Source organism: Furipterus horrens, unplaced genomic scaffold (assembly GCF_987537825.1).
Source record: "Furipterus horrens unplaced genomic scaffold, mFurHor1.1.pri manual_scaffold_6, whole genome shotgun sequence".
NCBI lineage: Eukaryota > Metazoa > Chordata > Mammalia > Chiroptera > Furipteridae > Furipterus > Furipterus horrens.
This window is the reverse complement of record NW_028327176.1, coordinates 54,571,548-54,643,636: the sequence shown is the minus strand read 5'-3', so window position 1 is coordinate 54,643,636 and position 72,089 is coordinate 54,571,548. Positions and strand designations below refer to the sequence as shown.

General features: G+C 40.0%; 2 protein-coding genes and 1 pseudogene across 3 annotated transcripts in view; 1 reads left to right on the top strand and 2 right to left on the bottom strand.

Annotated features, from left to right (window-relative positions):
* The window catches only part of LOC150006225 (uncharacterized protein C2orf78-like), a 6,805-nt gene extending 4,512 nt beyond the window's left edge, over positions 1 to 2,293 (bottom strand). The window contains exon 1 of the mRNA XM_090280746.1: positions 2,140 to 2,293. Coding sequence (XP_090136872.1) covers positions 2,140 to 2,293 — 154 coding nt within the window. The remainder of the gene's footprint in view (positions 1 to 2,139) is intronic.
* Positions 2,294 to 19,163: 16,870 nt separating this feature from the next.
* On the top strand, positions 19,164 to 39,745 carry LOC150006224 (RNA/RNP complex-1-interacting phosphatase-like; annotated as a pseudogene). Its single transcript, XR_016511880.1, has 8 exons — positions 19,164 to 19,399; positions 20,853 to 20,928; positions 25,039 to 25,169; positions 33,813 to 33,937; positions 37,241 to 37,301; positions 38,964 to 39,010; positions 39,268 to 39,343; positions 39,575 to 39,745. The product of XR_016511880.1 is annotated as an RNA/RNP complex-1-interacting phosphatase-like (transcript).
* Positions 39,746 to 48,610: 8,865 nt separating this feature from the next.
* Positions 48,611 to 55,396, bottom strand: LOC150006223 (uncharacterized protein C2orf78-like). The gene is made up of 4 exons (XM_090280744.1): positions 55,243 to 55,396; positions 51,701 to 52,465; positions 50,336 to 50,850; positions 48,611 to 50,020 (listed from the first exon to the last, which is right to left on the bottom strand). The coding sequence occupies exons 1-4, from the start codon at positions 55,394 to 55,396 to the stop codon at positions 48,611 to 48,613; spliced, it is 2,844 nt and encodes a 947-aa protein (XP_090136870.1).
* Between the last annotated feature and the right edge of the window lie 16,693 nt (positions 55,397 to 72,089).

Genomic DNA, 72,089 nt, shown 5'->3' with positions numbered 1-72,089 from the left:
ACATATAACTCAGTCTGGCTGGTAAAAATGAAGGGTCATTCTTACATTCTTGAAGCCTGACTTCTGATCCTTTCTCAAAATGAGTATTTGAGAGTGTGTTTCTCAAGAAGTATTTTTTGAAAGAAAAACATTATTTAAACTCTCTGAGCTTTAGGCTACTCATCCATAAAGTGCTTATAACAACAACAGCAGTAATTCATATATGACAAGTGATACATTACAAATGAAATGAAAATCATATTTCAGAACTAAATATATATATATATATATATACATATATATGTATATATATATATATATAATTTAGGGCATGCAGCAAGGATCAAAGCATAATAAATTTGGTAGTAAGTGAAGTTCTGTTTTATACATGCTATAGTATAAAACTGAATGTTGCCTATTTTATTTCAGTGAGTACTATAAGCAAAGTGTAGCCCAGAATGAAAGGCGATTTTGAAGGAATTCCCAGCTAGTACACACAGACAGAGAATACATATCAGTAAAAATTGCCTAACAAGTAGCAAGATGCAATAAATGTGTATGTACAGGTAGCCCCAATATAGACAAATATTTTAGTAAAGCCAGCTATAACGCAGAGAGTAAAGTAAGTGTAAAGGAACTCCATTATTGTGCTCATTCACATTCATGTGAATATTACCCAGCAAGTACAGATATATAACAGCTATATAACAGTGAGTCCAGTAGAAATATATATTCCAATTAATAAAACACAAAAGGACACTTAAAAGTATCATGTAGTTTTTATATTTATCTTAAAACCTGGATTATAATGGCCTTCAACATCCAGGAATGTGTTATACCCAAAGCCTTAAAAACCTTCATCATAGATTTAATTTTCAAAAATTTGAAGTAAGAATACCCAAGAAACTCCACAAAATTGTTTCTTGATAAATGTGAAATTAGAGTATGGGGTGTGGCTTTTCTCTTTTTCTTAGGTAGCTAAGATCTAAAAAGAGATGATGGCTGTTTATCAGTGTGCTGTCTGTGTTAGGGAGAAACTAACTGTAAAGATGAAAACCCACTTTGTCTCAGAACATAGTCATCACACAAAAGAATTAGTCTTTCTGGTTCAAATAAGGATATAGCATTTAAAAATATTTATTTTTGATAGACTAAACATCTACAAAGTTTAAAAATCAGAATGAAGTGAAACACTGAAAGTGCTGTTTCCTCCAGCCCCCCAGATAACCAGTTTTATAGTTTCACATTTATAGAAAACCTCTGCTCTAAAATATAGCTTTTAAATATTTATATTCAGTTGTCAATTGCCATCCGTGTTCAGAGAGGTGGTTTTAAACACAAACACATGACTTCTGGACAACTTTCTTTGCCTAGTGATACTCTATTCTGGTCTTACTTTTCTTTCTACTTTACTAATGGAAGCATTTGCTAAAAGTCACCTTTATTTTGCCCTACTCTGAGCAGATTTTACCCTGTGCTATTGCTGCTTTAATTTAAAATATTTGGATTCCTTCAACATTCCATTCCTAACTACCACTTTTGCTCTTGAGGGTTCCTCCATGCTGTCTTCTTTCATTCCTATGGTTTTCCCTCCTTCGTTCTTATAATTTTGCCTCCCTCTTGGTTCCTCCCGTTGGCCTATGCTGATAAAAATAATACCTACATTTCAATATTTTTTCACTTAGTTTGGATAGAAAACTCGAAAAACTGGTATAAATTACTTTTTAAACAGCACTAAATTTAAAACTCTGAGGTAGAAATATCAGTGGTGGGAGACCATTACACATGGTTTTATACATATATATAGTTTTCTCTGTCACCTAGGTTTTCTATCTGTTTCTGTTGTAATGGTCTCGGCAAGTCTTGATTTCACTTTTATATGGGTGTCCTTTAAGGCTCATTATGAGAAAAGAAAGGGATTAGAAATAACAACCAAACTAATGTTTTAATGTAATAGATGAGGAAAAAGCAGATTATGTGAGAGATTGAATTACATGTCCAAAGTGACATAGCTAGGGAATGTCAAAATCAAAACTAAAATTAAGTCTCCAGATTTTCAGATTACGCTTTCTCCCCTTATAATATAGTATTTTGGCTCTAGTGCTAAATGTAGGGCCCAAAATATCTAAGGAATAACTTTAGAAAAGATTCTCTCATTACCTGACATGGTCAGAGGAGAAGAGGAAATATCAACTGTAGATGCAAAGGACGAGGAGACAATATGAGAAGGCTGAGTGGCTGGAGCCCAAGAGCACATGTGCCCAGTGCGAAAGTCACTGGTCGCACTGGTCACTGGCCACTGGTTACTGGTCATTGGTCAGTTGTGATGATACAAATTTATTTACAGGCAGCTCCATGGAAACCCCAAGATTCTACCAGGTTGTGGTAGGTTTGGTGGGAGAACGATGTCACAAAACAGGCAGTTTAAAGTCACCAGGGAGCCAATAGGGAGCTCAAATTCCCAACAAGATGACAGGATTGGATGGAGGGAGCTAAGTCAACAACTAAATGGCTGAGTTTGGGGGACCGTTGTCATAGTTTACAAGGCAGATGTGATAATCTCACTTTCCTCAGGCTCTTATGTTAAAAAAAGAATCATCTCAATGTTTCTATAGATGCTCATTAATATAATTAAATATTAGTTAATCCTCTATATTATGTTGTATAATAGGATATTGTTAATATCCTTAGGTAGAAGGGAAAGGGACATCCAGGTTGTATAATTACAATGTTCCCAATGAAATTATATCAGGCCATCTCATTAGGGAATATACTGCAGCTTTGGAGGAGCAGAGAAAGGGATTAAGGAGCTCTTTGTGTGACTAGGTTAAAGAATAAAATGGAGTTTGTTGAGTGCATGTTGCGGTGAATGATGTGGTCTAAGGCTCCCCACTTATAGTTCCTTCTCCTTGAATCCTACCTTCCTTGGGCTGGGCTGGGCTGGGCTGCACTAAGGTGGGCCTGTTTGTACTTGCATCTCTCTTCTGCTCTCCTTTTCTTTTTCTTCTTCATTGTCCGTGTTGTTTCTGAGAATAGATTTGATGTTGAATTCTTACTCTCATGGATGTTACTTCCTGTCAACTTTGAGCAGCCGGGACTTCTCTTCAGTGTCTTTGGCTTCCCCAAATGGACTCTGCCCATTAGAAGCAAATACCAAAGAGCGAGAGGGGTCAGCTCATTGCAAACCTTTCCGCTCCCAGCCTTTGGTTGCGGTTCTCTTGACCAGAATTTGCCTCCTCTGCTTCTTTGGCCCATGAAGGAATGCTGCCATCCTGTTCTTTTACATGGAAGAGGCATTCACAATATTCTCCATTTCCTTCTTACATAAAGTGTATCCGGTGTGGCAGTTACTGTAGTCTCCTCCCCCTTGCAAACAGCCGCTGTAGAATTTTGGGCCTCTAGGATTCTCTGTCTGCCATGTTTGGGTGCAAGGCCAGGCAGAAATGAAGAGGATAATAGTTAGAGAAAGTCAAGGACATTGATGGAGAAGAGGGAAGAGGGAAGGTGAAAGTGTACAGGAAGAAGGAGTCTGATGTGGACTTTTCAGTTTCTGTGAGAAATAGGTTGGCACATTTTGACCTCATTTTTTATTAACAGAATATATGTGCTAAGTAATGCAGAAACCCCCAGGAATTCTGTTCAGAAGAGAGAATAATCTTCCATGTATTTCCTACTTTGTTATATGTATTATTACCTCACTTATATCATTCACTGGTATGTTTGAAGATCATGCTGTGTATCAGTGCTCTGCCTTTGTCCAGATGTTCTCTTCCTTGTCAAAATTTTAAAGATTCTATCATTGTAAGACATATCACATGTTTTTGACCTGATGACTTTTTTTAGAAGCATCATGAACCACCTTGACCTGATGGATTTTGTGGAGAAACTTAAAAAGAGGTCTGTGAGCAAGGCACTGTGGTGAGTTACATTGTGCACCAAGCAAAGGGAGAGATGTGTGCAGTCAGCCCAACTTGGGCCTGGGTTGCCTCTTCTTTTCTTCCCCTGCTTAGTGCTGCTCACATTCACCACTCTTGTGACTGTGAGTGAGGGCTGAGTTGCTAATGACCTAACAGGGTGGGGCCAAAGTAGGTATACAGTTTTTCATATGGAAAGTAATACAAAAATTAATAAATAATGCTATTAGAATAAACTGTTTTACCTACTCACACCATAGATCCTCTTTGTCCCCACCTGTATATGGAGTAAGCTGCTACAGTTGAGAGTTGAGTAGTTGACACAGAGACAACCCCGCAAACAAAGACTAATATATGTACTGTCTGGCTTTTTATAGAAAATGACTTCTGGCCCTTGATGTTGGTAGGGTCTTACAGGCTACTGTTGGAATGTTGGCTTTGATTCTGAGAAAAATGAGGATCTCTGGGAGGGTTTGAGCAGGAGGAGGACAGGATCTGACTGAAGTTTTGGTGGCTGTGTTGACAAGTTTTAGAGGCAAAGGTTGGAGCAGGTAAGCCGATTAGGACTGCGGTTCCCAGTACACTGGGGTGCCCCCGGAACACCACAGCAAACTCATCAGGGTGTAGCAGTGTATTTTAAATTTCTGAAGCATTTACAGTGATACTTGACAGCTGTTAGATACCGTGTGTGCTTCTACCCAGTGATTAGTTGACAGTTTCAGCATTAGGTCACGCTATATTCTTTTCAATGTTATCTTGTCTTTGTGAAGTTGAGTTTTTGGCAGTAGCTGAAACAAGAAGCAAGCACTATTAGAAAACTGATATGGAATAGGAAATGAGGCTGGCAGGATCCAATTTGATTTTAAGGTATGACATGTTGTACAGTGCCTAATAATCACATGAGTAATTGTGGTTCGAGACGGACGGCTGCCGATGATGATGACGATGAATTGTGGTTAAGGGTAAAATAAAAATATTTTTAAAATTCGCATGTATTATTTTTCAAATATCTACTTAGTCGTTGAACGATCGTATCAGTACAATGTGTAGTTTTATTGTAGCATTTTCCCTGAAGCTGATGTAACAAATGACCACACCTGGGTGACTTTGAAAAAAGCACAAATGTATTGTGCACAGCTCTGAAAGTCAGAAGTCTGAAATCAGTATCACTGGGCCCAATGAAGGTGTCAGCAGGACTACACCCTCTGGAGGCTGTTGGGGGAGATCTTGTTCCTTGCCTCTCAAGGCTTCTGCTGGCTGCAGGCTTGATCTGCTGGTGGCGGCAGCACTCAGTCTTTGCCCCATCGTCACATCACCTATTTCTCTTCTATCTGCACCAAATCTCCTTCTGCCTCCACTTTATAAGGAAGCAGGATTGCATTTGTGGCTCAGCTCACCCTGTTAATTTAGGACAACCTCCACTTCTAATGAGCCTTAATTTAATCACTCATGCAAAGACCCTTTTCCTGAATAAAATAGTAATATTTACAAGTTTCAGGGACTAGTACCCGATCCCTTTGGGTGTCCATTATCCAGCTACTACAGGCACTAACACTTTTTAAAATTTTTGGCATTTACCTACTAGTTTGGCCAAAAAGTCTGCTTAGATTTTTCCATAAAATAAAAGACACATTTTTCTTCTTCACCGTTAACTTTATTGATTTGAATATCTGAGGATGTGGGCTATCTTCTCTGTGTTATAACATTGGCTATTTTCAATTAATATCTTGATTTGATTGCTATCAGCTTCAATGTGTCTCCTGACCTTGGAGTATTCTTTAGCAAGAAATCTCCAGCATGAAACTCTGCAACCACCCTTGAACACATTAGATCAGTCATAGCACCTTCTCCATACTCTGCACAAATCTTTTATTGGTGTTGCATTTGCATTTTTACCTTTCTTGACATAATAAAGCATAATATGCTGGAAATGTTGCTGATTTTCTTCCATCTTCAATATTAAAAAGGCTACACAAAATCTACCAATTTTCATAAGTCTTTTTTACATGCATGCTGATAGGACAGCTGTGACAATACAATCTAACAAAATTATTTTGAATGAAATTAAAGACAACTAAGCACTACTAGAGCCATCTTACAGAAAAAAACAAACATACACATTTTGGCCAACACAATACTTAATAAATGGGATGGTTAAGTCTTTTCTTTTTTATTTAAGCCTAGAAGTAAGACTCAAGGACTCTGTGAATCTAGACATTTGGAAACCTCTGAGTTTGGACACTCTCCCAGTAATCCAGACAGAAAATGATAGATACTTCAAAGTAGAGTGGACAAGTCTTGGATACAATTTGAGAGCAAGGCAGATGGAATTTGCTGTTCTGTTTGTGCAGTAGATAGGAAAAGAAAGGAGCCTAATGATTTCAAAGATTTTTAGACTGAGCAACTTGAAAAGTGGATTTACAATGCACTCTAATGAAGAAAACTGTGCATGGACCAGGTCCTTTTTTAAAATTATCTTTGGGGTTGGGATTTGGTCATGGTGGAAAGGGAATATGGGGGATTCTGTTTTGTACTTATTTAGAAAAGAAGATAAAAAGAGAAGGCAAGAGGGATGAAGAAGATACCCATTCCTGTCCGGAGCCTTCCCACAAACTCTCCAACTGCCCTAAGACCTATTCCACAACCCCTGGTGGTCAAACATCTCCCTACCCATGAGTCCTTCAGGTGGTTGTGTTTTGCCTTCTTATTCAAAACAGGGTGTGAACAAATACAGACATGAGGTGCTGTGCGAGACAGTGGAGACCAAGAAAGCCTTGTAGAACCCAAAGTCCTATGAGGGTAGGGAAAATGGTGTTCTACTTTGGGGAACTGAAAATGACAGGGCTCTCAAATTTAAAATAATTATGTCAAAGGGTAGAGCAGAATTTAAGAAAAATAGAGGCTGTGACAGAGTGTTTGAATTTCAACAAACCCTGTCCTGGAAACAGATCAAGCCCAGCCAAACATCCACGGGTAGCTTTCACCACAAACCTAGAAACCCCAAAGAAAGAGCAGAGAGAAGACAACTACCACCAGGCACACCCTGCCTGGTCTCAGCATCTGCACCAGAAGAAGAGACAGGGGGAAGCATCTGATGGAAATGAAGGCAAGAGGCCTTCAAAATGCCAGCAGTAGTCACAGGAAAGCACTGAGGGGCTAATTGAGAAGAGCAGCTGAGACTGGAGGGGTCTTGCCATACCATTGTACTTAAGTAAAGGGGCTGGAGATGGTGTGTGAAGGACTGCAGAAATGTAGACCCGCTATACCTTGACACTGAGCACCAGAACGCCTTTCCAGGATGTGGACCACACAGATAGTGCAGGAAGGAACTGCAGACACGGAGGAAAAATGTCTATATAGTTGGGTGGGAAACTGAGCCAGGAATCCTCAGACAGTAAACCCCATGTTTCTGAAGACTACATTAAAATAACTACACAAAAGCTGTGCAAAGTTAGAGCTTTCTTTTTTAAGTGTATTAAAACTAATTTCATCTAAAAATGAGTAACAGAAAGGATTGAGATCAAATCCCATATAAACGTAGTATAAGAAAGAGGAATCCACTGCCCTGACTGATGTGGCTCAGTTGGTTGGACTTTGTCCAGCAAAGCAAAAGGTCCCAGGTTCGATTTCTGGATGGGGCACATGGCTGGGTTGTGGACTCAGTTGCTGGTTGCGGTGTGTACCAGACACAACTTATTAATGTTTCTCTCTCGCATCAACGTTTCTGTCTTCTCTTTCTACTTTTCTTTCTCTCTCTCTAAAAAGAAGTAAAATATTTTTAAGAAGTAGAAGGAGAATGAAGAGTGGAATAGCATCACTTCTGCCAGTGAAACAAGTCAGAAAGACAGGTCCATGAAACAGATCAAAGTGTCACCTGCTATTTCAAAATGAGCCAGAAGTCACTTGATAAAACAATGCAGAAGATGAAAGAACATGGGGGTGGTGGGAATGAGAAAAATATGTGTTTGGAATGGTGAAAATGTTCTGGAAATAGTAAATGCTGGTCAAAGCTACCCACTCATGGGTGATCAGTTTGCATTGACCTATTTTCAGACAGGTTTCAGAATCTGTTCTGTTCCCTCCATCTCTCTGAAGTGGTGCTCAATCTTTTGACATAATTATTTTAAGTTTGGATGGTAGAGATGGCTGCATAATGGCATGAATGTACTTAATGCAACTACATTGTATAATTTAAAAGGGTTACAAAGGTGAACTGTGTGTTATTTATATTTTATTGTAATAAGAAAAAGGAAAGAACAAGATAAATGAGAATTAGGTAAGATGATAGAACTCTGGACAGAATTAACAATGAAAGAAAAACTTCAGAAATGAAGAATAAATTAAATATAATGGAAGAGTGAATAAACAAAAAGGATAATGCCTGATTGGAAATAAATGAGAAAAGAATAAATATTTTAGAAATCAAAAAGAAGATAAAAGAAACTAGCAAAACATCAAATATGAAATAGGCAAAAAAAAATCAGGAAAATTCTGAAAAGAGTAATACAAATGCATATAAAGGTGTGATACATCATAAAAGTGACATTTCAAGTTAGTGGGGAAGATTCACCCATAAATTGTGATACATATATGTTGGAGTGTAAGTCATTTCTCTGGAAGCATCCACAGCCTGGCAAAAGTGTCCCTAATGGAGGAAGTAAGTGAGTGTCTGGGGACCTTCAGGAAAAAGGTGAATTTTCATAAATAACATTTTGTACCTTTCTAAATTTCTGTCATGTGAATCTACTAGCTCTGAAGTCTGACTGCTTGAGTTCAAACCCAGCTCACGCCATTGCTAGCTCTTAATATTCGACACTCTCCTAGACTATCCCCATATTTGTTAAATGGGGTGAGTGATGTATCCTGGTGCTGGCTGGAACAGAATGAACTCTCAATAACTTCAAATTGCTGCTGGAAACAACTGAGATGCCCATCGATTGATGAAAGGATGAACAAAGTGGTAGATCCATTCAATACATTCAACAGTCATAAAAAGAAGTGAAGGACTGACACATGCTACAACATGGATGAACTTTGACAACATGCTTAGACACCTTGGCAGGGGAGAAGCCAGACACAAAGGTCACATATTGTCCTACTCCACATATGAAATCTCTGGAAAAGTGACTTTCGACCAGAGAGAAAGCATAATAGTGGATTCCAGGGGCTGGAGGGATGAGGGAACAAAGAATAACCAACTGCTAATGGTGAAGGGGGTTTCTTTTTGGGCTGGTGAAAATGTTTTGGGATAGATGATGATGATGGTTGCATGAATTGTGACTGCACTAAACGTTCTGAATTTGCAGGTTAAAACAATGAACTTGATAGTATGCAAATTATATCTCAATAAAAATAATTGTTAAAATGCACATTACCAATTTTCAAATGATGATGATTCCCATCTCTGCTCTACCCTATTCCACTCTCTTTCCTGTCCTCCACACTCCCCCACCGTCACTTCCCCCAGCGTCCCCAGGAGGCCTCCCAAGGAGCCCCTGGAACTGACACCTGCATAGTAGGGCTGTTCAAGTGGCAATGCAGTGTCCATGTGCACCTGTTGCTCTGGTCCCCATGGCAATGGACGCTGATTTTTTCTGATGCCCTTCAGCTGATGGAGGTGATTAGATGAGGTGGCATGTGCAGTCTGAGTCATGGAGGAGGCCCTTGATGGCTTCTTTACTTAATGCTTAGGTTTTGCCTGAAGTTTATCGTCACCCACCAGTAATGTCTTGATGCTGTGCTGAAAGCTAGGTTTCCACCCACGGGCCTTTGCAAACACTGAGGCCTTGGGAGATAAGCCTCAAATGGAGGCTTTGCTCCACCGCATGCAATGTGACCTTAACCCATTGCTGAACCTCACGAGTAAAGTGGCACGGTGATGCTGGCCTCGAGTGTTGTTGGGAAGGTTGATGGTATTAGTAGTGCATTAGTGTGCCTGATGCACAGGTGCTGTGTAAATGGTTATTTGTGTCCCACATGCTGTTCTGGGTGCACCTCCTACTGCAACAGTTCCCTTGGCCAGGCCCCAGTGACCAGCTGCCCTCAGGATAACACTAAGCCCTTGCCACTCATCTGGTAGATTCCCCTGTTTTTGTACTCACCTCCCCAAACTACAGCCATACACAGGTAAGACAACCCAAACCATCTGGAGAAGTGTCCAGAATCTGTTTTCTAATACATATACTTATCTGGTGCTCATGGGACATAAGGCCAACCTCCACAGGAGACATTTTACATTTCTCCTGGCCAACCCAGTCACCTTCTGCCATCTGCACCTGTATTCAATTACATATTATTTTAACCCTAACCCCAGCCTCTGCTTCTTACTTCTGCCCTTTTCCCTCCTCCTGCTTCTTTTGATAAACCCATAATATCTCCTCCATTTTGGCCCTGTGGCCATGAAACAATTTCCTTCCTTTTTTTTCAGTTCTTACCTTTTGTTCTTCATTTACCCATTAAGCTACCATTATTTCATTCTCACAGAGCTGTTGATCTCCTCGCCCACCAGGGAATAATCACAATGAGCAGCATTTCAAAACTCAAAAGGATTTTTTTATTACTCATATGCCAAGTCTATCACATTTATTTATTCAACTTCATTGTTTTAAAATATAACAATATTTTTCTTGTGGACTTCAGTTGACGGTGGTTTTTGGACGAGGGGGCACATCTGGCCTGGGTCATGGAGGAGGCCCTTGATGGCCCCTCTACTTGATGGCTCCTCTATTTAATGCTATCACTTCGCCTGAAGTTTGGTGTCATCCACTGGTAACATCTGGATGCTGTGCTCTGAAAGCCAGATTTTCACCCAGCGGCCCTGGGAAACACTGGGGCCTTGGGAGACCACACATTGTTAGTGACACGGGCATGCAATGCGGAGGATTATTTGGTGATTCTCAAAAATCCTCACCCAGGGATATACTTTTAGTGATTTTAGAGAGAGACGAAGTGAGAAAGAGAGAGAGAAAGAGAGAGAGAGAGAGAGACATTTATATGATAGAGAAACATCATCAACAGGTTGCATCCCATATGCACTCTGGCTGAGGGTCAAACCCACTACCTTTTGGTGTATGGGATGATGCTCCAACCAACTGAGCCAACACCATTCTTGGCATCTAGGCCTGCAGAGTAAGCAGTAGTCAAACAGACTTGCAGCTGATTGGCTAAGCAATGTTTCAGAGGGCTCTTAGAACCACTCACAGTCTAATAGACCCCAAGACCCTGGTCCCTAGAAGCAGCCAGGGAGCACGGAGTGTTCAAGGCCAAGTTCAAATGGGTTTCCAGCCCCATCTGACAATTCTTCAGTCATCCCTGGAGGGCTTGTTCTTCTGTTCTCAACAGCATCTTCCCTATATTTTACCTATTTCTTCCAGTCCCAAATTGCTTCTTTCAATAACTCTCAGTCTTAGCTCGAATCCAGTCTTAGATTTTAACACCAGTATTTCTAATGGCAGCTAACATGTATTGAAGGTTTACTATGGCTAGGCTTCAATTTTAATTCATTTATATCTATTAATTTACTTAACACTCCTAATAACCCCAGAAGGTTGAAACTGTTAGCATCTCTCTTTTAAAGATGAAGAAAATGGGGCACCTAGAGGTTAAGCTACCTATTCAAAATCATACAGCCACTGTGTGGAGAACAGAGATATAAATCAGAAAGTGCGACTCCAAAGGCAGCAGTTTTGACAATGACATTAAAATAAGTGCTCTTGATCAAAAGATTTCTCATTTTTTCCTCTCTTTACATCTATATATATCTAAACTGTACCAGTGATTACAACCCATCTATACCTGGCTGAGATCACCCTTCAACTTCTGTTCTAAAAGTGGCCCCCACTTACAGCCTCTTGTTCCTTGTTTCTAATCCTTTCCAACTCTTTCTTACTGGCCCTTCATTGTAAAAGGCCTGGCTATCATTTTGTTATTGTGGAATATCACATTGACTGTTTGTGTATATTGAAATATTCTTGCATCCCAGGATAAATCCCACCTGGTCAATGGTGTATGATCCTCTTAATATGCTGTAGGATTCAGTTCACTAGTATTTTACACAATAGTTTTGAGTCAATGTTCATCAAGAATATTGGTCTGTGGTTTCCTTTTCTCATCATGTCTGTGGCTTTGGTATCAATGTGACCACATTAGAAAGAAAAATACTATATGATTATCTCAATTGACATGGAAGTAATATTTGACAAAATTCAACATCCATTCATGATTAAAACTCACAACAAAATATGTAGAGAAAGACTTACCTCAACATAATTAAGGCCATATATGAAAAGCCTACTGCTAACATAATAATCAATAAGGAAAAGCCCAAAGCATTCCCTTTAAGATACAGCAAAAGGCAAGAATGTTCACTGTTACTATTTCTCTTCCCCAGTACTAGAAGTCCTAGTCTGAACAAGTATACAAGAAAAAGAAATGAAAGTAATCTAAATCAAAAAGAAATAAAATTATCTCTGTTAGCAGAAGACATCATCATATAAGTAGAAAATTCTAAAGATTCAACAACAAAAAGGGCTGTTAGAACTAGTAAACAAATTAATGCAGTAAAGTTTCAGGATTCAAAATCAAAATACAAAAAATAATTGCATTACTTTCTAAAACATTTAATGTTTTTAAGTATATTTTATTGATTCTACTGTTAAAATAGTTCCAGTTTTTTCCCCTTTGCTCCCCTTGGCCCAGTACCTCCCCTCCCCCAGCACCCCCCACCCCCACCCCAGTCCATGCCCATGGGTTGTGCATACAAGTTCTCTGGCTTCACCCTTTCCTATATTATTCTTTCTTTAAAAAATTAATGAATTTTTAAAAACAAAAAAATAAAAATAAAAATCCCCCCCTCTCAGACTTAAGACCCTTTATAATCTTATAAAGGACAATGGGCAAAGGTCTTGTGCTCCTCTAGCTGCTTCAAGCTGGGCATGGTCGTCATCCTACCTACCCTTGGGTTCAGAAATACCTAATAATAGTGGGGGTGTAGAGGGAGAGGGTGACCTTCCCACATGGGGAAGGATCTTGCAGACTCCAGGTCAGTTGGCTGTCCCCGGACAACGGTGTGCTTGGTTTAACAGGCTGGCATCCATGTTGTATTCTGGGGGCAACAGATTTGGCAATGGGGTTAAAAGACATCCTTCAATGCTTAACCACTAGATGACAAAAGGCAGGTATCAATTTCTCAATGTCCCACATTAGGGAAAAAAAGGGCTTCTTTGGAGGAGGGTGTGCCAGGCATGTCACACCTGTCCAAAACCCTTTGGCCCACTATACTTAGTATGAGCTGAGGGGAATATTTTAGGTTTCCCCCTTCTCAGACCTCTGGGCCCTTTCTGTCTACGCCATTAGGATAAAAAATAGAAACCAGTTTTAAAGTGAAACCCACAGGCCACCCCATTCTTCACCAACCCAGCCACTGAGTTCAGCCAAATCATTGAGTCTCAGGAGGCAGCGATGCAGACAGGATTAAGTGAGGCCTTTATGTACAGACAATCACTCAGGTAATGAGATCATAGGCTTATGCCCTCTGGTTCAATTTTGCTCTTTTGTTTGTGTGGTTCATTAGTTTCCTGTAATAGGTGATAGCATAAGGTATTTTTCTTTCATTGCCTGGCTTATTTCGCTAAGCATAATTCTCTCTAGTTCTACCATGTTGCAAATGGTAGAAGTTCCTTCTTTCTTTCTGCTACATAGTACTCCATTGTGTAAATGTACCACAGTTTTTTCATCCACTCATCTACAGATGGGCTCTTAGGCTGTTGTCAGCACTTAGCTATTGTAAACAGTGCTGCTATGAACATAGGGGTGCATAAGTTCTTTTGAATTAGAGTTTTAGGACTTTTCGGGTATAATCCTAGCAATGGAATTGCTGGTTGAAAAGGCAGTTCCATTTTTAGTTTTTTGAGGAAATTCCATACTGTTTTCCATAGTGGCTGCATCAGTTTGCATTTTCACCAGCAGTGCAGTAGGGTTCCCTTTTCTCCGCATCATTGCCAGCACTTGTTTGTTGATTTGTCGATGATGGCCATTCTGACAGGTGTGAGGTAGTACCTCATTGTGGTTTTTATTTGCATCTTTCTGATGGCTAGTGATGTTGAGCATTCTTTCATATGTCTATGGACCCTCTGTATGTCCTCCGTGGAGAAGCATTTTTTCAGGTCCTTTGCACGTTTTTAAATTGGGTTGTCTGTCTTCTTGGTGTTCAGTCATATAAGTTCTTTATATATTTTGGAGATCAATCCCTCGTCTGAGATATCATTGGCAAATATATTTTCCCATATGGTTGGTTCCCTTTTCATCTGGCTGATGTTTTCTTTTGCTGAGCAGAAAGTCTTTAGTTTGATGTAGTCCCATTAGTTTATTCTTTCCTTTATTTCCCTTGCCTTAGGAGATATATCAGTGAAAATGTTGCTACGCAGGATACCTGAAATTTTCCTGCCTATTTATGGTGCCACAGCTAACATTTAAGTCTTTGATCCATCTTGAGTTTATTCTGGTGTATGGTGTAAGTTGGTGCTCTAGTTTCATTTTTTTGCATGTCCCTGTCCAGTTCTCCCAACACCATTTGTTGAAGAGGCTCTTTTCACTTCAATTGATGTTCCTTCCCCCTTTGTGAAATATTAGTTGACCATATAGACCTGGGTTTATTTCTGGGCTCTCTATTCTGTTCCATTGATCTATATGTCTGTGCATCCAGGTTGCACAGTTACAGCTGTCCTGAAGTTTTATCAGACTGTGTGATTAGTGAAGTTACTGCAGCTTTGGAGGAGAAGATAAAGGGATTAAGGAGCTCTTTGCATGACTAGGCTAAAGAGTAAAATGAAGTCTGTTGAGTACATGTTGTGGAGAATGATGTGGTCTGAGGCTCTGCACTTTAGTTCCTTCTCCTTGAATCCTACCTTCTTTGAGCTTGGCTCGGCTGGACCAGTTTGTACTTGCATCTCTCTTCTGCCTTCCTTTTCCTTTTCTTCTTTATTCTCCACATTGTGTCTGAGAAAGCTTTGATCTTGTATTCTACTCTCATGGGTGTTACTTCCTGTCAAATTTGAGCAGCTGGGTCTTCCCTTCAGTGTCTGAGGCTTCCCCAGATGGACTCTGCCCATTAGAAGCAAATACCAAAGAGCGAGGGGTCAGCTCATTGCAAATCTTTCCGCTCCCAGCATTTGTCTGCAGTTCTCTGGACTGGAATTTGCCACCTGTGTTTCCTTGGCCGATGAAGGAATGCTGTCATCCTGTTATTTTATATGGGAGAGGCATTCACGATAGTCTCCTTTTTCCTTCTCACATAAAGGGTATCCAGTGTGGCAGTCACTGTAGTCTCCTCCCCCTTGCAACAGCCGCTGTAGAATTTTGGGCCTCTAGGATTCTCTGTCTGCCATGTTTGGGTGCAAGGCCAGGCAGAAATGAAGAGGAGGATAGTTGGAGAAAGCCAAGGACATTCATGGAGAAGAGGGAAGAGGCAAGGTGAAAGTGACCAGGAAAAAGGAGATTCATGCGGATTTTTTTGTTTCTGTGAAAAATAGGTTGACACATTCTGACCTCATTTAGTATTATTAACAGAATATATGTGCAGGTAGAGCAGAAACTCCTAGGAGTTCTGCACAGTCTAGAGAATAATCTTCCATGTATTTTCTACTTTGTTTTATGTCATATTACCTCATTTATATCATTCACTGGTATGTCTATGAATATAGACTGCAGCCATGCCCTGTATCAATGCTCTGCTTTAGTCTACATGTCTTTTTTTCCTAGTCAAAAATTCTAAGATTCTGTCATTGTAAGACACATTGCATGTTTTTGTCCTGATGACTGTATTTGGAAGCATCACAAACCAACTTGACCTGATGGATTTTGTGGAGAAACTAAAAATAGGTCTGTGAACAAGGCACTGTGGTGAGTTACACTGTGCACCAAGCAGAAGGGAGAGATGTGTGCAGTCAGCCCGACTTGGCCTGGGTTGCCTCTGCTTTTCTTCCCCTGCTTAGCACTGCTCACACTCACCACTCTTGTGACTGTACTGAAGGCTGACTTGCTATTGACCTAACAAGGTGGGGCTAAAGCAGGCATACAGTTTTTCATATGGAAAATAAAACAATAAATAATAAATAATAAATAGCAATGCAGGAATTAACTGTTTCATATACCATAACTGTAAACCTCCATTTGCCTCTCCCCATTTTTCCATTAAGCTGCTTTTGGGGGGGAAATATATGGATCTAGTGGGTTTTTTTGTTTTGTTTTTTAATGATAAGCTTTTAGAGGTGCATAGCTCAATCTGCCTAGGGGCTTTTTATTGCCAATGAGTAGGACGTTTGTGATACAAATGCCAAGAGCCCACAAGAAGATAGCTCATAGATGGGATCTGCAAATAGATATTTTTTATAGGCCTACTTTTTCAATTATGACATAAGTGTTTTTTGTTTGTTTGTTTGTTTTTTGAGGGATTGGATATGATGCCTGTCTGAGAGGAAATTTTGAGGGGTGTTGCAGTGTAAAGATGTGGCTTCTACTTTAAGGTCTTCCTTCCCCATAAGCTTCATACCTCTCTGATTGCCAGCTTACATGATACTGGTCTATAATGTGAGGCTAAAAGTATATGCCAATCAGTCTCTCCCTTTTCTGTATTTCCATGGAATCAGGGGAATTCATTGCTACTGCAGTTTTGGAGGGGTGGTATAAGATTGGGGGCAGGTGTGGTAAGATAAGTTCTGGTGGCACTATAAAATGTTTACGTGTTTCAAAAACTCAGTTCCAACATTCAATTCTATCCAGACAAATTTTTAATTTGGCCTTTACTTGTGCTCAGCCTGTATAACTATTTTCTCTCCATAGGTCTATCCATTTAACTTTTAGCTTGTGCATTCACCATCATCTTAACCTCTAAAAGCATCTTAAATATAGGAGGAGGAACCTAAAGAAGTTTAGCCTGGAACTCTAAAACTTAACATCAAGCTCTACCATGACCTAAAACCTTTTTATAGATCATGTATTGTCTTATCTCACAGACCTTCTTTCCTGCCTTTTGTACCCATTGAGATAACTAGGACTCATCTTGATGAAACATACCCAGTCCATCTACCCCTGAATTCTTTGCTACTTTCACTTTTTTTTTTTTTTTTTATCTTCACCTAAGGACATACTCATTGATTTTAGAGAGAGGGAAAGGGAGGGAAAGAGAGAGGGAGAAAAACATGGATTAGTTGCCTTTCATTTGCGCCGCAGCTGTGGACCAAACCTGCAACCTAGATATGTGCCCTGAGCAAGAATCAAACCTGCGACCTTTATGGAACAATGCTCCAATTAACAGAGCCACACAGTCCAAGGCTCTCACTTTTGTTTTAATTAAAGACTAGAATCCCTTAAATCCCTACATGGTACTGGTAGATCTTATAGTGTCAACAACTACTTAGCTGTTTGGTGTTCCAAATATCCTTTGCACCTATATTTTCTGTTCTTCAGCTCATGTTGTATTCACTCCCATCCAAAGGCCTACTCTATGCTGGTTCCCATACTTCCGGGAAATCCTATTGTACCTAGGTCTAGATTTTCTTGTGTCAGCTATAACCAAGTTTGTTCCCACCTCAAGCCATGTCTTGTAACAAATTGGAGGTATAAGACCAATGTTGTTTTTCTAGTTTCTGATAGATTTATGTCACATTTTGTATATTGTCAAGTCCATAGATATTTGTACCAATAATACTTTTTGGTCACTACACTCCTATTGTATATTTTTCACAAATACAAAATAATATTTTATGTTTTAGCACCAAATTTGAATGTGCCTAATCGTAAGTTTGCAGATGGTGCTGTGCTAGCTTATATATATATTTTTGCAAATGGCAATTTAATACTATTAACCCATTTTTAATTATGTGGAAGTTTTCAGAATTGTAAATGCTTGTGGATATAAACTTGGTTAGAATATGATTGTCTGAAAAATGTTAAAACTAGTGATCTTTTTACCCATTTATTTAATTATGTCTTCAATAATTGACCTTTCTGACATTTAGTTTACCAAGATCTCAAATTGTTGTGAAGATTAGTAAGACTGTCTATAATGTACTTTCAGAAATTAGAAACTAAAAAGTAAAGAAAGAAAAGCCTTTGCCATTATAATTATCTGCATTTTAATCTGAATTTTGGTGTTCTATTCTGCCTTCAGACCTACTGTAGGATATGCTGTCCTTTCCTGTTTCACTTGTAGTGGAAACGAGAGATTTTTCTAACAGACGTGGATCTCTATGCCTGATACTGTATGGAAATCTTAGACTTGAGCTTTCCTCTCACCTCTCAGTTATTTTTATTTTCATTTTCACCAATAACTTTATTGATTTGGATATGTTGAATGTGTCCGCTATCTCCCTCATGGTATAACATTGATTGTTCTCAATTAATGTCTCAATTTGATCGCTATCAACTTCAACTGATGTACCAGACCATGGAGCATCATCTAGCTAGGGACCTCTGGCATGAAACTTCGCAAACCGTTTTTGACAAGTTTGATCAGTGATAGCACATTCTCCACATAGTCTGTTATTTTTTATTTTCTAAAATGTAAATACATACTACCTGGCACATGATATAACCCAATAAAAGCTTCACTGTGAGTGGGAATGTAGGTTAAAACTTTGTTTTTGGTGGGCAATTAGCAGTATCTTTCAAAAATTTAAGTCCGCATATCCTTCATCCCAGAAATTCTACTTCTAGGAGTTCAGCTATAGTTTTATACATGTTTAAGTGTATTCACATTGCATCCTGTCTGTAACGGAAGACAAAAAAACTGAAAATAATATTAAAAGTCCATCAATATTGGACTGGTTATATATATTATGGTACTTACAATGAATGGAATGCTATGTGACCATTAAAAACGATAAAATGTATGTACACTTAAATTGACTGAGGAAATTATAATTTTTGTGGATATATTGTAAAATATATATAGTATGCTGCTTTCATATAAAGTAGAGGATATCCATATTTGTACAAATATTCACATACACTATACAGTAAGTGTGAATGTAAACACTTGGAAAATACCTGGAATGACCACTCAAGGAACTGGGAGAGGGGGCTTGACTTTTCATTTCACGTGCTGTAGTAGCTGAATTTTGAAGGGTAGGTACACGAACTCAAGGGCCTGTGCTACAGGACGCCGGCTCAGGAGGACTCTGTGGTCACTAGACTCCTCCTTGCTAATCCAAGCTCCCGCCAGCCAGCGTGGTGACGTCATCATGAAGCGCGGCGGCGCGTGCGCATTAGCGAGGAGCAGGTAGGGGGTGGAGCCGCGTAGGTTGCTGTGTAAAAGCTTTCCCCGGAGGGTCTTGTTTGGGCTCCGACCGAGTAGGACTGGCAACTCTCGCGCTCTTGGCGTTGGCTCAGCGGTGTCTTGGGGCCCACGTGAGCAAGTGGCATCGTGCTCGCGGTGGCTGGGGCCAGGAACGCGTGTCTTCTGGACGTTCCAAGGCCAAGAAGAAGGGCGGAAACCACATCCCCGAACGGTAATCTGCGTGGGCCCCTGGGCGTGGCCCTTCGTGCTCCTAGCTCCCGGGCCTGGGCTTCACCCCTTGTGGTCTCTGCCTTTCTCGGGCCGCCCCGCGATCGGCCCGTCCGCTCGGCGTTAGGAGTTTCTGCCCCCGTCGCTGCCCGGCCTGTAGTAGCCGGAAGGGACCGTCAGTGCTTTTCTGATTTCTCCCGTCCTTTTAAAAGCAAGGCTCGGGCCATTGCTTTTCGGGTAAATGGGGAAGGACTGCTTTTTAAAATGGGACTGCCAATGTTGGGGATATCCATGCATTGCCAAAATAGAGCCCCCCTTGATTTTAGAAGCTGTGTTCTTGTGGCCCAGAAAATGAGTAATTACGAAGTTTTAAGTGAAAAAAACCCACCAGTACCGCTGAACTTTTAACCGAAAACGTTGGTTTGTATTGTTAACAGAGGTCACAGCGGGCCTACTGTTGCTTCGTAGCAGGTCTCACTTGAGAAATCTTTTTCTATAGCTTCAAATGATAAATGTTCGGACTCTGCTCATATGTGCAGTGAACGCCTTTTTAGTCCTTGAGACCTACCTTTTCTCCACCTCAAACCTCATTAAGTCCCCTTCATGTTATCTCCTGAAAATATTCGAGTCTTTCAGCCTCTTTGTCAGCATCCTAATACAGAACTTGCCTGATCCATCGCAGTTAGGTCCTAACTAGTGTACGTGTATCCGTCTACTCGTTTCTTCCTAATCCATTCTTCACATAGAAATCTTTTTACTAGGTAAATTGGAACATTGCTCAAAAGCATCACTCAAAAGTATTGTTTCAAGAATAAAAACAAACTTTACCATCGCCTTTAAGGTTCTGTACTGTCTAGAATCCAGTCTGCTTCTTCAGCCCCAGCTTGTGCCACTTTTACCCTCACTTTCTATGTTTCAGATATAGTAAATTAGCCTTAGTTAATTCTAATCATCTTACAGAAGCCAGCTCAAATACCGCTTTTTACTCGGACGCCTAGCATTAAGTGAAGTCAGAGTCCCTTTTCTATCAGGTTTCCTTTTAAAGTATGAACTGAAACTCCCACTGACCTAATTTGCTGGCATCAGTTGTATGAGGACTAAAAATAAACTGCGAAGTGAAAGAATTGAGTTTAAACTATTTCACACAACAAGTATGTATTAATGGCACCTTAGTATCCAGAACCCAGCTAATTTTTATCAGGGCTATAGAAGTTCTAGCCATCACTGGTTTTAGATATGCCTTATATGCTGGGACCTGTGCATTGTTTTGTTGCCTTGTATCTGTTTTGAAGATGGGGAAGCAGGAAGAAGAAGGGAAGTGCTAGAGGGTACTAGCGTGGGTTGAGTAAGTGGAACAGCAAAATGCAGAGCAAAGAGAAGAAGGGACTGAGGAGTCTTCAGTCTGTGCGGGGAGACAGGCTAATAAAATTTGGCTTACAAAAAAAATATATTAACAGGTGGAAAGACTATCTCCCAGTTGGACAGAGGATGCCTGGGACTCGTTTCATTGCTTTCAAAGTTCCTTTGAAAAAGGTAAGCAAAAATTAACTCAATATTCTCTCAGAAGTTGGGTTTACCATTCTATATCTCAGTCCTGTCATACTCCATTTTCTCTTTAGTTTATACATTGTATTTTGCCCTTTACTACCATGAAGTGAAATTCATAGATAAATACAACCTACTTCCATACTTAATTTTAAAGAAAAAAAAATCAGTGTAATGCTCTAATTATGAGAGGGGACCCCCCCCCCAAAAAAGGCACTTATAAAAAATTGTGTATTCTTACATGTTTAAACTTCAGTCACCTTCACAGTACTCTCCATTTGATGAAACACATCTATCGAGACTTTTTTCTACCACTCAAAACAGTTTTTGCACTTGTTGATTTTGATGCCTTTTAGTGCTTCTGCCGTTTTTGTTTCAGCTCGTCCACCTCAGCAAAATGTTTCCCTTTGAGGACTTTTTCATCAAGGGAAACAAACAAACAAAAATGTCGCTGGGGAGAGATCAGGTGATAAGGAGGGTGGGGCGCAGGGGTCATGCTGTTTTTGGTCAGTGCAGTGTGTGCAGGTATATTCATGAATCACCTGTCATGAGATGGGCAAATGTATGAAAGAGTTAAAAAAAATTCACTGGAGCTGAATGCAGCCTTACAACACCAGCAGCTGGTACACTGATACAGACGTGTTCCTAGAACACTCACCTACCAGGGGAAGCCTGTATTACAAGGGACCCGCTCTCCAGGAGATAATTTTGTTTTTTTGGGGGGGGGGAAGCGGGGGGTTCCCACTCATATAATACAAGGAATAAATAAAAGAATTTATAATGTAATGTGTATTAACATTTCATTATGTAAATGTTTAGGCATGACTATACTAGAAATAAAGAAGTAGTTGGTTACTTGCACCATGAATGCAAAAATTGCAAGTGCAGACCGGTTTAGATGGATTATATCGCCTTAGTGATTAGAGTTTCCATGACAGTGAACAGCTCTTAGTAGATTTCTAAATAAAACCAAGTTCGTTCTTCACTTGGTTAATATTAGGTGATTACCGTCCTGGAAAATTCAATGTCTATTAAAACTGCAAAAAGAAAACAAAAACAAAAAACAAAACCCTTTGTGTTTATTTGTGAAATGGAGTTAGTTTCTAAGGCTTAGATAATTGTGAACAGTTTTTTCACCTGTATGAATCTTGAGTAGGATATTCAGTAGTCATTCAAATATGGGACACATTTGTAGGACTGTTCTGAATTTGACAAAATGCCTGGCATCCATGACCCCACACACTAAATGCCAGTGAGACCCTTTGCTCCCACCATCACAACCAAAAAAAAATGCCCTTATCAGCAAGGTTAGGATTTCAGCATGGAAATTCTGAAAATTGTGTTTTTGTTTGAACTAGAAAGGAATGGGTAGGGAAGACGTTTGACTGATACAAAAAAAGGTGAGAAGAGATTCCACGTCTCATTAAAATTCCCAGCATAGCATGGATTAGCATCAGAAAAAGCATACTTTATTGGAAATTTGTTTGTGACTTATAGGTCAGGATTCGTTTTTCTCCTACCGTGTTGTTTCTTCTGCATCTCTGGACTTAAAATTTTGTTATTGCATAAAGACAAATATATGGTTCTTACTCACATTCATCAACATCAAGCAAGTATTTGGCATCATATACTTAACGAATCTTTGTTGAGTGAACGCATGGACTCCCTGCCCACATTTGCAGTTACTGTGAATTTTCTCCAATATTCCTCCTTTCTATGCAGTTTTTCTAAACTGCTCAAGTCCCTACTCCATGACCTCTAAAAGTGAATTCCTGAGGCTTTACAAGGGTCTCTGCTTAGCCTCTGTCCTGAAAGTATATTAGCAAGAGAGAAAACAGGAAGGCTCTTTAGTTTTCTTTCCTCCACAGAGCCACAAATCTTCCCCGTATGATGTCATCATATCTTTTAGCTTTTACTTGTAGCTTTGTATACTTTATTTTATTCGGGATTGGGATTGTTTAAGACACCGTATGACACCACAAAGCTGTATAACCACTCCCAGCGTAGTACCTATTGATGCAGTAGAATTAGGGAGACGAATTACCCTGGTGTAGAAGTGAAATGTGACATGAATCTCCTGTGTGTTTTAAGAAAGTCACCCAAGGAAAAGTCACCTCAATACTTGAAAGCCACTTCTTAAGCACATTGGAATGTAAAATAGAATATGTTAAGTGTCAAATGAACTCCATTGGAAGAATTACCTAGGAATTCAAAGGGGTGGGGGGGATGATAACAGAGTTAATCAAGGAAGACATCCTAAAGGGTTCTGACTTATTTAGTTATCGAAAACTAGTTATTGTTGCCCTGGCCAGTGTGGCTCAGGTGGTTGGAGCTTCATCCCGGAAACTGAAAGGTTGTGGGTTCCATCTCCGGTAGGGTTCATACAATCAATGTTTCTCTTTCCTTTCCTTCCCCTCTCTTCCCTTCCCCTCCCCTCCCCTCCCCTCCCCTCCCCTTCCCATCCTCCTCTTTTCCTTCCTTTCTCCCTGAAAGCAGTGAAAAACAAAAATGTCCTCGGGTGAGGATTAAAAAATATATATTGTTCATATAGCTGGTGATGATAATCGATCCATAATCTCCAAGTCTTCAAGGAATTGACTAGAGAGATTCATCGGCAGCCGTCCGTCTCGAGAGACGATGGTGTAGCTTCTTAAGAGTCTATCTGCACCGCCGAGAATGGCTGTGCAGTCCGACTCGGGAGTGACACGGTATCTGTCTCCTCCCGTGTTGAATCGACATCTTGCGATGACGCTGGAGTGTCCTCTCCAGTGGAGCTGAAGCTACAGAGCCTGGGCAGGGTGATATGGAGGGTCTGCTGTTGCCCATGCAGCAGACCCCCCCTCTCTTCGCAGCTGAAGGATCCAAGGGAAAGACGGAGTCAATACAGCTTGGCTTCAGGTGCGCCGCAGGAGTTGCCGGTGTTGACTACAACGTCAAACCGCCTTAGGGACTCCGGCTCCGGATTTTCTGTCGGGGTTTACTCCCTTAGCCTTTCCCCTGAGGAGGTATGCCGCAAGGCAGCGGAGGTTTTTTGGAGTCAGAGTTTTCCTTCTCTGATGTGCCCTGACTGGAAGATCGAACCAGCGACACTTAGCTCGCAGGCCGACGCTCAATCCACTGAGCCAAACCAGCCAGGGCTGACTAGAGAGATTGTATGCCTTGTAATTAATGTACCCTTTAAAACTCTTACAATATTATGTGGAAGACTCAACATCATAAATCTGTCGAATCTTTCTAAGTTAATTCATAAACTTGACATCATCTTAAATAAGCTGGTTCTAAAACTCATATAAAAAATAAACTTAAATGGCCAGGAAAATTTTGTAGAAGAATAATGGTGGGAGGGGGTCATCTAGCCCTACTAGAAATTAAGCCACATTGAACATGGTGCTAGAATACAGGAGATTTTTACGGCAGTGAAACTATTCTGGGTGACGCTATAAGGGTAAATGCACGTTGTTATAAATTGGTCGAAACCCATAGAATTACAATGCAGAGTGACTCATAGTGTAAACTGGGTTTTAATTGATAATGATGTGTCAATGTTGGTTCATTGATTCTAACAAATGTACCACACTAGTATGAAATGTTGATGTTTGGGACGGTTATGTGGGGTGAAAGAGAGAAGCTATAAGGGCGTACTCTGTACTTCCTGCTCAGTTTTACTGTGAACTTAAGTGTACTCTAAAAACTAGTGTATCCATTAAAAAAAACAAAACAAAACACTATTATTGGCACCTGAATTACCAATAAGATCAGTGGAAGAGTAGGCACAAATAAGCCTAATGCATTAAAAAGAATTTAGCAATCCATTCTTTATATATATTCACACTTCAGAAATATTTATAAGTGCTAGTTTACAGGCACTTCACTTAGAGCTGGAGATACAGTGGTGGACAAAATTAATGTGGTCCTTATTTTCTTCCCTCCAATGTCTCTGGAAGGAAGAATTGTAATATTGCTTGTAAATCCCAGAAAAATGAAAACTTTCCTTTGAATCTTATTGTATGTTAGCATCAGATGGCTTGGCTAAATGGATAATATAACAAAGGATTTTAAGCACACCTTTGCTGTTTCTTATTTCATTCTCTCTGACAGAGTTTTGAAGAGAGACTTGCTCCAGAAGAACGATTTTCCCCCTTGGATCTTTTTAACAAAATCCAAGAACAGAATGAAGAACTTGGAGTGATCATTGATTTAACATATACCCACGCTATTACAAAACAGAGGTAAATGGAAATGTTAATTGAAAAGAATCTTCTTTGTGATACTATAATAAGTCATAGTAATTAGTAGTTATCACCTCATGCCAAGATGAATCCAGGCCTTCTGTCATGGGTAACAGTTGAAAAAGGGAAATAAGTGGATTCCTTAATGAAACACTTCCAGTTACTGTTTCAAAATGAGATTAAAGACATGAATTAAACTCTTATATTTGGCAGTAGGCTCTGTGTGTGCTTAAAAAGTTCTGTAAGCCTCCGTGTTCTGTGTTTTGAAAATGAAGTCAACTTTTAGTAGGAATAGTAGTATCGTAAGGAGAAAGAAATAGTCATTATGTCTTTAGCATTTATTTTAAACCGTTACCAGACCATGTGTAAGCATTACAGTAAAAGACAAGTTCCTCAAGGTTGTATGCTTGCCTTTCCTACAGTTTTTCAATGCAGAGCAGAAACCCATATTTTATGTTGGCCCACATGGCATATCAGTTAGAAAGAATTGTCCTTCTGACCAGTTCATGTCCATGGGAAACAATAACAACTAATGTATTTAATACTCGTGTAGCAGTTTGCCATTTAAAAAAGTACTTCCGCCAGGCTAGTGTGGCTCAGTGGACTGAGCACCAACCTGTGAACCAAAGGGTCACTGGTTCGATTCTCAGTCATGGCACATGCCTGGGTTGCAGGCCAGGTTCCCAGTTGGGGGCGTGCGAGGGGCAACCACACATTGATGTTTCTCTCCCCCTCTTCCTCCCTCCCTTCCTCTCTCTCTAAAAATAGATAAATAAAATCTTAAAAAAAGAAAAAAAAAGTTAAAAATTTGCTTTCAGCACTGACTGGGTGTGGCTCAGTGGGTTGGGCATCATCCCACAAACTGAAACATCATCTTTTTGATTCCCAGTCAGGGCACATGCTGAGCTGTGGGCCAGGTTCCCAGCTGAGGGTGTGCAAGAGGCAACTGGTTAATGTTTCTCTCACACATCGATGTTTCTCTGCCTCTCTTCCTCCTTCCCCCTCTCGCTCAAAATAAATTTTAAAAACCTTTTAAAAAATAAGTAAAGTACTTTCACATACCTTAGTTAATCTATTTTTAGCTGATGAAGTAGTAGTACTGATATCTCCTACTGAGTGCTTACTCTTCACTAAGCTCAGAGAATAAATGATCACAGTTATGGATTTTATAGATAATGAAACGGGCTCAGAAAAAGGAATAATTAAAACTTGAGCTCAGTTACTCCTCTTTTTATTGTTTTAAAATATGCATAAAATTTATCATTTTAATTATTCACAGGTGTACAATTCAGTAGCATTAAATACATTCCCATGTGTATAACCATCACCACTGTCTATAACCAAAACTTTTTCGTCATCCTCAACAAAAGCACTGAACCATTAAACAATGACAATTTCATTTCCCCTCCTCTCAGCCCCTAGTAACATCTTCTGTTTTCTGTCTCTATGACTTTGCCTGTCTTAGGTACTTCATACAAGTGTTCATACATTTGTCCTTCTGTGTCTGGATTATTTCACTAAACATGTTTTCAAGGCTCATCCATGTCATATCATGTAACAAATTGGTATTTCCTTTTGATAGCTGAATAATCCATGTGTGTATAATACCATATTTTATTTATTCATCTGTTGATGGACACTTTGACTGTTTCCACCTTTGGCTATTGTGTCTCATGCTGCTACGAATGTGGGTGTACAAATATTTGTCCAGATCCCTGCTTTCAATTCTTTTAGATGTAGGGGTAGGAGTGGAGTTGTTAGGTCGCATGGTAGTTCTGTGTTTAACCTTGGGGAAACTGCCAGACTGTTTTCCATAGTGTTCTCTTGTTTTTACACAATTATTGTGAATCTTAAACTTATATAGAAGTAGACATGATACTGTAGGTATTTGTTGTCCACCCATAAACTCATGCAGCTTTAATATTTATTAATACTGTGTTTCATCTCTACTTTTACCTGTTTCACCTCATTCCATATTATTTTGTAGTAGATCACAGATATCATTTTATCTATATATTTTTGGTATGTATATTTAAAATATAGGAATTTGTTCCTTAATATAATTCTTCTAAAAAGATTTTTATTACAGTTGTTCCACATTTTTCCCTGTTGCTTCCCCGCACCCTGCCCACCCCTTCTCCCCTAGTCAGTCCCCACCCAGTTGACCATGTCCATGGGTCATTTATACATGTTCTTTGAGTAGACCCTTCCCCTTCATATCCCCTTCTCTCCTTCCCCCTCTCCCCTTGTCACTGTTAGTCTCCTCCTTGTTTACAAACCTCTGGTTCAATTTTGCTTGTTTGTTTGTGTTGTTTATTAGTTTCCTGTAATAGGTGATAGCATAAGGTATTTTTTTTCGTTGCCTGGCTTATTTCGCTTAGCATAATTTTCTCTAGTTCCATCCATGTTGTTGCAAGTGGTAGAAGTTCCTTCTTTCTTTCTGCTACATAGTACTCCATTGTGTAAATGTACCACAGTTTTTTGATCCACTCATCTACAGATGGGCACTTAGGTTGTTTCCAGCACTTAGCTATTGTAAATAACTCTGCTATGAACATCGGGGTGCACAGGTTATTCTGAATTGGTGTTTCAGGATTCTTCGGGTGTAATCCTAGCAGTGGAATTGCTGGTTCAAAAGAAAGTCCCATTTTTAGTTTTTTGAGGAAATTCCATACTGTTTTCCATAGTGGCTGCACCGGTCTGCATTCCCACCAACAGTGTAGTAGGGTTCCCGTTTCTCCACATCCTCGCCAGCACATATTGTTTGTTGATTTGTTGATGATGGTCATTCTGACCAGTGTGAGGTGGTATCTCATTGTGGTTTTAATTTGCATCTTTCCGATGGCTAGTGATGTTGAGCATTCTTTCATATGTCTATGGACCCTCCTTATGTCCTCTTTGGAGAAGTGTTTGTTCAGGTCCTTTGCCCGTTTTTTAATTGGGTTGTCTGTCGTCTTGGTGTTGAGTCGTATAAGTTCTTTATATATTTTAGAGATCAATCCCTTGTCTGAGGTATCATTGGCAAATATATTTTCCCATATGGTTGGTTCCCTTTTCATCTGGCTGATGTTTTCCTTTGCTGAGCAGAAATCTTTAGTTTGATGTAATCCCATTTGTTTATTCTTTCCTTTATTCCCCTTGCTTTAGGAGATATATCAGTGAAAATGTTGCTATGCAGCATATCTGAAATTTTCCTGCCTATATTTTCCTCTAGGACACTTATGGTGCCACAGCTAACATTTAAGTCTTTAATCCATCTTGAGTTTATTCTGGTGTATGGTGTAAGTTGGTGGTCTAGTTTCATTTTTTTGCATGTCCCTATCCAGTTCTCCCAACACCATTTGTTGAAGAGGCTCTTTTCACTCCAGTTGATGTTCCTTCCCCCTTTGTCAAATATTAGTTGACCATATAGACCTGGGTTTATTTCTGGGCTCTCTATTCTGTTCCATTGATCTGTATGTCTGTTCTTATGCCAGTACCAGACTGTTTTGATTACTGTGGCCTTGTAGTATAGTTTGGTATCAGATATTGTGATTCCTCCTACTGTGTTCTTCTTCCTCAAGATTGCTGTGGCTATTCGGGGTCTTTTTTGGTTCCATATGAATTTTTGAAGTATTTGTTCTAGGTCAGTGAAATATGTCACTGGTATTTTAATATGGATTGCATTGGATCTATAAATTGCTTTGGGTAGTGTGGACATTTTAATGATGTTGATTCTTCCCATGAACATGTATATGCTTCCATTTATTTGTATCTTCCTTAATTTCTTTCTTCAATGTTGCATAATTCTCAGTGTACAGGTCTTTTATCTCTTTGGTTAAGTTTATTCCTAGGTACTTTATTTTTCTTGTTGCTATAGTAAATGGGATTTTTTTTTCTAGTTTCTATCTCTGATATTTTATTGTTGGTGTACAGAAATGCCTTTGATTTCTGCATATTGTCTTTGTATCCTGCCATTTTGCCAAATTCACTTATTACGTCAAGTAGTTTTTTGGTGGAGTCTATAAGGCTTTTTATGTACATTCTCATGTCGTCTGCAAATAATGACAGTTTTACTTCCTCTTTTCCAATTTGGATGCCTTTTATTTCTCTTTCTTGTCTGATTGCTGTGGCTAGAACTTCCAAGACTATGTTGAATAGGAGTGGAGAGAGTGGACATCCTTGTCTTGTTCCTGACCTCAGGAGGAATGCTCTCAGTTTTTGCCCATTGAGTATGATGTTGGCTTCAGATTTCTCATATATGGCCTTTATTATGTTGGGGTATGCTCCCTATATTCCCATTTTGCTGAGAGTTTTCATCATAAATGGGTGTTGTACTTTATCAAATGCTTTTTCAGCGTCTATGGATATGATCATGTGGTTTTTGTCTTACATTTTGTTTATGTGGTATTACATTTATTAATTTGTGAATATTAAACCATCCTTGCATCCCTGGTTTTAATCCCACTTGATCGTGGTGTATGATCTTTCTAATGTGTTGCCAGATTCAGTTTGCCAATATTTTGTTGAGGATTTTAGCATCTGTGTTCATAAGTGATATTGGCCTGTAGTCTTTCTTTGTTGTATGTTGACCTGGTTTTGGAATTAGAGTAATAGTAGTTTCATAGAAAGAGTTTGGGAGTCTTCTCTCTTCTTGGATTTTTTGGAATAGTCTTGAGAAGGATAGGAGTTAGTTCTTTCCTAATTGTTTTACATAATTCACCTGTGAAGCCATCCGTCCGGGGCTTTTTTGTGATTAGTTCTTCAATTTCACTAGTTGTTATTGGTCTGTTCAGGCTTTCTGCTTCTTCTTGATTCAGTTTTGGAAGATTATTTGTTCCCAGAAATTTTTCCATTTCATCTAGGTTGTCAAATTTCTTGTGATACAGTTGTTCGTAATAATTTCTTACAATCCTCTGTATTTCTATGGTATCGGTTGTGATTTCTCGTCTTTCATTTCTGATTTTCTTTATTTGGGTCCTCTCTCTTTTTTTCCTGATGAGCCAAGTTAAAGGCTTGTCAATTTAGTTTATTTTTTCAAAGAACCAGCTTCTACTTTTGTTGATTTTGAATTGTTTGTTTAGTCTCTATGTCATTAAATTGTGCTCTGATCCTGATGATTTCCTTCCTTCTACTTGCTCTGGGCTTCGTTTGTTGTTGTTCGTCTAGTTCTTGTAGCTGTAGGATTAGGTTTTTTATTAGAGATTCTTCTATCCTTTTTAAGTAGGCCTGTATTGCTATGAACTTTCCTCTCAGAACTGCTTTCGCTGTATCCCACAGGTTTTGGGTTGTGTGTTCATGATCATTTGTTTCCAGAAACTTCCTGATTTATTCCTTGGTGTCATTGTTAACGCATTCATTATTTAATAGTATGTTATTAATTCTCCATGAGTTTGAATGTTTTTGAGTTATTTCCTTGGGGTTGATTTTCAGTTTTAAGCCATTGTGATCTGAGAAGATGGTTGATATTATTTCAATTTTCTTGAATTTGTTATGGCTTGTTTTATGTCCTACCATGTGGTCTATCTTTGAAAATGTTCCATGTGCACGTGAAAAGAATGTGTATTTTGCTTCTTTGGGGTGAAAAGTTCTATATATATCAACTAAGTCCATTTGATCTAGAGTGTTGTTCAGTGCCTCAATATCCTTGGTGTTTCTTTGTTTTGAAGATCTGTCCATTGTTGACAATGGGGTGTTAAAGTCCCCTAATATGAGTGTGTTGCTGTCTATATCCTTCCTGAAGTCTTTCAAAAATTTCCTTATATATTTGGGTGCTCCTATGTTGGGTGCATATATGTTTCCAAGGGTTATATCTTCTTGATGGATTTTTCCCTTAAGTATTATGAAATGTCCTTCTTTGTCTATTTTTATGGCCTTTGCTGTGAAATCTGATTTGTCTGATATAAGTATTGCTTACCCAGGGTTTTTTTTCATGTCCATTTCCTTGTAATATTTTTTCCCATGTCTTCACTTTCAGTCTGTGCAGATCTTTTGTTCTAAGGTGGGTGTCCTGTAGACAGCATATATGTGGATCATGCTTTCTAATCAATTCAGCTACCTTATGTTTTTGATTTATGCATTTAAATTTAAGGTTATTATCGATAGGAACTTATTCATTGTCATTTTCCCCCTTTGTACTTGTGTTCCTCTCTGTCTCTCTCTGTTTCTTCATCTTCTTAAAGCAGACCCTTTAGCGCTCTTGTAATCCTGGTTTGGTGGAGATGTATTCTTTTAGCCTTCCTTTGTCTGGGAAGCTCCTTATTTCACTTTCCGTTTTGAATGAAAGCCTTGCTGGGTAGAGTATTCTTGGTTGTAGCCCTTTGTTTTTCATTGCTTGGAATATTTTTTGCCATTCCCTTCTGGCTTGTAGTGTTTCTGTTGAGAAATCTGATAATAGCCTTATTGGAGCTCCCTTGTATATTATTAGCTGTTTCTCTCTGCTGCTTTTAGGATTCTCTCTTTGTTTTTGAATATTGCCATTTTAATTATGATGTGTCTTAAAGTGGGTCTGTTGGGGTTCATCTTCATTGGGACCTTCTGTGCTTCCTGGACTTGCGTGACTCTCTCATCGAGTTAGGGAAGTTTTCTGTCATTAGTTTTTCAAAGAGGTTTTCTATTTCTTGTTCCTCTTCTTATCCTTCTGGAGTTCCTATTATGCGGATATTATTATGTTTCATGTTGTCCCGCAGCTGTCTTAAAACCTCCTCATTCTTTTTCAGTCTTTTTTCATTTTGTTGCACTGTCTGGGAATTTTTTTTTTATGTTGTCCTCCAGCTTGCTGATTCGATCTTCTGCTTCCCCTAGCCTGCCTTTAATTCCTTCTACTGTGTTCTTCAGTTCAGAAATTGTTTTCTTCATTTCCTCCTGGCTCTTATTGATAGCTTCTATGTCCTTTTGCATGCTGGTGTAGTTCTCAGTAAGTTCCTTGTAGTTTCCCTGAGTTCTTTGTAATTTTCTTTGAGCTCACTGAACTCATTGAGCTTCCCTATAATCCATTTTTTGAATTCCGTGTCTGATAGTTTGCTTCCCTTTATTTCATTTAACGCTCTTTTGGGGATTCTTCCTTTCCTTTTGATGGAGGGTTGTTTCTCTGTCTCCCCATTTTTGTGACTCTTCTTGTTTGTTGCTGCTTCTTAGATTGATCCGCACTTCCTGGGTCTGCCCGTGGTGCCATCAGATCGTGTCCCAGTGTGGACCCAGGCGGCCTCTTGGAGACTACCAGGGATCTACTGCCTTTGTCTGTCTCCTTTAGTTGTTAATCTACTCAATCTGTGATCAGCCGTCATGCTTAAGGACCGAGGGTGGGGCAGATTAATTTCTCAATATAATTCTTTAATATTAAATATCCAGTCAGCACACAGATTTGCAGTTGTCTTTTAAATCTCATTAAAACGTTTTTAAGGGTTTGAATTAGATCCAGATAAGGTCCACATTTTGCAATTGATTGTTAGGTCTGTGAGGCTTTATTTAATTTATAAGTTCTCCCTTCCATGTCTCTTTTACTTTCTTTGATTTCCCCCCTTGAATTTCATTTAAAGAAACTAGGTAGTTTGCCCCATATGTGTTTGATGATTGTATCCCCATATGTTGTTAACATATTCTTTAGTCCTTGTATTGTAAACTAGAGGCTTGATCAGATTCAGGCTTGAAGGGTTTTTTTTGTTTTGTTTTGTTTTTTTTGCAAGACAGTTTCATAGGTGATGATGTGTTCTTCCGTGGAGACATATAAGTGATTGCCTCTTTTTGCAATATTAGCAGTCAGTTATGATTGTTACGTATATCCATAAATTCATTTGGGACTTCAAAAATGGTGAACCCTACTGTTTTGTTTTTTTAATTTATTAGCTGGGTATATTTCTACTAAAAGAAGCTCATTGGCTATTTGGTTGCCCAGCTATAGAGGCATGATTCTTTCCTTTTATTTAACAGTTTTCAAAATAATGAGTTGATTCACTAACTCCTCCAGTGAAAACCAGTTAGATTTTATTTTATTTATTTATTTTTCGTATCATCAGGAACTTCACTGCAGTTCTTACTCTTACTGAGGCACAAATCAAGGTCCTATCTTTGGCCAGTTGGAGCTTCTCAGTTTGGCTCCTAAGTCCTGTTGACATGACATGATATCAGTTGTTCCTATACTTTTTCAGTGGTAACAATTAGGAAATATGTTTGTATGTTTGTGTTTAATATAAAATACAGTACATTATAGGTTCATATTAATAGTTTTCTATTAAATTCAGAAATGCAGGATTTTTATTTAACTTGTTCTGGCTTTTATCAATATCTACTTTCTCCCACCCCAAGAATACCAGTTCTGAACAGTGCTTAAAATTTGCTCTGTCCAAGTTCTTCTGATTCTATTGCCTTTGAAATGTAAGCTATTAGGTAAAATTATTTATGTAACTTTTAGTTATATACGCATTCATTCACATGAATTTTGCTTTCATTTTTAAAAACCTGTCAACTATTCATTCTGTAGTTTTAGTGCAAATCTAGTGATAACTCTTGGTTGAAGCAGCTTTGAAAAAAATGGCTCTCTTATCAGAATTACTGACATGCTGAGTTTATTCTAACCTCTTGGTTTATATTCTGGCTCTTCGAATTAAATTTTAATTCTTTCCCTGCAAATGAAATAATATATGTTTTCATGATTTTGCCTTATAGGACTTACCAGAAACTATTCCTTACTTAAAAATTTATACGACTGGGCATCAGGTGCCTGATGATGACACTATTTTTAAATTTAAATGTGCTGTTAATGGATTTTTGAAAAGAAAATAAAGATAACGGTAAGTTGTTCTTTTTCTTACCCGAACTTTGGTTTGCATTTTGAGTGTGGTGGGAAATTTTAAATATTTTTAATAGTTCCTACATTAGGCCTGTTGTATTTGATAATGTGGGCATATCAGATGGTGGTAATAGAGTAAGGTGTCCTTTTATGGTTACAAATAAGCAATTTAGTTTGGGAAGTGAGTTTAGTGAGAAATAGGAGCTGAACTAGCTCATCTTTTTTAAATATTTGAATGGGGAAAATGTAATAAAATAAAAATGTTCTTTTGTCTTATTTATTGGTTAAGAGGTGATTGGTGGGTGGAAGAAAAGCTTAGAATCTCAGCATTTTGGAGTAGAAAAAGAAAGCAGAAAGCAGAGGTTTGGAGTGAGACAAACCCGTAGAAGCAGAACAAAATGGAGCGGACCAGTGAAGTTGCATCTTCACTGCTGTTTTTCCACTTTGGGTACAAGTAAGGGAAGGTCACGACCACCTCTTATTTTTAGTTTTCAGACAGGAAGAACTAAACTAGACTGGTGTTTTCTTGTTCCTGCTCTAAGATCTACCTAATTCTGTTTGAAAACAGATCTTCATAGCTTGTGAATTTTAAAGAATGGTTGCCTTTTTCTGGCATCTTAACTATCAGGAGGATCATGATGTTTGCCATATTTTAAGACTGAGGAATCTTTTTTTGTAAAGCCACACACCCACAGGACAAAGTGTTCCTTTTGTCTTGTTTCTAGGTTTAGCTTAAGGAGTGTACACTTTATTAAGTAACTGTGACACATAAGTATAAATAAACAGTGAGTAGGGGAGAAAGACTAGAGGTAGATGTGGGAAGATAGGAGATGGAAGGAAAGAGAGGGATGAAATCAGTGGGTTTTAATGTAAATTTTCAAACTGTTACCTCGTTGCTTAATGGAGGCACTAGTTAGTAAATTATCTTAAGCCCTGGTCACAGATCTACCCTGTACTTTAAATCTTGAGAGGCTGGACTTGGCCTGTGATAATCACCGAGTCTACAGAGGAGGTAAATTATCTTATTTGTGTAAACTAGTCACAGAAACATTACCTCTTAAAATGTTAGGGTACAGGTACTGGCCTGCTCATGGCTTCCAGGCCCCTTTGTGTGGAACTATTATACGGTGTTCCATCTGTTTCCATGAGGGCTAGAAGATCCATGTGAGTGTATGAGAACATGTTTGTAAGTACTGGTTGTTCACATGTTACACCACGTGTAGTCTGTTGCATAGGTTGACTCCATGTTGGTCTCCTGCTTGCATTGTGCTGACTTCACTGTGTCTTGCAGTGCTCCTTGCCATAGCGGTCTCAGGACCTGGCTTATGATCCATTTGGCTACCTCTGCTGTAAACCCCTCACACAGATACCAGGCTCACAGGCGAAGAGGAGGACACTACATATTCTACTCCTTAGAACTGGTAGACTCAGAAAATAAATCAATTCAGTCAATATTCAAGAGCCTTTTGGGTTTATTGTTAGGGTACAGGGATTTAGAGGTGAGTAGCAGTCTTTGTTTATTAGAAATTCACAGTTAACTAGGAAGATAAACATGCAATAACTATAAGTCACTGAGTTAATTATAATAAAAAATAAATTATGTGCACTGGGAATATAGAGGGATTGAGGAAGGCCTTTCTGAGAAGTCAGTGTTTGAGCTGGGCAGGGGGGAAGAGGATTTGGCGAGAGCGAGGAAAGGACAGCTCAAGTGTTGGAAGCAGTGCAAAATGCACAGGGTTTTAATTTGTGTCATAGAGAAGTGGCCTCTGGTGCCACTGGAGGGTAGAGTGAAAGGGGATATAATTCTTATGTTCATGTTCAGCAAATATTTATATGTAACACCTTCGAAGGTAAAGACAGTGATCTAGGAAGTAGGAACAGAAGAAGTTCTTGCCCTTATATTCTTCACATTCTAGTGGGGGGAGAGAGAAATAAGTGAATGTATGAAATGCCAGGTGGTGATAAGTGCTTGTAGAATAACAAAATAATAAAGAAGTGAGAGGATGTGGTGGGTGATGAGGAAAGGCTACTCTGTTAAGATATCATTTAGCAGTGCCTTAATGGAAGCGAGGAACAAGCCATTGGATATCTGGGGAAGACAGGGTGGGTAGTATTCTAAAGCAGAGAGAATAGTACGTGTTAAGTCCCTGAGGCGCAGCTGTCATGACTATCAGCGTGTCTGAGGAATAGTGAGGAGGCCAGTGTAGCTGGTGTGAGGAGAGCGACTGAGGTCAGAGCCATAGGAAGTGGGATCAGAGAGGTTGGTGTGGGGTAGGAGGGAGGTGGACCATGTGGGTCCTTTTAAGTTACAGTTCAGATCATTGCGGATTCACAGTTCAGTTAGAGAGACAGAGTGACATCCTTTTATTAAGAGTTCTAAATGCTATCCTAAATGTTTGGGCTGTATTCTATGCAAAATGAAGATTTTTAAGCAAGGGAACAACCCAGCCAAGTGTGTATTTCAGAAAGAGCATCTTCCATATGGAGGATCAATTGAAATAGAAGAGATGAGAAGTAGGGAGGTAGTAGTCCAGGTAGGAAATGATGAGCACCTTCCCACTAGACAGCACCTAGTCACAGGCATACCTTTTGCAGAGATCAATTACACATTGCTGTTTTTTATTTACTTTCTCGTGGAATTTTTTAAACAATGGACTGAGAAAAGCTGTGGCATAGTTGGAAAAATCTTAGACACGATTCTTGTCTTTGTTCTCTTTGCCCACTGTGTAGCCCAGGCTTACATCTCCAGGTCTTGCGTTTTCATTGTACTTCACTGGGCACATAGATCTATGGTGGGTTAGGAGCAGCAAATGAGGGAAGGCATGGAAGTGCCTTGAGAACGTAGGAGTACTTCAGAAACTGCCCTTTCTAATAATCCGTTTTAACAGTGAAGGTATTCCATTTGTTTCACTCAGAAAGAAATTTCATTCTTCTTATAGCCTGTTTTTCTTTAACTCCATTTTTCTGTAATTAAATCAGTTACTGATGAGCATTCTATGTTAAGACAAATGAGTTTGTCTCAGTGGAGTTTTACTGTACTTGACCAGGCCTTCACCATTTTGCTCTATTGCATCTCATTGGGAACTGTGCAAAATTTCCCAGAGACAATGAATTTTGATTCTATGTTAGATCATTCTTTATAGTATGTTAATAAAACACACACACACACACTTCTCTGCAAGTGTTATTTATTTTCAGGTAGTGGTAGTGTTGTTACGTAACTAATAAATGTTACTCTTCAGAAAACTGGATGATTTGTTTTTAGGGTATTTATTTATTTAACTGTACATTCCCTGTTTTATAGACAGACTTATTGGTGTCCACTGTACCCATGGTTTAAACAGGACTGGCTACCTCATCTGCAGGTGAGTTGCCAACCCCAAGATGCAGACCATGCCTAAGTTGTTTTAAGTAGTAATATAAATTAGTTGCAAAAATGCAATCAGTATAGAAGTGTGTGGAGCAGAAAGCAGTCTTGCCCCCCACCCAGAGATTACTACCAGTAATAATTTACTACATATTTTTCAGACTTTAAAAATGCAAATATAAGCATGTACATGTAATTTAATGATATGATATTTAGACAGGCTGTTTTACAATTTAATACATGGTGGACATCATCCTATGAAAGCATTTAGAGACCTCATTCTTTTTAAAGGCTGCATTGTTCCTTTGCTTACTGATGAACATAAAGAGTAGAAGACTGATACTATAAAATGTTGAAATAATAAACATTCCTCTATGTACATCTTTGAATATATATGCAGTTGTCTCAGGGATCATTTCACTAAAAATGGAATTTCTGAATCAAAAAGTTTATGCCCTTGTGCTTTTTTGTGGATGTTGCCACAGTGTACTGATTTATGTTTGTTTATTCAGAACATACTTGTTTAGCATCTGTTATGTGTGAGCACTGTGCTGGGTGCTAAGCCAAAAGACTTGTGAGACTTTCTGAGTAAAGAGACTTGACCTGCCCTTTGTGGATCCTAACAATCTAGAGAGGGAATAGCTCACACACATGCATATAAAATTACAACTTTGACAAATTCCAAGAAGGAGAGGGACATGGTATTAAGAGAGCATATTAGGGAGGATTTGACTCATCATGGAGAGTAGGGAGGTTTTTGTGGGGAGATTTGACCTGATATCTGAAGGAATAATGGGTGTTAACAAGGTAGGGACATGGGAGAGAAAATTCTGGGCATAAGGAACAATAAAGGCCCTTTAACAGGAAAGCATATGCTGTGTTGGAAGACCTGATAAGGGAGCCTGGGCCATGGAGGAAGTACGGCATTAAAATAAAACTAGATTGTGCAGGCCTGTGTTTAAGGTTTTAGACTTCATCTTAAGAGTGATAGAAAACCATTGAGCTCTTTTCACTGAGGGTTAGTGTAGAACATAATCAGTCTGTATTGCAAGGACACAGGGTGGAAGCAAGTAGACAGGTTAGGCAAGTTGAGGCATAATGGTGGCTTGCTGCAGCATTTGGTGGTCATTTTGGTGGGAGGATGTGGACATATTCTAGAAATATGTAGGTGATATAATTGTTAGGATTGGTGGTGGGTTAAAAATGAGGGTAAGGAGGAAGTGGCTGGCAGGGATGGTGACTTGTAAGTTTCTGGCCCATGCAGTTGGTTAAATATTATTTTTTAGATATGATATTAATATTTTCCCTAATTTGTCTTTTGCTATTTGTTGATTTCTGATAAATAGTCTGTCATATTTTGGTTAAAAAATTACTTTATTTTGTCAGATATCTTTTTAACATCTGCCCAAGTTGGGTCTGTATTTTCTACTCTTTTGTTAATTAAATTGTTGTACTAATGTAAATAATTTTATTAATAGATTTTCTAAAGTTGGCTCATCCTTGCATCCTTAGAATAAAGCCTTTTTGTGATCATGGTGTATCATTCTTCAATAATTATTGGATTAGATGTGCTGATATTTTCTTAGGATTTTTGTATCTATTTTTGTAAGTGAAATTGGACCTTTTCTGCAAAAACTTGATTTTTATATTGTTTTGTTAGATATTTGATTGACGTAGAAGGCATGAGACCAGATGATGCAATTGAATATAAGTATGAGGGTTATCACTGCTTTTCCCTTTTTATAAAAGTGGAAGGTGTAATTGTAGTTGAATTTCTCAAATTTTAGAAAACAAGAAAAGCTTGTAATTTATTTCTTGTGGCCTAAGATAATCTTTTGCAAAAAGTTTATACAGAGATGTATCTTGGAAATATTGAGATATAACAGCCTGATTAATTAGTCAATGGATTTCAGCTCTGGTCTGCTTTCTCTACAGTTATTTGTAATAGTTCTTCCACTCCTTAGTATTCAATAGATGCCGGGGACATTGCATAGAAGGACAAAACTACATTGAAGACCTTCAGAATGGTCCCATCAGGAAGTAAGTTGCATTTTGTATGTAAAATTTGTGGTGAGGGACATCTGTTTTTATGTTATTTAAGTTGTACATAGCCATTCTTCCTGTTGCTTGTTTACCTGCTCAGGGAAATCTAAACAAGTAGAAACGGAGGGAGGATGGGATTGTTATTGTCATTGCCCAAAATATAGACAGTAAATTGGCTACTAAATTTGGAAACCAGTAATATTATGTGTAAAAAACATTCTCTTTAAGGAATCAGGGATCCTGTGTATACAGATCAACTGGTTTTGAATATTCCACATATATGATGGAACCAGTCCATACCACTAATAAGGCTGTTAACCAAGGACCTAGGAATAACATGCATTGGACCCAAGGTTACCCAACACCTTCTTAGCGTTTCCACATGCAAACCCAAGACTTGCAGCAGTCTGTAAGGTATCTCTGCTTTCTTTTTTTTTTCTAGAACTGAAATAGAAATGAATAGTATTATAAATTAGTGCAAACACATTATGATAATGGTGAGGAATTGACATTTTCCTGCTGGTCAGTGTCAACCGAGAGGTATCGTTTCTTCATATTTTGCAGTTAGGGCTGAAAAGTCAAGTGTAGGATGGGAAATATGTGACTTCTCAGAGGTGACTGGGAAAGCACCTTAGAAATTTTCATTGCTTCTAAACTTAGTTTAAGCCAACAATGTGATGTGACTACCAAAAGCAATCTTGCATTCTTTGGCTATGTTAAAAGTGGTATATTTTTCAGAATAAGAAAGAGTGTTATTTAAAGAGTAAGTATAAATTATAGGGAAAATAGTAAAAATTCCAGTAGAGAAATTTGCAAAGGACTTGAACAAATAAATCACAAAAGTATTTTCACTTGGGAAATTGAAAAAATCTCAGTTCAGTTAAAATAGCAAGGTTCTATTCTTTGCCTATGAATTTAACAACAGTTTGTGATAAAGCAGTCCAGTGTAGTGGTTGTCAGGCTGGACCTAGATTTGCATTCTGGCTCTCCCTTCACTTGCTGTGTGATCTTGGGTAAGATTTCTAAATTTCTACTTTTTCGTCAATCAGATGGCAATTTTAATAATACCTATTTCATAGGGATTGTTGACTATTACATGAACTAAAAAAAATACTTCACATTATAAACACTTTCAAAAAGATTTTAGCATTTTTAGAAGATGTAAACCTTTTTTTAAAATGTTGCTTGTATTGCCAATGGCACTGAAAATTGGTATGGTCCTTTGGAAACATAACTTTAATAGCCATTAAAAAATGTTCATACCTGTTAATTCCACATTGAGACTAAGGAAATATAAAATATGGGAAAAGTTATATTCATTTAATCATTCAGCACATTTCTCAAGCCTCCCTGCTACATATCAGACACTCGGCTAGGTACTCAGGGTACAGAAGTGTATGTTTTGAGGTGTTAGTTCCAACATTATTTATAGTAGTGAAAAAGTAGATAGCAGCTTATATTTCTAACAGTGAAGAATAGCTAGGTAAATTATGTCCATACCGTGACATTTTATGAGGCTGTGGAACATGACAGCTCATTTATGGTAAGTAAAAATAATCTGATATGATCTAACAGTTTTTTTTAAAAAAAGATGCTAGGGGGTAAAATACCAAAAAGGAAATATTAACCAGTTGAATTAGATTAGGCAGGATTGAGAGTTAGGGAGGCAGAGGGTTATTTTTTTCTCGGATTTCAAATTTTCTTTTGTATGATTATATTAAATTTACTGATCTTGCTTTAAATCTTAATTTTCCAGTTTTGTTGCATGTACCATGGTTAGAATTTCTTCACTTTATAATTAATTTATATATGTATGTATTTATAAAATGAAAGCAGCTTTATGTTTTCAGAAATAAATAACTTGTTCTGTCTCAACCTGCCAGACTTGAAAAGAAAGTATCTGATTAGAATAGGACGGGCATTTATCTCTATAGGGAAAGGTGGGAAGGCTCCTAGGGATCTATTGTGTGTGCTGAGACATTATGGTAGGTCATTTAATTGTATTGTCTTAATTTACCTTGAGAACAACTCATGAAGGTGGAAGGTGTTATTTTCTACCATTTTATAAAGTACTAAGACATCTGAAGATAAAGTAATTTATCTGCTAAGGTTATACGGGTAGAAAACAGAACCAGAGTATCTGTATCATTTACAAAGCTTATTATATATTTTTTTAAAACTAATAAGAGTTTATTACTTTTGTTTTATTTAAGAAACTTTTCACAGAATCAAAACTTTTACCAGAGATGCCATAGCCCTCCTCCTCCTGGTCCCTCTGGAGAGGACTATTCACTAAGAAGGTATTCTTGGAATGTACAGCCAAGTGCAAATCAAGTAGTCCAGAATAAAAGTTGGCGTCCTGGCGGTTACTATGGATTATCCTATCCAACCTATTATGGATGGACTGAGTGACACAAACCTATCCTGGAAATCTATCTGGAGACAGAAGGACTGAAGACAGTTGGAGTGACTTTTTATAAGATCAGGTCAAATGAGGTTTATAATCTATTTTTTTCTCCCTTAAGTTCAAACTTAAGGAAAAAATCATATTAATATTTAACTCTTTGCTGACAAATATGCGGTATTTGCAATAGTGAAGGAAATGATTTGTTGTTCCTTTCTTAAATTTTCTTAAAGGAAGATGTTAATTTAGAACTGATAAAGTAATAAAGAACATCCCATGTACATAATTTTAAAAAATTCTATCTTTTCTATGTATTTCCTTTTGACTAGACTTATGATATGAATGTGTGTTGTACAAAAATTTTTAGTCATGTTCTATTTTGACCCAGTCATTAAGCTTTCTTTTTTTCCCTAACTCTTCAAGATTTCTATTGAAATTTACCTAGGAGACAATCTCTTTGGAACCTAATCACTATTTGCAATTAGTTGTGGTATTTTGTGATTAGGCATTACTTTCTTTGGCAGTCTGTTGTGAGGTTTGACCAACTTCCTTTCACTGAATTGTCATATATACCATCTAACACAGGAGTGGATAAACTTTTAGGGATTGATTGTCGGTTGGGCAAGAGACTGATGAATCAGAATGCTGGGTAACCTACCTGACAGGGTAATTGTTATCAACTGTGTAGAATTATTCAGAAAACTTGAAAACTTTTATAGATAATGAAGGTTGCTTAATGAACAGAATAGAATATGACATTTAAAGCCTGGGATATCTGGGAAGACTTGCATGGCTACTTATGTTTTTGCTTTTCTGTTGAGCACAGCTTACTGGGATCTTTCTCCACTTGCCTGTCACAGTAGAGTAGATGAAATTTGTTGATGTTCTCGTGGGTTGTTGGAATGAGCAACTGGGAAGTTGCTTTACCATGAAGTGAGAATGAAGAAAACTGTGCAGGTGCAGGGACCAGGTTTTTTTTTTTTTTTAAGTATATTTTATTGATTATATTGTTACAGTAGTTACAATCTTTTTCCCCTTTGCTCCCCTCTGCCCAGTACCCGCTTCCTCCAGCAATCCCATCCCCCTTAGTTCATATTCATGGGTCGTGCATATAAGTTCTTTGGCTTCACCGTTTCCTATATTATTCTTAACTTCCCCCTGTTTATTTTGTACCAACCGATCATGCTTCTTAATTTCAGCACCATTTCACCATCCCCCGCCCCCCTCCCAGCTTATAACCCTCCAAATAATCCCCATACCTGTGATTCTATCCTATTGTGGTTTGCTTCGTTGGATTTTGTTTTTATATTTTAGATTCAGTTGTTGATAATTGTGAGTTTGTTGTCATTTTAGTGTTCATAGTTTTGAACTTATTTTTCTTAAGTAAGTCCCTTTGACATTTCATATAATAATGGCTTGGTGATGATGAACTCCTTTAGCTTTACCTTGTCCGGGAAGCACTTCTTCTGCCCTTCCATTCCGAATGACAGCTTTGATGGATAGAGGAGTCCTGTGCAGGTTGCCTTTCATCACATTAACTACTGCTTGCCAATCCCTTCCTGCCTACAAAGTGTCCTCTGAGAAATTAGCTGATAGTCCTATAGGCACCCCACTGTAGACAATTCCCCACCTCTCTCTTGCTGCCCCCAGGACCCTCTCTTTATCTTTCACCTTTGGCATCTCAATCATGATGTGTCCTGGTGTGGTGCCCTCTGGGTCCAGCTCGCCTGGGACTCTCCGTGCTTCCCAGACCTGTATATCCATCTCCTTTGCAAAATTTGGGAAGTTATCCTCATTTTTTTTCAATTCTTGCTTCCTCATTCTGCACTGGTTGACTGTTTTGTTCTTCCTTATGGTCCAAATCGTTGATTTGAACCCCAGTTTCCTTCCCTTCACCGTTGGTTTTGTGTGGATTTTCCTTCATTTAACCTAGCATAGCCTTTATTTCTTCTCTTCTGTGTTTGCCATACTCAAGCATATCTGTCAAGCCTGTGAGCATCTTTATCACCAGTGTTTTGAATTCTTCATCTCTTAGGTTGTTTATCTCCTCATCTGTTAGGTTGGCTATCTCCTCGTCGCTTAGTTCTCCCACTGGAACCTTGATCTGTTCCCCATTTGGGGCCATACTTCTCTGTCTCCTCATTCTGACAGGCTCCTGTGTTTGTTTGCCTCTGTGTCCCAGGTAGAGCTGTCACTCCTGTTACGTTGTAAAGGGCGGAGCCTTAGGGATTTGTCAGTACAGGGCGACCTGTTTCACCATGTTGTGGTGCTGTATGGGGTCCGAGGGGGAACAATGCCGCCTTTCCAGCACTCGCCCCTTTTCCAGTCACTTCTCTCACTACTGCACCAGACTGGTGACCCTCTCGCTGCTGCCCTGGCCGTCGTTCCCAGAGTGGGTGGGTCTGCGGATGTTCTAGGACTGTGGGGGCCCTTTAAACAAGCGGACTCTGCTGAGAGACTTGCAGTTTCTTCCTCCGCTCCAACCCCAACTGCTGTGCACAGTCAGAAGCAATGAGGCTTGATTTTCCCCAGTGCTGGGACTGTGAGATGAGAGGTCTGGTGAGGGGCTGGGAATGCTCCTGACTTTTTAAAACATGTGACTGCACTTTCTGCTGCTGCCGCCCCTGCTGCCGCTACCACACTGCGTCCTCTCCGCCCTGGCTCCGCCCCGCTACCTGTCTGCATGAGTATTTCTTCTTTATATCTTTGTTTGCTGGACTTCCATGTAGTTTGATTTCCTCGAACTTCTGGTTGTTTCTAGTTTTGAGGTAGTTGTATTCCTTCTTAGTTGTGGAGGGAGACTCAGCCTGTCTGTCTATGCCTGGAAGTAGGGTTGTTTTTGTGTGTGTGTTATTGTTGTTGCTATTGTCTCTTACAAGTAGGGCAGATGGGGCATTCTGTTTAGTACACTTTTAGAAAAGAAGATAAAAAGGGAAGGAAAAAGGGAAGCAAAAGATACAGGATCATGACTAGAGACTGCCTACAGACTCTCCACCAGCCCACAGGCTTATTCCACATTTCCTGGTGGACAAATGTAGCTCTACTCAGGAGGCCTTCAGGTCGTTGTGTTTTGCCTTCTTATTCAAAATGTGGTGTGAACAAATGTAGACATGAGGTGCTATGCAATAAGAGAGGGGAGACAGAAATACCTTTCTGACCCAAAGTCCTACGAGGGCAGGGCAAATGGGACTCTGTTTTGGGGAACTGAAAATTACAGGGTCCCCAATTTAAAAATATATGTAAAAGGATGGAGCAGAATTTAAGAAAAATAGGCTCTGCAACACAGTGATTGGATATCCTCAAACCCTTTCCTGGAAATAGGTCAACCCAAACAAGATACCCATGGGTAGCATTTACCACAAAACTAGAAACCCCAACATAAGAGGGTGCAGGATACACACACCTGCCAGGCCTCAGCATCTGCACCAAGAGAAGTGACAGACAGTAGGAAGCATCTGTGGGACATGATGGCAGGAGGCCTTCAAAGCACCTACAGTAGCCACAAGAAAGCACTGAAGGCCTGTGTGAGAAGAGCAGCTGAGACTGAGAGGGGTTTTGCCCAAGCCCAAAGTGAGCAAGTACAAGGGGCTGGCGAAAGAGTATGAAGGACTAGAGCGGTCTAGACCCTATATATGTTGACACTGAGCACCGGAGTGTCTTTCCTGGATGTAGCCCACACGGAGGAGACAGTGCACAGAGGAACTATAGACACAGAGGGAAGATGTCCTGATGAAGTTGGGGAGGGGAAACAGAGCCAGTAAACCTCAGATAGCAAGCCCCATGTTTCTGAAGACTACATTAAAATAAATACAGAAAAATTTTGTAAGTTAAAAAAGAGGTCTTCAACCTCATCTTTTCTAAGGACATTAAAACTAATTTTACCTAGAATATAAATAACAGAAAAGGATTGAGATAAAATCCCATACAAAGGTAGTATGGAAAAAGAAGAATAAAGAGCAGAATAGTATCTCATCTGCAAAAGAAACGAGTCAGAATAGATGGGCCCACAAAACAGTAACCTGCTATTTCAAAATGAGCTAAAAGACATTCAGTAAAACAACGCAGAAGTTGAAAGAACATGGTGGGACATTATAATATAAAGGGCGCAGAATTTCTGTTTGGATTGAAGAAAATGTTCTGGAAATGATAAATGCCTGTAAAAGCTACCCATGAATGTTTAGTATGGGTTCGTCTATTTTCATGACAGGGTTTGGAAATTTTAAAACCATGTCCTGCTCCATCTACCTTTCTGAAGTGCTGCTCAGTCTTTTGATGTAATTACTTAAGTTTAGATGGTAGTGATGGTTGCGTGATATCATGAATGTACTTACTGTGACTGAATTGTATACTTAAGAAGGGTTAAAATGGAAAATTGTGTGTTATGAATATTTTACCATAACTTAAAAATAATGAAAGGAAGCATAAATCAGAATAAAATGAGATGATGGAAGTCAGTACAGAATTAAAAATACATTTAAAAATTTCAGAAATGAAGACTAATTAAATATAATACAAGAGTGAATGAACAAAATGGATAATGCCTTAAGGGAAACAAATGAGAAAACAATGAAAGTTTTAGAAATCAAAAATAAGATAAAAGGACTCTAGAGAAATGTCAAATATAAAAGACAGGGAAAAAAGCATGGACAATTTTAAGAGAGTAATACAAAAGTACATATAAGGATTTACTGTTGCATAAAAGTGATATTTCAAATTAGTGAGACAGATTCATCTGTAAATTGTGATACAGATATGTTGGAGTGTAGGTAATTTCTCTGGAAGAATCCACAGCATGGCAAAATAATGTCTCTGATGGAGGAGGGAAAGTAGTGTCTGGGGAACTGTGAGAAAAGGGAGGATTTTCACTGAAAACCCTTTTGTACTTTTCTAAATTTCTATCATGTGAATCTACTGCCTCAGAAGTCTGACTGCTTGAGTTCAAATCCCAGCTCATCCAATTGCCAGCTCTTTATCTAGGGTAAATACTTGACAAGCTCCAAGCCAATCTCCTTATCTGTGAAATGGAGTGATTAAGGTAGCCTGTTGCCACCTGGCACAGAATGAACTCTCAATAAATGTAAATTGCTTTTGGAAACAATGCAGATGCCCATCAACTGATGAAAGGATGAACAAAGTGGTAAATCCACTCAATACACTATACAGTCATAAAAAGGAATGAAGGACTGACACATGCTACAACATGAATGAACATTGACAACATGCTAGTGAGAGAAGCCAGACAAAAACATCACATATTGTATTTCTCCACGTATGAAATCTCTGGAAAAGTGACTTTCATCCAGATACAAAGCACAGTAGTGGTGCCAGGGGCTGGAGGGACGAGGTAACAAGAAATAACTAACTGCCAATGGTGAAGGGGGTTTCTTTGGGGCTGTTGAAAATGTTTGGGGATAAATGATGGTGATGGTTGCACGAGTTTTGAATGCACTAAACGTCACTGCATTTACAGTTTAAAACGATGAACTTGATAGTATGCAAATTATACCTCAATAAAAATAATTGTTGAAATACACATTACCAATTTTCAAATGATGATGAGTCCCATCTCTGCCCTTCCCCTATTCCACTCTCTTTCCTGTTCCCCATGCTCCCCCACCACCACTTCTCCCAGCAGCCCCAGGAGGCCTCCCAAGGAGCACCTTTGAACTGATCCCTTTGTAGTAGGGCTGTTCAAGCAGCAATTAAGTGTGCACATGCGCTTGTGGCTCTGGCCCCCATGGCAATGGACGTTTCCATCGGATTTTTTTCATGGACTTTGGTTGAGGTGGTGATTAGACGAGGCAGCACATGCAGCCTGGGTCACAGAGGAGGCCCTTGATGGCCCCTCTACTTAAATGCTTAGGCTTCACCTGAAGTTTGATGTCATCTACCAGTAACATCGGGATACTGTGCTCTGAAAGTCAGGTTTCCACCCACGGGCCCTTGTAAATACTGAGGCCTTTGGAGACAAGCCTGAAGTGGAGGCTTTGCTCCACCACATGCAATGTGACCTCAGCCCATGACTGAACATCAGGAGTAAAGTGGCACAGGGATGCTGGCCTCGAGTGTTGTTGGGAAAGTTGACTGAAGTAGTGTCTTAGTGGGCATGGCGCTCAGGCGTTGCGTAAATGGTCGTTTACGTTACATGGCCTGTTCTGGGTATCCCTCCTACTGCAACAGTTCACCAGTTGTCCAGGCCCCAGTGACCAGCTGCCCCCAGGATAACAGTAATCCAGTGCCACTCATCTGGTAGATTCCCCTGTTTTGTACTCACCTCCCCCAACTACAATCAGATTTGGATAAGGCAACCCAAACCAGCTGGAAATGTTTCCAGAACCTGTTTTCTAATATATATACTTACTTGGTGATCATGAGGCATTCGGCCAGCCACCACAGGAGACTTTTTATATTTCTTCTGGCCAACCAAGAGTCATCTTCTGCCATCTTCAACTCTAATCCAATTTTCTTCTGTTATCTTAATTTTAGACCTTTTTCCCTCCTCTGTTTCTTTTTATAAACTCATAACACCTCTCCCCCATGGGAGAGTCCCATGGTCATTACGACCACGGACTAAGTTCCTGCCTTTTCCTCACTTCTTACCCCTTGTCCCTGATTTGCTCATCCAACTTCCAATATTTCATTCTCAGGCAGCCTTTGATCCCAACCGTCACCACAGAAAAACCACAGTTAACAGCATCTCCAAATTCAGAAGGCTTCTTTATTTCTCATCTACTAAGTCTATTACATTTATTTATTTATTCAATTTTATTAAGTTTTAAAATATACCGGAATAGAGAAATGTATATCTATCTATGGGAAGAAGTTGGTATTCAAAGTGGCACCAACCATGCTAGCCTCTCTTACCGTGCGTAGCCATAGTATTGAGAGATTTCCATTTCTTTTTCCCTTTCAATGAAATACTGCACTTTCCCCACAGAGGTGTATTTGGCAGCATTCTCACGCTCTAGTTGAGCCTTCCTCTTCATGGCCTCCCGCTCTGGCCTCTGCTCATTTGTGATGGGATATGATACGATGGGCCCAGAAATGCCGGGGTTCTTCCATGGCCTTGGCTGGAGGGCGAAATCCTGGAGTAGATACTGGTTTTGAGGCTTGGGTGGGAAGTGGGGCTTGGTCACAGTACTGTGAAAGGGCTCCCGTTGGAAAGAACTGCAACCTGATGTTTTGTACGGCACAGGCCTGGGAGCAGCAGACGGAGGGACACTGGGGCAGGTAGTGTTGGTCAAACCTGGTCTAGATGGGTTGGTTGAAACTGAGCAAGGTGGTCTGTCAGGACCTGTCAAAGGTGCAGCAGTGGGCCGGGATGAATGGACTGCAGCAGGCTGCACTGAGGTAGAACCAGGCCGGGCAGGGTTAGCCACAGCAGGCCGATGTGATGCCACAGGCTGTGGTCTGCGAGGAACTGGTCGAGCTTGAGGTTTGTCCAGTTTAAAAAAAGGCAAAGATACCAACTTGACCTGGCCAGGAGGTGGCAGCTCAATCTGAGTTGGAGAAGAACACTCTTTTTCAGCACTGCCATCTGTTTTCTGGTGTTTGACTTGAGTTTTCTCAGGACCTTTGCCCTCACCCGAGGTATCCAGCCTTCGTTTGGTAGGAGGAGGTGGCTGGGGGCCTTTAGGGTTGCTTGAGTTTCCCACAGCCCGGGATGAAAACAGTTCAGTGTTCTTATCAGCCTTCTTCCCTAGTGCGTGAAACACTTGCACTGATTCCAGCATGTGCATAGCTAGGCAGCTGCGAGGCTTTTTGAAGGTCTCTTGGGTCAGCTCAGTTTGATTTTTCTTCTGTTTCTTCTTGGAACTGGTTGGCTTTTCTTCTGCCTTAAATTTGTTCCCTGCCTGCTTATTCTTTTCAGCGATCTTGGAGTTGTTGTCTTTTTTTCTTTTGTTTTTTTCCTGCCCGTGGCTCTTAGTTTCGCTGTTTCTGCTGGATGCAGATTTGTGAGGCTTGCTGTTAGAATGCCTGGCTGTGTTTGTAGGAGCCATGCCACTGACTGCAACTTTGCAAATACCCACTTCTCCCGAGCACACGCAATCCGGGCTCTCAGACTTGATTTTGGCATTGGGAGCAACGCTGATGGGCTCGGAGGCTTTACGTTTGTTCTTCCTGGCTTTATCAGAAGCCTTAATGACACTTGAGTTCTCCTGCACCTTGTTCAACTTGTTGCCTCTGTTACCTTTGGTTTTGATCTCCTCAGGACCTTTGGATTGATCAAGATCTTCCAAGGGCTCTAAGAGTGAAGGAAGTTGAATATCCTTGGGACCTATGGATTGATCAAGATCATCCAAGGGCTCTAAGAGTGGGGGAAGTTGAATATCCTTGGGACCTATGGATTGATCAAGATCACCCAAGGGCTCTAAGAGTGGAGGAAGTTGAATATCCTTGGGACCTATGGATTGATCAAGATCATCCAAGGGCTCTAAGAGCGGGGGAAGTTGAATATCCTTGGGACCTATGGATTGATCAAGGTCATCCAAGGACTCTAAGAGCGGGGGAAGTTGAATATCCTTGGGACCTATGGATTGATCAAGATCATCCAAGGGCTCTAAGGGTGGGGGAAGTTGAATAGCCTTCACCAGTGTAGCGATGTCTACAAAACCATCATAAGGTTCAGTCCCATATTCAAGTATCTCTTGGTTTTTAAGACTGTTATTAAGACTCAAGGTTTTCTTTCTGAGATCATCCTTTTCACAATCAGGCTGTTTTTCTGGGACAAGAGGATCAATACTGTCCAGGAACTCATAAGTATCAGAGATTTCTAAAGGGAACAGAGGAAGATCTCGGTTTTCTATTGGGATCTGGTAGGAATCCAGAGGCTTTGAAAGGGTAGCTTTAATATTGTCTGAATTCTTATTTTCTCTCTGTTCCTGGCTTGGCACTGGAGGCAGTGATAGTAGATTACTAGAACTTTGGACAGGAGCTACCACTGAAATGTCCCCATTACCAGGTGGTGGATTACTCTCAAGTATCTGGGTATTTCTGCTATTACAGGACTGAGGGAGTTCTGGAGTTTGTGGCAGACAAAATGTTTGGCCTGGAGGTTGCAATCCCAGGGAAGTCTCCATCCTCAGGGAATGCTCCATCACTACAAAGGAATCAAGGAGAACTTAGTTAGTTCCTGGTAAATAAAATTCTTCCTTATCACAAATGCAGCAATCTTGCTCCTTCCAACAATGGGAAAGGTATTTCTATGAGCTCTTTTTAAGGATCATGGACTGCACCCTGTGCAAGAGGTAGGAGGCCACTGTTCTAGTTGTTACTGGTGGTCATTTAATGTCATTGTTCCATGGTTATCTTTGAAGTTCACAGGATTGTTATGAGTCAAATAAGAAGTAAAAGTGATTTTAAAAATATTTTACAAGCCTAGTGTTTTCACATATAATCCTTTTAATTCTTTCAACTTTCCTGAGTTAATAAGAACGCTTAATACCACACAGTAGGAGAAGGAGTGGAAATCTTCCTAATGAAATGAATAAGCACAGACAGGTTTTTAGCCTATTATTTTTTCTTTAACAAAGTATTGAGAAACAACTCTTTTAAGTCTTGGTATAAACCAAGAGAGAGAAAGTGAAATTGGCACTGTCACAGTAAGAGTTCTGAAATACCTTTACAAATAGACTAAATCAAGAAATCAGGGAAGGGAGTTCATTTCAGTGTGGTAGTACAGGGCAGTGAAGGGGTGATATCCCTTGGTATATGCTCTTGTGGTTCTCCTACATAGAGCATACATGGCCTTTAGATGTCCAACCTTCCCACCTCTGTTATGTGTTCCCGTAATGACTCTGAAAATGCAGAGTTCTGACTGAGGGTAGTAGTCTCTAAAGTCACAGGACATAAATTCCACCTGTCTGTGGACTCACCACTTCCCGGCTGCAGATTGACCCTATTTTTGAATGCTGACTTTATTCCTCTTCCTTTTTGCTCTTTGTACTCACCTTGAAAACTTGTATCTGCGATGGGTTGAGTGGGCACAGAGTAGTAGATTCCAGAGGTGGAGGCCGGTGGAATCACGTTTGTGGGCTGATTGTCCTTTAGTACCATGACCATCTCTGGTTGAGGGACAGAGGCTCTGCTTTCCATGTAAGAAACAACAGAGCCATAGGATTGGAGGTAGGGACCAAGTTCTCCAGAGAGAAGAGGCCCTTGTGTGCCTGGATTATAGTAGTATACCTGACTTCCCTCCTGGTAGGGAAGTGACAGGCTATATCCCTGATTTGGAATCTGAGATGGTGCCACCTGAACAAGGCGGGCAGAAAGTGATGGATACAGAGGGGCCATGTTATTGGCAACTGAAGTGGTATTATACTGGGATACCATAGACATGGAGGAAACAGCTGTGTTTTGGCCAGTGGCAGGCACAGTGAAGGCTCTGAGTGATGATGACTTCTTTTCAGAGCCTCCTGTGATAGCCCACTGAAAAGCCCCAGGATTGGAAGCGGCTGAGGTGGAGATCTGGCTCTGGCCAATGCCTCCAGGCCACATAGTTGTGCTAGCATGTTGGTAGAGGCAGGCACTACCCATGAGTGCTTGGAAAGAGGTGCCAGAGGCTGATGGCAGTAGCCATTGTGAACTGACAGCTGGAGTAGAGTTACTGGAGAAGTTGCAGACCCTTCCTGTTAGGGAGGCTGCATTGCTCACTGCAGGAAGAGAGGGCTGTGTAGAATCTGAATTTCCAAGGAAATGTGGATTTTGGAAATTTTCTGTGGGGAACAAGAGGGTGTTGAAAAAAGTCAGTGAGACTGATGAACTCTCACTATGTTTGAAGAATATAATTATCTTTAGATTGTTGCTATGAGAAAGCCTCTAATACCAGTGCTCATTGAGATATCAAAAATAAAACAGTTTACGATGGTTGTAAGTGCTAGAGCAGTTTACTACTCCCTGTATTAAGTGCCTTTGCTCCCAACTGAGGAAAAATGTTCAGAAGACCAACAAGTGTGGTTTGTATATTGTTCTCGAGATTAGAATCAACCTCTCCTTGCCCTGTCATCTCTTGAGCCTGCACTTGTGTTGATTTGCATGCTATTTCCTAGAATTGAAGCGCTTAGAACCAGGAGTCTTTAGAAAACCTCTGTTCTAGCATTCTCATTTTATTTGTGAGGTAAGTGAGGCTCAGAGAGGTCAGATAGAGTTGTTTAAGTTCTCCCTTTATATCAGTATTATTCTCAGGTTACGTAACCTCAGCATCCTGACTGCCCTGCAGGACTGTGCTCTGAGCATTACACAGCCATAAACTGGGAACAATACAACTCTAATGTAGGCAGAGTTTTGTCCATGAGAAACCAGTACAGCTATTACCATCATAACCTTCAGTGTCTCATTTTGCCTGCACAGTTCACATGTTATTCTTAGAAATCACATATAACTCAGTCTGGCTGGTAAAAATGAAGGGTCATTCTTACATTCTTGAAGCCTGACTTCTGATCCTTTCTCAAAATGAGTATTTGAGAGTGTGTTTCTCAAGAAGTATTTTTTGAAAGAAAAACATTATTTAAACTCTCTGAGCTTTAGGCTACTCATCCATAAAGTGCTTATAACAACAACAGCAGTAATTCATATATGACAAGTGATACATTACAAATGAAATGAAAATCATATTTCAGAACTAAATATATATATAAATATATATATATATGTATATATATATATAAAATTTAGGGCATGCAGCAAGGATCAAAGCATAATAAATTTGGTAGTACGTGAAGTTCTGTTTTATACATGCAATAGTATAAAACTGAATGTTGCCTATTTTATTTCAGTGAGTACTATAAGCAAAGTGTAGCCCAGAATGAAAGGTGATTTTGAAGGAATTCCCAGCTAGTACACACAGACAGAGAATACATATCAGTAAAAATTGCCTAACAAGTAGCAAGATGCAATAAATGTGTATGTACAGGTAGCCCCAATATAGACAAATATTTTAGTAAAGCCAGCTATAACGCAGAGAGTAAAGTAAGTGTAAAGGAATTCCATTATTGTGCTCATTCACATTCATGTGAATATTACCCAGCAAGTACAGATATATAACAGCTATATAACAGTGAGTCCAGTAGAAATATATATTCCAATTAATAAAACACAAAAGGACACTTAAAAGTATCATGTAGTTTTTATATTTATCTTAAAACCTGGATTATAATGGCCTTCAACATCCAGGAATGTGTTATACCCAAAGCCTTCATCATAGATTTAATTTTCAAAAATTTGAAGTAAGAATACCCAAGAAACTCCACAAAATTGTTTCTTGATAAATGTGAAATTAGAGTATGGGGTGTGACTTTTCTCTTTTTCTTAGGTAGCTAAGATCTAAAAAGAGATGATGGCTGTTTATCAGTGTGCTGTCTGTGTTAGGGAGAAACTAACTGTAAAGATGAAAACCCACTTTGTCTCAGAACATAATCATCACACAAAAGAATTAGTCTTTCTGGTTCAAATAAGGATATAGCATTTAAAAATATTTATTTTTGATAGACTAAACATCTACAAAGTTTAAAAATCAGAATGAAGTGAAACACTGAAAGTGCTGTTTCCTCCAGCCCCCCAGATAACCAATTTTATAGTTTCACATTTATAGAAAACCTCTGCTCTGAAATATAGCTTTTAAATATTTATATTCAGTTGTCAATTGCCATCTGTGTTCAGAGAGGTGGTTTTAAACACAAACACATGACTTCTGGACAACTTTCTTTGCCTAGTGATACTCTATATTCTGGTCTTACTTTTCTTTCTACTCTACTAATGGAAGCATTTGCTAAAAGTCACCTTTATTTTGCCCTACTCTGAGCAGATTTTACCCTGTGCTATTGCTGCTTTAATTTAAAATATTTGGATTCCTTCAACATTCCATTCCTAACTACCACTTTTGCTCTTAAGGGTTCCTCCATGCTGTCTTCTTTCATTCCTATGGTTTTCCCTCCTTCGTTCTTATAATTTTGCCTCCCTCTCGGTTCCTCCTGTTGGCCTATGCTGATAAAAATAATACCTACATTTCAATATATTTTCACTTAGTTTGGATAGAAAACTTGAAAAACTGGTATAAATTACTTTTTAAACAGCACTAAATTTAAAACTCTGAGGTAGAAATATCAGTGGTGGGAGACCATTACACATGGTTTTATATATATATAGTTTTCTCTGTCACCTAGGTTTTCTATCTGTTCCTGTTGTAATGGTCTCGGCAAGTCTTGATTTCACTTTTATATGGGTGTCCTTTAAGGCTCATTATTAGAAAAGAAAGGGATTAGAAATAACAACCAAACTAATGTTTTAATGTAATAGATGAGGAAAAAGCAGATTATGTGAGAGATTGAATTACATGTCCAAAGTGACATAGCTAGGGAATGTCAAAATCAAAACTAAAGTCTCCAGATTTTCAGATCACACTTTCTCCCCTTATAATATAGTATTTTGGCTCTAGTGCTAAATGTAGGGCCCAAAAATATCTAAGGAATAACTTTAGAAAAGATTCTCTCATTACCTGACATGGTCAGAGGAGAAGAGGAAATATCAACTGTAGATGCAAAGGACGAGGAGACAATATGAGAAGGCTGAGTGGCTGGAGCCCAAGAGCACATGTGCCCAGTGCGAAAGTCACTGGTCGCACTGGTCACTGGCCACTGGTTACTGGTCATTGGTCAGTTGTGATGATACAAATTTATTTACAGGCAGCTCCATGGAAACCCCAAGATTCTACCAGGTTGTGGTAGGTTTGGTGGGAGAACGATGTCACAAAACAGGCAGTTTAAAGTCACCAGGGAGCCAATAGGGAGCTCAAATTCCCAACAAGATGACAGGATTGGATGGAGGGAGCTAAGTCAACAACTAAATGGCTGAGTTTGGGGGACCGTTGTCATAGTTTACAAGGCAGATGTGATAATCTCACTTTCCTCAGGCTCTTATGTTAAAAAAAGAATCATCTCAATGTTTCTATAGATGCTCATTAATATAATTAAATATTAGTTAATTCTCTATATTATGTTGTATAATAGGATATTGTTAATATCCTTAGGTAGAAGGGAAAGGGCATCCAGGTTATATAATTACAATGTTCCCAATGAAATTATATCAGGCCATCTCATTAGGGAATATACTGCAGCTTTGGAGGAGCAGAGAAAGGGATTAAGGAGCTCTTTGTGTGACTAGGTTAAAGAATAAAATGGAGTTTGTTGAGTGCATGTTGTGGTGAATGATGTGGTCTAAGGCTCCCACTTATAGTTCCTTCTCCTTGAATCCTACCTTCCTTGGGCTGGGCTGGGCTGGGCTGCACTAAGGTGGGCCTGTTTGTACTTGCATCTCTCTTCTGCTCTCCTTTTCTTTTTCTTCTTCATTGTCCGTGTTGTATCTGAGAACAGATTTGATGTTGAATTCTTACTCTCATGGATGTTACTTCCTGTCAACTTTGAGCAGCCGGGACTTCTCTTCAGTGTCTTTGGCTTCCCCAAATGGACTCTGCCCATTAGAAGCAAATACCAAAGAGCGAGAGGGGTCAGCTCATTGCAAACCTTTCCGCTCCCAGCCTTTGGTTGCGATTCTCTTGACCAGATTTTGCCTCCTCTGCTTCTTTGGCCCATGAAGGAATGCTGCCATCCTGTTCTTTCACATGGAAGAGGCATTCACAATATTCTCCATTTCCTTCTTACATAAAGTGTATCCGGTGTGGCAGTTACTGTAGTCTCCTCCCCCTTGCAAACAGCCTCTGTAGAATTTTGGGCCTCTAGGATTCTCTGTCTGCCATGTTTGGGTGCAAGGCCAGGCAGAAATGAAGAGGATAATAGTTAGAGAAAGTCAAGGACATTGATGGAGAAGAGGGAAGAGGGAAGGTGAAAGTGTACAGGAAGAAGGAGTCTGATGTGGACTTTTCAGTTTCTGTGAGAAATAGGTTGGCACATTATGACCTCATTTTTTATTAACAGAATATATGTGCTAAGTAATGCAGAAACCCCCAGGAATTCTGTTCAGAAGAGAGAATAATCTTCCATGTATTTCCTACTTTGTTATATGTATTATTACCTCACTTATATCATTCACTGGTATGTTTGAAGATCATGCTGTGTATCAGTGCTCTGCCTTTGTCCAGATGTTCTCTTCCTTGTCAAAATTTTAAAGATTCTATCATTGTAAGACATATCACATGTTTTTGACCTGATGACTTTTTTTAGAAGCATCATGAACCACCTTGACCTGATGGATTTTGTGGAGAAACTTAAAAAGAGGTCTGTGAGCAAGGCACTGTGGTGAGTTACACTGTGCACCAAGCAAAGGGAGAGATGTGTGCAGTCAGCCCGACTTGGCCTTGGTTGCCTCTGCTTTTCTTCCCCTGCTTAGTGCTGCTCACATTCACCACTCTTGTGACTGTGAGTGAGGGCTGAGTTGCTAATGACCTAACAGGGTGGGGCCAAAGTAGGTATACAGTTTTTCATATGGAAAGTAATACAAAAATTAATAAATAATGCTATTAGAATAAACTGTTTTACCTACTCACACCATAGATCCTCTTTGTCCCCACCTGTATATGGAGTAAGCTGCTACAGTTGAGAGTTGAGTAGTTGACACAGAGACAACCCCGCAAACAAAGACTAATATATGTACTGTCTGGCTTTTTATAGAAAATGACTTCTGGCCCTTGATGTTGGTAGGGTCTTACAGGCTACTGTTGGAATGTTGGCTTTGATTCTGAGAAAAATGAGGATCTCTGGGAGGGTTTGAGCAGGAGGAGGACAGGATCTGACTGAAGTTTTGGTGGCTGTGTTGACAAGTTTTAGAGGCAAAGGTTGGAGCAGGTAAGCCGATTAGGACTGCGGTTCCCAGTACACTGGGGTGCCCCCGGAACACCACAGCAAACTCATCAGGGTGTAGCAGTGTATTTTAAATTTCTGAAGCATTTACAGTGATACTTGACAGCTGTTAGATACCGTGTGTGCTTCTACCCAGTGATTAGTTGACAGTTTCAGCATTAGGTCACGCTATATTCTTTTCAATGTTATCTTGTCTTTGTGAAGTTGAGTTTTTGGCAGTAGCTGAAACAAGAAGCAAGCACTATTAGAAAACTGATATGGAATAGGAAATGAGGCTGGCAGGATCCAATTTGATTTTAAGGTATGACATGTTGTACAGTGCCTAATAATCACATGAGTAATTGTGGTTCGAGACGGACGGCTGCCGATGATGATGACGATGAATTGTGGTTAAGGGTAAAATAAAAATATTTTTAAAATTCGCATGTATTATTTTTCAAATATCTACTTAGTCGTTGAACGATCGTATCAGTACAATGTGTAGTTTTATTGTAGCATTTTCCCTGAAGCTGATGTAACAAATGACCACACCTGGGTGACTTTGAAAAAAGCACAAATGTATTGTGCACAGCTCTGAAAGTCAGAAGTCTGAAATCAGTATCACTGGGCCCAATGAAGGTGTCAGCAGGACTACACCCTCTGGAGGCTGTTGGGGGAGATCTTGTTCCTTGCCTCTCAAGGCTTCTGCTGGCTGCAGGCTTGATCTGCTGGTGGCGGCAGCACTCAGTCTTTGCCCCATCGTCACATCACCTATTTCTCTTCTATCTGCACCAAATCTCCTTCTGCCTCCACTTTATAAGGAAGCAGGATTGCATTTGTGGCTCAGCTCACCCTGTTAACTTAGGACAACCTCCACTTCTAATGAGCCTTAATTTAATCACTCATGCAAAGACCCTTTTCCTGAATAAAATAGTAATATTTACAAGTTTCAGGGACTAGTACCCGATCCCTTTGGGTGTCCATTATCCAGCTACTACAGGCACTAACACTTTTTAAAATTTTTGGCATTTACCTACTAGTTTGGCCAAAAAGTCTGCTTAGATTTTTCCATAAAATAAAAGACACATTTTTCTTCTTCACCGTTAACTTTATTGATTTGAATATCTGAGGATGTGGGCTATCTTCTCTGTGTTATAACATTGGCTATTTTCAATTAATATCTTGATTTGATTGCTATCAGCTTCAATGTGTCTCCTGACCTTGGAGTATTCTTTAGCAAGAAATCTCCAGCATGAAACTCTGCAACCACCCTTGAACACATTAGATCAGTCATAGCACCTTCTCCATACTCTGCACAAATCTTTTATTGGTGTTGCATTTGCATTTTTACCTTTCTTGACATAATAAAGCATAATATGCTGGAAATGTTGCTGATTTTCTTCCATCTTCAATATTAAAAAGGCTACACAAAATCTACCAATTTTCATAAGTCTTTTTTACATGCATGCTGATAGGACAGCTGTGACAATACAATCTAACAAAATTATTTTGAATGAAATTAAAGACAACTAAGCACTACTAGAGCCATCTTACAGAAAAAAACAAACATACACATTTTGGCCAACACAATACTTAATAAATGGGATGGTTAAGTCTTTTCTTTTTTATTTAAGCCTAGAAGTAAGACTCAAGGACTCTGTGAATCTAGACATTTGGAAACCTCTGAGTTTGGACACTCTCCCAGTAATCCAGACAGAAAATGATAGATACTTCAAAGTAGAGTGGACAAGTCTTGGATACAATTTGAGAGCAAGGCAGATGGAATTTGCTGTTCTGTTTGTGCAGTAGATAGGAAAAGAAAGGAGCCTAATGATTTCAAAGATTTTTAGACTGAGCAACTTGAAAAGTGGATTTACAATGCACTCTAATGAAGAAAACTGTGCATGGACCAGGTCCTTTTTTAAAATTATCTTTGGGGTTGGGATTTGGTCATGGTGGAAAGGGAATATGGGGGATTCTGTTTTGTACTTATTTAGAAAAGAAGATAAAAAGAGAAGGCAAGAGGGATGAAGAAGATACCCATTCCTGTCCGGAGCCTTCCCACAAACTCTCCAACTGCCCTAAGACCTATTCCACATCTCCTGGTGGTCAAATGTCTCTCTGTGCATGAGTCCTTCAGGTTGTTGAGTTTTGCCTTCTTATTAAAAACATGGTGTGAACAAATGTAGACATGAGGTGTGTGTGAGACAGTGGAGACCCAGAAAGCCTTTTAGAACCCAAACTCCTACAAGAGTAGGGCAAAAGGTGTTCTACTGTGGGGAACTGATAATAACAGGGCCCTCAAATTTCAAACAATTATGTCAAAGGATGGAGCAGAATTTAAGAAGGATAGAGGCTGCAACAGAGTGTTTGATTTTTGCCAAACCCTGTCATGGAAACAGATCAACCCAAATTAAATGCCCATGGATAGTTTTCACCACAAACCTAGATCCCCAGAGTAAGAGCAGGGAGGAGACAACTACTACCAGGCACACCACTGCCTGGTCTCAGCATCTGCACCAGAAGAAGTGACAGATAGGAGGAAGCTTCTGATGAACATGAAGGCAGAGGCCTTCAAACACCAACAGTACTCACCAGAAAGAATGAGGGGCTATTTCAGAAGAGCAGCTGAGATTGGTAGGGTCTTGCCTTATCATGAATTAAGCTTAAGTAAAGGGGCTGGAGATGGTGTGTGAAGGACTGGAGAAATGTAGACCCTCTGTTCTGTGACACTGAGCAACAATGCCTTTCCAGGATGTGGACCACACAGAGGAGACAGTGCAGGGAGGAACTGCAGAAACAGAGGGAAAATGTCTATATAAAGTTGGGTGGGAAACTAAGCCAGGAATCTTCAGACACTAAATCCCATATTTCTGAAGACTACATTAAAATAATTACAAAAAAGTTCTGCAAAGTTAGAACTTCCTTTTTTAAGGGTATTAAAACGAATCTCATCTAAAAATGAATAACAGAAAAGCATCAAGATCAAATCCCATAGAAACATAGTGTAAGAAACAGGAATCTAATGCCCCGACTGATATGCCTCAGTTGGTTGGAGCTGTCCAGCAAAGCATAACGTCACAGGTCCGTTTTCTAGTCAGGGCAGATGGCTGTGTTGCAGGCTCAGTCGTAGGTCAGGGCACAAGCTGATAGAAACTATTAATCTTTCCCTCCCGCATCAATGTTTCTGTCCATTATTTCTCCTTCAATTTTTCTCTCTCTAAAAATAAATTTAAAAAATCTTTTTAAAAAGTAAAAGGAGAATGAAGAGCAGAACACCATCTCCCCTGCAAATGAAACAAGGCAGAAAGACAGGTCCAGAAAACAGATCAAAAGTGTCACCTGCTATTTCCAAATGAGCCAGAACATTTGATAAAACAATGTAGAAGATAAAAGAACATGGGGTGGTGGGAATGAGAAGAATATCTGTTTAGAATGATGAAAAAGTTCTGGAAATAGTAAATGCTGGTCAAAGCTACCCTCTCATGGGCGATCAGTTTGTGTTGACCTATTTTCAGACAGGTTTTGGGAGATTCAAAATCTGTCCTCTTCCCTCCATCTCTCTGAAGGTGGTGTTCAACCTTTTGACATAATTATTTTAAGTTCGAATGGAAGAGATGGCTGAATAATGGCATGAATGTACTTAATGAGACTGCATTGTATAATTAAAAGGGATTAAAATGGTGAATTGTTTGTTATGTATATTTTATCGTAATGAAAAAGCAAGGAAGGACAGGATAAATGAGAATTAGCTTAGATGATAGAACTCAGGATAGAATGAACAATAAAAAAAATTTCAGAAATGAAGACTAAATTCAATATAATACAGGAGTGAATAAACAAAAAGGATAATGCCTTAATAGAAACAAGTGAGAAAAGAATATATTTTTTAGAAATCAAAAGGAAGATAACAGGAATTCTAGAGAAACGTCAAATATCGAAGCTTGGCAAAAAAGCCAGGACAGTTATAAAAAGAGTAATACAAATGCATATAAAGGTGTGATACATCATAAAAGCAACATTTCAAATTAGTGGGAAAGATCCACCGATAACTTGCGATACATATCTGCTGGAGTGTAAGTAATTTCTCTGGAAGCATCCACAGCCTGGCAAAAGTGTCTCTGAGGGAGGAGGGAAATTAGTGTCTGGGGACCTTTGGGCAAAGGGTGAATTTTCATTAAATACCCTTTTGTACCTTTCTGAATTTCTGTCTTGTGAATCTACTAGCTCTGAATTCTGACTGCTTGAGTTCAAACCCAGCTCACGCAATTGCTAGCGCTTAATCTTGACACTCTCCTAGACTATCTCCATATTTGTTAAATGGGGTGAGTGATGTATCCTGGTGCTGGCTGGAGCAGAATGAACTCTCAATAACTGCAGATTGATACTGGAAACAACTGAGATGCCCATCGATTGATCAAAGGTGAACCAAGTGGTAGATCCATTCAATACACTCAACAGTCATAAAAAGGAGTGAAGGACTGACACACGCTACAACATGGATGAACTTTTACAACATGCTTAGACATCTTGACAGGGGAGAAGCCAGACACAAAGGTCACATATTGTCCTACTCCACATATGAAATCTCTAGAAAAGTGACTTTCATCCAAAGAGAAAGCACAATAGTGGATTCCAGGAGCTGGAGGGATGAGGGAACAAGGAATAATTAACTGCTAATGGTGAAGGGGGTTTCTTTTCGGGCTGTTGAAAATGTTCTGGGATAGATGAAGATGATGGTTGCATGAACTGTGAATGCAGTAAACGTCACTGAATTTATAGGTAAAGACGATGAACTTGATAGTATGCAAATTGTATCTCAAAAATAATTGTTAAAAATGTACATTACCAATTTTCAAATGATGATGATTCCCGTATCTGCCCTTCCCCTATTCCACTCCCTTTCCTGCTCCCCACTTTCTCCCACCGCCACTCCCTGCAGCAGCCCCATGAGGCCTCCCAAGGATCCTTTGGAACTGACGCCTGCGTAGTAGGGCTGTTCCCGCGGCAGTCCAGTGCGCACGCGCGCCTGTTGCTCTGGCCCCCTTGGCAATGGATGCTGATTTTTCTGGTGGGCTTCAGTTGATGGCGGTGATTAGACGAGGTGGCACGTGCAGTCTGAGTCATGGAGGAGGCCCTTGATGGCCCCTCTACTTACTGCTTAGGCTTCACCTGAAGTTTGATGTCATCCACCGGCAACATTGGGAAGCTGTGCTCTGAAAGCCAGGTTTCCACCACGGACCCTGGACAACACTGAGGCCTTGGGAGATAAGCCTCAAATGGAGGCTTTGCTCCACCACATGCAATGTGACCTTAACCCATTGCTGAACCTCCCGAGTAAAGTGGCACGGTGATGCTGGCCTCGAGTGTTGTTGGGAAGGTTGATTGAAGTCGTGTATTAGTGGGCCTGGTGCCCGGGTGTTAAGTAAATGGCCATTTCCGTCCCACATCCTGTTCTGGGTGGAACTAGTACTGCCACAGTTCACTGGCCGGGCCCCAGTGACCAGCTGCCCCCAGGACAACACTAAGCTCTTGCTGGTCATCTGGTAGATTCCCCTGTTTTTGTACTCACCTCCCCCAACAACAATCATACACAGATAAGACAACCCAAACCATCTGGAAAAGTGTCCAGAATCTGTTTTCTAATATATATACTTATCTGGTGCTCACGGGACATAAGACCAACCTCCACGGGAGACATTTTACATTTCTCCTGGCCAATCTAGAGTCACCTGATGCCATCTGCACCTGTATTCAGTTATATATTCTTTTAACCCTAACCTCAGACTCTGCTTCTTATTTCTGCTTTTTTCCTTCCAACTGCTTCGTTTGATAAACGCATAACATCTCCTCCATTTTGGCCCTATGGCCATGAATCAATTTTCTTCCTTTTTCTTTAGTTCTTACCTTTCGTCCTTTATTCACCCATCAAACTACCAATACTACATTCTCACACAGCCATTGACCTCCTCCCCCACCAGAAAAAAAAAAAAAAACACAATGAGAAGCATCTCAAAACTTAAAAGGATTTTTTTCTTACTCATACACTAAGTCTATGACATTTATTTATTCAACTTTATTGTTTTAAAATACAAGCACATAGAGAAATTTATATCTGTCTATCTATGGGGGAAAATGCGGTATCCAAATTGGCACCAACAATGCTAGCATGTCTTCTGCATAGTTGTAGTATAGAGAAGTTTCCATTTCCTTTTCCCTCTCATTGAAATTCTGCACTCTCCCCACAGGGCATTTGGCAGCCTTCTCACGCTCTGGTTGAGCTTTCCTGTTCATGGGCTCTCGCTCTGCCCTCTGTGCATCTGTAATGGGCTTTGACATGACGGGCCCAGAAATATTGGATTTCTTCCAAGAAATTGGTCAGGGATTGAAATCGTAGAGTAGATACTGTCTTTGAGTCTTGGGCTGGTACTGGGGCTTTGCTACAGAGGAGCAAATGGGCCCCTGCTGGGAAGAAGTGCAACCTGATGTTTTGTAGGGCACAGGGCTAGAAGCAGCAGACTGACGAATCTTGGTCTGAGGAGGGTTAGGCAAACCTGGTCTAAATGGGTTGTTTGAAATTGACTCAGCTGGTCTGCCTGAACCTGTTAAAGACCAAAGTGTTAGCTGGGAGGAATTTCCTAGAGTAGGTTGAGCCAAGTTAGAACTGGGTTGGACAAGGCTGGTGAAACCTGGTTGGGATGGGTTTTTCACAATTGGCCGAGCTGGTCTGGCAGGAGGTGTCAAAGATGCAGGAGTTTCCCCAGATGAACTGACTGTATTAGTTTGCGCTGAATTAGAACAAGGCCGGGCAGGGCTGGTCAAACCTGGTCGGGATGGGCTGTTTGAAATTGACTCAGCTGGTCTGGCTGAACCTGTAAAAGATGCAGGAGTTTTCTGAGATGAAATGACTGTATTAGTTTGTGCCGAATTAGAACGAGGCCAGGAAGGGTTGGTCAAACTTGGTCGGAATGGGTTGTTCGCAATTAACTGAGCAAGTCTGCAGGGACCTGTAAAAGGTGCAGGATTTTTCCCAGATGAACTGATTATATTAGTTTGTGCCGAATTTAAACGAGGCCAGGCAGGGATGGTGAAACCTGGTCGGGATGGGCTGTTTGAAATATACCGAGTTGGTCTGGTAGAAGCCGTCAAAGGTGCAGCAGTGGGTCGGGATGAATGGACTCCAGCAGGCTGAACTGTGTTACAATGAGGCTGGGTAGGCTTAGCCACAGTAGGCCGATGTGTTGCCACAGGCTGTGGCCTGCCAGGAACTGGTTGAGCCTGAGGCTTATCCAAGTTAAGGGAAAGCCAAGGTACCAACACGACCTTGCCAGGAGGTGGCGAGTCATACTGATATGGTAATGGACACTCTTTTTCAGCACTTCCATGTTTTTTCTGACATTTGACCTGAGTTTTTTCATGTGAGGTATCCAGCCATCGTTTTTGAGCTGGGGGTGGCTGGAGGCCTTTGAGGTTGCTTGTGTTTCCCAGGACCTGGGAGGTAGACGATTCAATTTTCCTATTACTCTTCTTTTGCAATGCCTCTAAAACCTGGGCAGACTCCGATATATGCATACCTAGGCAGCTGCGAGGCCTTTTGAAAGTCTCTTGGGTCCACTCAGGTTGAGTTTTCTTCCACTTCATCTGGGGAACGGTTTGCTTCTCTTCTGCTGTGACATTATTCTCTCACTGCTTACGCTCCTCAGCTTTCCTGGAGTTGCTGTCTTTGTTTCTTTTGGTCTTTTCCTGCCCATGGCTCTTAGTTTTGCCATTCCTGCTGGATGCAGCTTTCTGGGGTTGACTCTTACCGCACTTGATGCTGTTCTCGGGGACCCTGTCACTGGCTACAACTTTGTGAATACCCACTTCTTCCAAGCACACACAGTCTGGGCTCTTGGGCTTGATTTTAACTTTGGGTGCACCACTGATGGACTCAGAGGCTTTATATTTGTTCTTCTTGAATTCATCATAAGGAGCCTTAATGACTCTTGGCTTTTTAGGCACCTCATTCAACTTGATAGCTCTGGTATCTTTGTTTGTGAGCACCTTGGGACCTTTGGATCGATCAAGGTCATCCAAGGACTTTTCAGCTCGTGAAAGGTGACTGTTCTCCATCAGTGTAGCGATGTCTGCAGAACCATCATTAAAGTCAGTCTCATTTTCAAATGTCCCTTGGTTCTTAAGACTCAGACTATTCTCTCCGAGACCAGCATTTTCACAACCTGGCTGCTTTTCTGGGCCAAGGGGATCAATGCAGGCCTGGAAATGTTGAATATCAGGGTTTTCTAAAGGGAGCTCTGGAGAATCTTGGTTTTCTATTGAGATCTGGTAGGCAACCAGGGGCTTTGAAAGGTTGACTTTAGTATCGTCCAGATTCTTATTCTCTTTCTCTTTCTGGCTTGGCACTGGTGGTGCTGCCAGGAGATTACGAGAAACCTGAACTGGAGCTAACATTGAAATGGCCCCGAGCTCAGGTGGTAGAGTACTCTTCCGTAAGTGGGTACGTCTGCTCTTGCAGAACTTGGGCATTCCTGGAGTTTGTGGTAGGCAAAATGTTGAGCTCGGAGGTTACAATCCCAGGGAAGTCTCCATCCCCAGGGAACATTCCATCACTACAAAGGAATTAAGGAGAAGAAGTCAGTCGCTGGTAAGCAAGATGCTCCCCTGTCACCAATCATGCACCTTCCTACAATGGGAAAGGGATTTCCACTGGCTATTCTTAGGATCATGAACAGTGCCCTACACTAGGTGCTAGAAGGCAACAGTTCTACTTCCTCATGGTGGTCATTTGATGCCATTGTTCCATGGTTTTCTTTGTATTTCACAGGGATGTTGTGAGTCAAAGAAAAAGTAAAAGTGATTTTGAAACTGTGTTAGAAACTTAGCAGTCTTATAGAATATTTTTAATTCTCTCCACTGTTCTGACAGAATAAGAACACCTCACACAACCAACTAGGAGAGGAAATGGAGCCGTTCCCAATGAAATATATAAACAAGGACAGATTCTTAGCCTGCCTGCTGTGGACATGATCTTGGAAGACAAGGTCTGAAATTCTGGCGTAAACTAAGAAAGTGAGGGAAAGTGAAACTGGCACTGTCACAGTAAGAGTTCTGAAATATCTTTACAAATAGAGTAAAGCAAGAAATCAGGCAAGGGAGTGTATTAGAAAGCAGTAGTACAGGGTAGTGAAAGGATGGTATCCCTTGGTATGCTCTTGTGGCTTTCTTACATAGAGCACACATGGCCTTTACAGTGACCCACCTTCCGAACTCTATTCCATGTTTTCATAATGACTCTGAAAATGCAGAGCACTGGCTGAGGTTGTAGCTCCTAAATCCACAGGACTTAAATACCACCTGTTGTATTAAATATAGTCGAAGGCGCAGAAGTAATTCCAGCAAGGAGAATGAGTCAGTTGGAGGGCTGCCGCACACTCTGGCAGGTCAGCAATGAGCGGCGCAAAGACCTCTCCTTTTATTGAGTTTTACAAGTATACTAAAAATAGAAATCCATAGGGAGGGTAAGGAATGAGCTCACAGGCACATTCCAATATTGATTACAATATACAATTACTTGGGGTTACAACAAAAGGAGGTTAATATATAAACTATAAAGAATGTTTCCTGACAAAACTATGTATCATCTATAGATTCAAAAACAAAAAAACAGGAATTCAATCATCTATTCTTCTAAGACTGTGGGAACGGAAACACCGTGCCTTAAACATTAACAGAAAGCACGCAAGGTTAAGCACTACCTGTGCTCGGCTTTTTTTGGTTTCCTTGTCAACATCAGGGAAGATGGAGTACTCGGCAAGATTCCTTTTAAGTCACAGGATGTCTTGAAACCCTGAGGCCTGATCAGTCAAAGGCTGCCGGCGCCAGCGAGTCCAGCTCGCTAGCTCAGGTCATAGAGTACCTGGACCGAGAGGCATGAGAACATGCCTCAGTTTAGGAACCTTGATTTCCAGCATCACCACCTCTCTGTGGACTCACCACTTCCCCACTGCAGATTGGCCCTATTTTTGAATGCTGACCTTATTCCTCTTCCTTCTTGCTCTTTGCACTCACCTTGGAAATGTGTCTCTGCGATGGTGTGAGCAAAAACAGAGGAGGAGATTCCAGAGGTGGAGGCTAGTGGCATCACATTTGTGGGCTGAACATCCTTTAGTACCATGACCACCTCCGGTTGAGGGACAGAGGCCCTTCTCCCTCGTGAAGAAAGAACAGAGCCATAGGATTGGAGGTAGGGGCTGATTCCCCAGAAAGAAGAGGCCCTAGTGTGCTTAGACTATAGTAATATCCCTGTCTTCCTTCTCGATAGGGAAGTGACAGGCTATGTCCCTGATTTGGAACCTGAACATGGCGTGCAGAAAGTAATGGATATAGAGCTGCCATGTTTATTGGCATCTGAAGTGGTGTCATACTGGGATGCCACAGACATGGAGGAAACAGCTGTATCTTGGTCAGTAACAGTCACAGTGAAGTCTCTGAGTGATGATGACCTTTTCAGAGCCTCCTGTGATAGCCCACTGGAAATACCAGGATTGGAAGCGGCTGAGGTGGAGATCTGGCTCTGGCCAGTACCTCCAGGCAACATAGTTGTGCTAGCATGTTGGTAGAGGTAGGCGATACCCATGAGTGCTTGGAAAGAGGTGTCAGGGGCTGACGGCAGTAGCTTTTCTGAACTGACAGCTAGAGCAGAGGCTTTCTGGTCCAGTTGCGGACCCCTCCTGTTAGGGAGGCTGCATTGCTCACTACTGAAACAGAGAGCTGCAGTGAATTTGAAGTTCCAAGGAAAGGTGGATTTTGGCAATTGTGGGTAACAAGACAGTGATGAAGAAATCAGTGAGACTGATGAACTCTATGTTTGAAGAATACTATTACCTTCAGATTGTCACTATCAGAAAGCCTCTAATACCAATACTCATTGAGATGTCAAAAATCAAACAGTTTATGATGTTTGTCAGTGCTGGAGCATTTTGCTGCTCTTCTATCTTATCTGCCCTTGCTCCCAACTTGGCAAAAATATGCAGAAGACCCAAGTGGTTTGGTTCACGTATTGTTCTCCAGGGTAGAAGCATCCTCTCCTTGCCTTGTCTTCTTCTTGAGCTTGCCCTCGTGTGGATTTGCATGCTGTTTCCTAGAACTGAAGCATTTAGAACCAGGATTCTTTGGAAAACCTCTGTTCTCACATTCTCATTTCATGAGTAAGGTAACTGAGGCTCAGAGAGGTCAGATAGAGTTGTTCAAGTTCTCCCCTTATATCAGTACTATTCCAGGTTACATAACCTCAGCATTCTGACTGCCCTGCAGGACTGTGCTCGGAGCCTAATATTAACTGCAATAATTCATATGTGAATAAGCGGTCATTGAAATATGACCGGGAAGATCTGGAAAGAGAAAAATCATGAAAAACATACCACAGCACTAAAAAGAAACATATAGACATAAAAATTGGGGCTTGAGGCAAACATCAAAGCATAATAAATTTACTAATAAATGAACTTCTGTTGGATACATGCACTATTATAACAGAGAATATTGCCTATTTTATTTTAGTGAATGGTATTAGCCAAAAAAAGAGAGAGAACCTCAGTCCACAAGAGATATGATTTTGAATGAATTTCTACGCAGTGCATTTGGACAGAGAAGACATAATTGCATAACAAGCTGCAAAAGGCAATCAATGTACAAGTATCAGTAGCCCCAATCTATGCAAATATTTCAGTGAAAACTGGTGGAAAGCAGAGAGCAAAGTAAGTGTAAAGAAATTCCATTGTTGTCCTTGTTCCTGTTCGTCTGAATATTACACAGCAAGTAACAGTGAGTCCAGTAGAAATAGATATTCCAATTAATATAACCACATAACAAATACAAATGAACACTTAAAAAGTATCATGAAGTTTTTTGTGTTCATCTGAAAGCCTTGGTTAGAATCGTCTTCAACATCGCGGAATGTGCCGAACCCAAAGCCTTGAAAACCGTCATTGCTAGAATTCAATTAAATTAAATTTATTCTAGGAATCGCCAAGAGCATCCACAAAATTGTTCCTTGATGAATGTGAAATTGGAGATGTGGGGCTTGACTTTTTTTTTTTTGTCTTCTTAGGTAGCTGACACTTAAAAAGTGATGATGACTGTTTATCAGTGTGCTCCCTGTGTTAGGCAGAAACTAACTGTAAACATGAAAACCAGCTCTGACTTGGAGCATTCTTACCTCACAGAGGAATTACTCTTTCTGATTCAAATTAGGATATATCATATTTTTAAATCCTACTTTTATTTTTAATAGGTAAATCACGGAAAATGTTATTTTCTCCAGCTCCCTACAGAGTTACTTTATTAATTTCTTGTTTATAGGAAACATCATTTCTACAATACAGTTTTTAAATGTTTACATTCAAAACTGTCAGTTGCCATCTGTGTTCAGAGGGGCAATAGAGAAAACACAGAAACTGAATATGGCTTTTGATCAATCTACTTTGCCTCGTGATACCCTATTTTGCCTTTCTTACCTTCCTACTCTAGTAATGTAAGCATTCATTCAAGTCAGAGTGTTTTCTGTTTTTGTTTTTTGTCCTATTCTGAGCAGATTTTATCCTACTGTCCTTCTGCTTTAATTTAAAATCTTGGGTTACCTTTAGCACTTCATTCCAAACTCCCCTTTTTGCTCTTGCAGGCTCCTCCATGCTGTCTTCCTTCTTCATTCCTTTTTTTTTTTTTAACTAATTAATTTGTTTGTTTATTTATTTTTAGAGAGAGGGGAAAGGAGAAAGAGAGGAAGAGAAACATCATCACTGTGTGGTTGCTCCTCACTCGCGCCCTCAACCGGGGGCCTGATGTGCAACCTAGTCATGTGCCCTGACTGGGAATCGAACCAGCGACACTTGGCTCTCAGGCCGACACTCTAACCACTGAGCCACAGCAGCCAGGGCTTCCTTCTTCATTCTTATGGTTTCCTCTCCATCATTCTTATATTTTTCCCTCCCTCTTGGTTTCCCCTCTTGCCCTGTGCTGGTCAAAACAATCCTAAACTTTCTTAAATGTAGATACTTGCCCCTCTACAGCCTGGTACTCTCCATCCTCTTGTCCTATGTTCCCTATTCATCTAGTTTGGATAGAAAACTCCCCAAACAGATGAATATTATTTTTTGAAGAGTGCTAAATTCAAAATAGTAAAGTTGAACTCTTATTGGTGGGAGACCATCTCACATGAGACATCTTGTATATGTATTGTTAGTTTTGTACATCACTTAGGTTTCTCTCTGCTTCTGTTGAATTACCCTCAAGAAGTCTTGATTTTATTTTTCATATGGGTGTCCTTTAGGACTCGATATGGGAGTGAGAGAATAACCAATGTAACACCTATTGTAACAAATGACGAAAAAACAGATTTTGTGAGAGATTCAATGACTTGTCCAAAATAGAGGTAGTAAATATCAAAATGAAAAGTAAAATTAGGTCTCCAGATTTCTAGATCAATACCTTTCCCTCTTGTTTTATGCTATTTGACTCTACTGCTAAATTTGAGGGCAAAAAAAATTTAATTAAAGCCTGTAAAAAGTTTCTTTCCTTACCTGACATGGTGAGAGAAGAAGAGGAAATATCAACTGAAGATGCAAAGGGTGAGGACACAATATGAGAAGGCTGAGTGGCCGGAGCCAAAGAGCACTTGTGCCCAGTATGAAGGTCACTGGTCACAGTGGTCACTGGTCACTGGTAGGTTGCTATGTTCCAAATTCATTCTCCTGGGTGGTGGTAGGTTGGTGGGAGAATGATGTCACAAAGCAGGCAGTTGAAAGAGACCAGAGAGCCATTAGGGAGCTGATTCCCAACAAGACAGGATTCCATAGAGGTATTAGTGGGACAGCTAAGCCAACACCTCAAGAGCTGAGTTCTGGGGCAGACGCGGTAGTCCACAAGGCAGATGTGAGAGTCTCACTTTCCCCAGGCTCTTATATTAGGGGAAAAAATCATTTCAGTGTTTCTATAAATGCTCCTTAATGTAATTAAATAGTAGTTAATTCTCTATATTACATTGTATAATGTATACATTTATCATTACATCGTATCGTATCGGCAGCCATCCGTCTCGAGAGACGATGGTGTAGCTTCATAAGAGTCTATCTGCGAGTGATCCAAGATGGTGGAGGAGTAAGTGGAAGCTACACTAACCTCCTCCCAGGACCAGTCTGGATTTACAACTTAATTTTGGAGAAATCATCTGAAATAACCAACGGAACACTAGCTGGAAAGAAGTCTTATAACCACGGAGAGACAGAAAAGGCCGCTACATCACAACTTGACCGGTAGGGAGTGCGGAGACACGGAAGGGCTGGCTGGGCTCACACCGGTGGCAGCTGAAGGGACTGAGAAACAGCTCAGCAGCCGGGATTCCCCCTGAGAAGGGCAGGGTCTAAACCCCCAGCCGAGCTTCCCAGCCTACAGCAACAGAGTGGAAAGTAAAATAGTAACAGCTGTGAAAAGCGAAAAGCCACAGGGTTTCTTGCTAGTCGGTGAGAAACAGCAGGAGAAAAAGAGCTCTTAAGTG

Excerpts from the sequence above, each read along its gene's own strand:
- LOC150006223 (XM_090280744.1), bottom strand. The coding sequence starts at position 55,396 with ATGACCAGTAACCAGTGGCCAGTGACCAGTGCGACCAGTGACTTTCGC. Across the intron at positions 52,466-55,242 it reads TTCTCCTCTGACCATGTCAG|AAAATTTCCAAAATCCACAT; the intron begins GTAATGAGAGAA and ends TGTTCCCCACAG. Across the intron at positions 50,851-51,700 it reads CGCAGATACAAGTTTTCAAG|TGATGGAGCATTCCCTGAGG; the intron begins GTGAGTACAAAG and ends ATTCCTTTGTAG.